This window comes from Mytilus galloprovincialis, chromosome 11, assembly GCF_965363235.1.
Source record: "Mytilus galloprovincialis chromosome 11, xbMytGall1.hap1.1, whole genome shotgun sequence".
Classification (NCBI taxonomy): Eukaryota; Metazoa; Mollusca; class Bivalvia; order Mytilida; family Mytilidae; genus Mytilus; species Mytilus galloprovincialis.
The window spans coordinates 80172372-80244460 of NC_134848.1; the positions used below are offsets into that span (position 1 = coordinate 80172372).

A 72089-nucleotide genomic window follows, 5' to 3' on the forward strand; every position below is an offset into this window, starting at 1 on the left:
CATCCATTTAAGGTTCTGTAATATTTATAATATATCTTTCATCTAACACATACTTAAAAAAAACATTGCCGCAAACTGAATGTAGGTCATCTGTACAAATTTGTTTTTATGCAAGAATATAAAGAACAAACTATAATGTGACGAACAATTCTTAAGATTTGTCAATTTCATCTCTTGAATACTATAAGAAATGGAAAGAAGAGCATTTGAACAGCCAATCTCAAACGAACAAAAAATACAACACCCCGAAAGCTACAATGTATTGCTGTCATAATTGTGAATCTTACAAAAGTGTCCATTTGGTAAAGGAAACTTGCTAAGTGTTTATATTTATAGAATTGATTAAAGTTTGTTATTTTATAAACAGATGTAAAAGAAGGGAAAAAAAACAAGACTGCACGAAACCTCATGCAAAAAACATGCATTTATAAAAGTTATACTAGTAAGAAACAAAAGTTTTACCGATGTTCAAATCTTTGTAATCTTTAGAATAGAAATATTAAATGTATTCAGATACTATGGTTATAGCTACAACCAATCATTTCATTTGTATAAACACAGGAAATGAAAAGCAGATTATGAATCAAATTTGGTGCAATCCTGATATACCGTATGTTAACGGTGTGGTGTATTTTGTACACTGAAAACGTAAAGCGGAAATTTAGTAAGCAGCAAGACATATGTCAACGTTTTGTTTTTTTTTTTGCGTTTCACCTAAGAATAAACTGGCAGTCAGGTTTCTTGTTTGATTCTGTTCTGATTTTGCTTAGTTATGTTAATATTTGGCATTTGGTTAGCATTTATATTTTTTTGAGTAGTATTGGTTTTGCTCATTGTTTAAAAACTTACATTTTCCTATATTTAATTACATTCAATATGTACCGCGTTTCTTGTGAGTTCCAATGGATTATTCGTAAACTTGTACTTGTAATAATACAAAAAAAAACAATAAGCAGGTACTCACAAGTATTGAAGAACGGGAAGGTTCATAAACGAGAAAGGTTCTATTGTAAATATTTCAGTGTCATGCAGAAATCTTAAAAGAGAAGATTACATATATGTATATCCTTTAACTAACATTACAGTTTAACACACCTAATTGCAGCCTTTGACGAATACTATGTCACCCAAAAAATAAAATTAACGATGTTAAAGATTTATATAAATATAGATAAATATGTAAGTAGACATGTATCAAATCATACAACTACATTTTTGTAAAGTAAAGTAACTTAACGAATTCATCAACAGACAGCTACATGTATATCTACATTTATGTCAAACGGTAAAAAGACATGATTGTTCATAAATTTGAATAGATATTACACCATGTTTTACAATGTTGTCTCCTAATGACGATAAACATAAAAATATAACGTAAGCTGTAGCTATTCTGTATTCAGATGTTTAGTTGTAGTTGTTTTCGGATAACGTCCTTACAATCGTACGTTTAACTGATCACGCTGTACATAATTTGTGTAGCAATCTGTAAAGTGTGGTGTACAAAGTTTTACCATTCAAACAGAATGCATTGATCTTTTTTCAATATTTACAATATGCTAATAAGTACTCATGATATTGAAAGTCTTTGTTTGATTTTCATACTTATATGCTCTTAAACATTGATAATGTACTGGAAATAATCGTGGATTGTATATAATGTTGAAACTTTTTTTATGTATTTTGATGCTTAATATGTTACGGGATATGTGTGAATCTTCAGCGGTCTCAATGTGTCATAAATAGTAATAGATTATGAACCATACACTTGTAATTCAGTACGCTGCAAAAACATGATTCAGCTACAATATAGGATCTTATAACTGCTATTTGTTTTAATTGATTAAGATTAATGACCTTCAGTTTGATTTTTCTTGAACAGTTCCATGCTTTTATATTATTTTCTTTAAAACATGATTCTTTATTGTTTTTATCAGTCAGATATCAATGTTTTCTAAAAGACCGTTCTAATTGCTTCACTGTTTATTGGAACTTAGTAACATACCTCACTTTTTTTTTCTTCGCCTTTCTTTATGCATCCTTTATTTTATCAATAATAGTATGCATCCAAGTTGGATTATCTTTAATTGTTTTGAATGTAATCATTACACATATGTCTTGTATAGTGAAGATGACATATAATGTAAAAAGCAATGGAAATTAATTTGCATATTCTAATATAGCTTATCCGAATGACTAGACGTTTTAAATTATCTTTAAAAAACAAGAAATCTCAAAAGAGAGAGATAATGGAATCTTCGAGAAAGAATGAAAACGTCGATAAGACATTCTAGCATTGAGTAATCCTTTGTCAAAAACCTTTAGTATTAGAAGACAACGAATGGTAAAATGTATACCTTAACCTTGATTAAAAGGTTTAAGACAATCTATCATGAATAACTTTGAGGAATTTGAGCGTAAACTTTGCTATCACTATCTAATCCACGACAGCAAAAATGATTCATATATAGAAGTTACCAAGGAGAGACAAAATTGCTAGTAACCTGATGCAATAATTGATTAATATACATTATTATAGACGGCCTCCCACTTGTAGGACCATTATTTTTATTTCCTCTATATTGACAAAATTGTGTGTACAACAGCAACAGATATACAAAGGCAAGTACAAATAATTTTGATTCAAGAAATTGCATGACAAGCTGTAAAAAAAAAGAGATTAAATTACTGTGTTCTTATATTATGGTCTTTACGAAAATATTATCGGGTTACTGTCAGATAAAAAAAAAATCAAATGTTATTACAGAAACACCAACCAATTAGTTGATGGTAACTTCTGTAACTAGCAGTATGCTAATTATGGTATCAATCGAGTACAGTTATAGAAGTACTGACTAATGAGCTGATGGTAACATCCAGAATTTACAGTTGCCCCGTATTGGTATAAATTCAGAGCCAGTATAGACTCACCGACTACTTAGCTGACGACATATTCGTGAACTTATAGTACACCAGTTTAGATACCACCCTAGTGTAAATAAATATGCACCGAAAAATTAGCAGATGATACATTCGGATAACAACAATTAACATCAGTTGTATAAATTTAGTGTCAGAACAGACTCACAAACCAAAGATCAAGGGACACACTCGAGGACTAGCAATACACCAATATTTGCATTGACCCAGTGCAATCACAGATATATCATATTATTACATGAAGATACTATCAGGGACTTACAGCACACCAGTAATGGCATTAATCAGATTGGCTTAGTGTTAGTAAACTGATATTGAATGAAATGTGTTCATTTGAATGTCTTTAATGAATTTGCATCCAATAGGAAAGCTCAAAACAAAGGTACGTTTGTAAGGTATGCATAAGCATTTTGGAACAATGCCGGTTATATAACCAAAAGGACATATCATATTGATCAAATCATGAAACCTATTTATATATATATATATATATATATATATCAGTTAGCTATAAGGAGAATACAAGTTAATAAAAACGAAACAGAATAATACACATCATGACTTATATAACAGACAACTTTGCCATATTTATAAACGTATTCCTCTCTATTGACTGTATCTTTCAAACATATACAGTAGTCACTGCTCGTCAATGTATTCACTTGTTTCTGTTTTAATTTCCCATTTGTTCAGATAAAAATATCCCCATTTGAATCGATTGAATTACAAACACGAATCTACATGTAAATGCTACCTGGTAAGTGTGAATGTTAAATTATGAGAACATTGATATCATATGCTAATAACATTGCTTTCTGACAAACAGAGTTATCTGAATCAAATTATGAAAGATCCGAACAGGACGTTTTCCCATTTTTCGAATTCCTTTGAATACAGCTATGGTAAAAATCAAAAATTATTTTGTCACCAATTTCATATGTTTTCTAAAATTTCTTTGTTGACATTTTTAATTTGTCTTTTGAAATAAAATGTTGTTTAATATCTTTGCACTATATTATACGGAATTAGGAACACAAACCGGAATCCAATTTATTAGAGTAGAACTTAAGGTGATCATCGTTTCCAAATCTTCTATTTCTTACAAATGCTTTAGCTTAACCCGTTCCTGACCCAATAACTGCTGTTTTACGTTTTGGCAATACATAAAGGGATTTTGAGGAAGATAATTTAATATGTTGTCTTTTTAATTCTTTAATAGTTCGAATTTCACATCTTAGAATGGTTCAATATATATTTAGACGAGGTAACAACTGTTAAATTTAATTTAGAATCGTTTCACATTGTTTCTGCAATTGTTTAAAGTGTATATTCAATCATAGCTTTTAAATCTTTCATATAACCAAGCTCAAGATTGAGACAGTTATTAGCAACTGAGCAAACAAAATTCAATCCTAGTATTTGTACGTTTTTTTTTAGTTAAAACATATTTTATTGTACAACACAAATGGATTTGTCACGTTATAGATCAATAATGCTTAAGTTATGAACGTAAAACAATGTCGTTTACACTACAAAAGTCAAAAAGTCTGAAAAGACCAGTTTTTGTCTAAATTAGCATGAATTTTTACTCGACATTCTTAATTTGCCTGAATAATTTTTAAAAATTCTTGACATAGTATGAATTTGTCTAATAAGGTTCTTGATTTTTCTTGACACGTGTCTTGACAGTATGGACATTGTCTTAAAATTTCTCGACACTTCCTGTATCATCTGATTATCATCTAATCGTCTGGATTAGTCTCGACCAATTCTTGTCTGTCTTAAATTTGTCTCGATATGTCTTGACATATTCTTGACATTCCTAATAATGTCTGAATATGTCTTGACATATTCTTGACATTCTAAATAATGTCTGAATATGTCTTGACACATTCTTGACAGTCTTAAATATGTCTTGACACTATCTCAACAGTATAAATTTCGCCTGAAATGTGAACAGACTTATTATTCTTGGAGTAGATGATAATTTATTTTTAATCTTTGGGAATTATTCAATTTGTTTTTATGTTAAAATAATTAACTTCATAATTTTGATGAAGAAAATTCATTTTAATTCAATTTTTTATTATCAAAATCATGATTTTCATTTTCATCTATCAACAAACTTTTTAAATTGTATTGGCATGGTCAGACAACTGTTAAGTCATATGGCTGAATACAGGTAAATCAGTAATATCTATTTGACAGTTGCGTGTACTCTGGGAAGTGGAATACCTTAATTTTATGGGGAACATCCTGTCCATGTGTATTCCAACAGCTGACATTACACAAATTGTTCTTTTATTAAATGAATGATTTGTATATCATCATGATTTGCTATTTATATAAACCACATTTTGGTACAATAATTATTTACCATATAAACATTGAGTATCATGACTGTTAACAACTGAAAGTGAAAGGTGTAATGGGCTTTTGGATTTTTTTCAAAGGTTCAATTTATTACGCGAGGTTGAAAATCGATCAATTTTATAAATTATCCGAAATAAACTTTGTTTATATGACTTAAAAAAGAACGGTTTTGATATTTGTTTTCTCTTGCATCATTGTCATTCAATATCTAAGAATAACAATATAAGTATACCTAAGAACGTGCATATGTATCGTCTTTAAGTAAAAAAAAAATAACCCGAACTAAAACAAATTAACTAACAATTGAAAAGAACACAAAAACCAAGATATATAATTTAACTATATACTTCATAATCTACGAAAGCCAATTATCATTGATACAGAAAATCTGTATGTTGAAATATATTGACAATACAGCGCTTTAAGAGAATAATTTAAAGGATGATTCATGTCAGCAACCGTGGTTATGTGTTAGCATGCATAGATGGAAACACATTCAAAAGACAATAAAGATATGATAAATTGCAGAGTATAATTTCAAGACATATAATTAGTAAACAGAAATGAATGTGTGTGGTCGCATGGAAAACTATAGTTGCGATCTATGAAGGAGCTTTATTTTTACTATTATATGTTTTTTTTAAGTCAAGCCAATTATCATTGATACAGAAAATCTGTATGTTGAAATATATTGACAATACAGCGCTTTAAGAGAATAATTTAAAGGATGATTCATGTCAGCAACCGTGGTTATGTGTTAGCATGCATAGATGGAAACACAATCAAAAGACAATAAAGATATGATAAATTGCATAGTATAATTTTAAGACGTATAATTAGTAAACAGAAATGAATGTGTGTGGTCGCATGGAAAACTATAGTTGCGATCTATGAAGGAGCTTTATTTTTACTATTATATGTTTTTTTTAAGTCTTTGTTTTTGTTGTAATCACTCTCGATTCATGCTATATGTCCTTCATTAAATTGTGTTTTGTTTTTTGAACGTATACAGTTATTCATTCATTACAGAACTGATAAACAACATACACACTTACATTCTATACAGTTGTTCACATTTTACAAACGTGTTTATCGGAATTCCTGTGGTCTGATTTAATTTGATGTCTCTTAGATAAAAAAAAATAAACAAATTAACAAATTTGATTTTTGCCATAGCTAAAAAATAATAATTAGATATCCATATATAATGAATGGTCAATAGAGAACGCCTAGAAGATTATATCAATCTTCCTATGATGCTACCTGTGTTCCGTTCATTGCCTTTTTCACATATCTGTTATATTCCAAATTGAACTTTTCAATCGTTTATGACTTAATACTGATATTTGTCTGTTATGTACGTAAGAACAACATATATGTAAAAAAAAAAGATGTGGTATGATTGCCAATGAGACAACTATCTACAAAAGACCAAAATGACACAGACATTAACAATTATAGGCCACCGTACGGCCTTCAACAATGAGCAAAGCCCATACCGCATAGTCAGCTATAAAAGGCCCCGATAAGACAATGTAAAACAATTCAAACGAGAAAACTAACGGCCTTATTTATGTAAAAAAAATGAACGAAAAACAAATATGTAACACATAAACAAACGATAACCACTGAATTACAGGCTAATTATGGTTACTTTTTGAAATATGGTTTGTGGACGTACGTTGCCAGTAGCGTCTACAATTGGTCAAATTAGTTTAAAATGAGTATTTTCTAAATTGCAGGTTTTTTTTCTAATAAAGAACGTATAAGTATATGAAGAGATGGTCAGCAGCTTGAATCGCAACTGCATTGTATTTTATTGGGTTCGTAGTTTACTAGCCTTGCCAATTTGATGTTTATATCTTAAGAATCATCCTTTGTTGCGGAATAACTTATCTTCTCTTGAAAAGTTTTCTGTGGTATTTTCTGTGTGTGGACAAATTTTGTTTCTGAAGTAACTATAACATATGTTGAAGTTAAACATATTTCCCAAGTTTTGTAGCTTAAACGCATGAACGTGACCAGATATTGGTTTTCGATAATTGAATGTGTCTTTTACACAAAGAAACTTAAAAACACAACACAAAAATATATGGAGACACCAAAGCAACTGATCAGAGACCGAACTACAAATGTATTAATTGATCATTAAATATGCTCAAGCTTTAACCAGAAAGGTGTGAAGGTAAAATTACTTGAAACCAATAACACAATATTAGTTTTTGATTTAAAAATAAACAAATGGCATTTTGGAACTTCATTGTATCGATTTCAGTTTTAAACGTACAATTTTAAAAACTGTAAACCCTGAAATATTCAATATCATAGATATACGATACATGGATAATGTGTTGTGCATGTATTGTAACGACGGTATATTTTACATAAGGCTAAACACACAGATTTTACATACAGACTTTGCAACAGTGGCATCTTCTTACAAAACTGAACATCAATTGTTGTTATGCTGTTGTTCTGGAGATACCTTCATAAAGAGAACCAACAATCAGCAATACAACACAATCAATTTTTGTGTGTGTGGTAAATACAGCGCAATGCCAATATGTAAGTTAATCTAAATTTTCAATACGTTCACAGAATGACAAATCTAGATTTGTATTTCACGAGAAAAACGTGATAACTGAATAGCTGTGTCACACATCATGCACACGACCTCAAATGATTTTTTTTAAACTATCATTTTATCGTTGAGGCGTCATATAACAATGACGAACAACAATTCTATTTAAGGTATATAATTACAAGTCTTTACAATGAAATGACAGTTTTAGAATCGCATTTAAAATTTATACACATTTCATATTTCCAAATATTTACCTTCATTTCACTTCTTGCTTTATACAAGTATGTTTATTTCTATGTTTACAATGTATATGTGTTGGCTGCATCGGCAAGTGGATTTATCTTACGATTGTTTACAAACTATTCAACTAATTTTGCATAGATATGGGCAGTTATGATCTTTCGATATTGTATTTCGTTTGTAAAGGAGTAGGCTCGTAAGGGCCCATTTTGGCCTCAAATTTCAGGTCCGTCTAAAAAAAGATTTTGTACACTTTTTAAAATTGTCTACTTCAGTCGATTTAATTAGATTGTGTGAAATATTGGAACTGATTTAGTCGTTTCAGACACTCGTATTCAAGCTTAAATATGAAAATTATATCAACTAGGCCATAATATGTCACTTTTCAGAGAGTTTTTATCAAAAATGAAAGTGGCCGCATCCGTGTATAGTCTCAACCTTTATATATGTAATGTATAATCATCAAATACAACTTACATTTGCATATAAAGAATGAACACAAATGCGGCCACTTCCATTGAAGACGAAAACCGTGAAGTTTTCAGTAATTTAGCATGACTTAATGATGCTACATGTAGTAATCGATATATGTGTATTATATATTGTCAAAAAACTGCACATATGTATGCAGCAGAAGCCTTCTACTTTCAAATGAATAGCTAAAACTTAACGTTAGAACAATTTTGTAAAACTGATATATTTTAGGCCAAAAAAGGGTATTACTCCTTTCTGTTGTTAATTTATATATTGATATATTTATTATATGTAACAAAAGAAACCAACATTGAAAAAATAAGGCAATTTGCTACATATAATGATTTTCGTATTCAAGCTTTTTTAATGAAGGACCATTTGATAAAAATCAGAAAGAATGAACTTTTAAAATGTTTGGAAAATAGCTACGCTTTTTTTTTGGTTATCGATTCAAGATATTTTTTGATTTTAGTAAACTTGTAATTTTAACCTTACACAACCTAATGCATAAGGTGATTAATACAACACACTTAGTGAATTTGAAGCGTCATATTCGGTTATCCCGATTAAAGGTTATGTTAAGTGCTTCAATACGAAAAAAAAGGTAAACGAAGGAAGTAAACAATTAAATCTTAAAGTCCGAGTATTGTTTTTTTTTTCAAACGGCAAATGTTTTTTGAAACATTTCACACACAGTTTTACATAAACGTCTTTCAACAAATTGTACAAAAGATAATTGTATTATTTCATTTACACCACATTAATTATCCTTATTTTGGAATGACACTTTTTAAAGTTTTTAGATGCTGATCAACACTATCATTTTTCAAAAACGCTGCAATAAGAGCGCTTTCCTAGGTAAACGATACAGATCTTAACTATATCGTTAATAACACCAAATAGAAATTCCGATTAAAAACAATTAAAAACTAAATCCATTGGAATTCAAAGTATTTTCAAAGCAATTTTAGAAAAACTATGAACACAGTTATGCTAAAAGTATGCAAGTGCTTGTTACGGATGATCTTTTTTTTATAATGCTATTTGACAAAAGATATTATTTCGTGCAAATAAAAAAAACAAACATTATAGAACGATTGTTTATTTATCAGCATTAATTTGAAAATGTCAAATAAAACGGAATGTTTTAAAATGCATTTCTAATATATTCTTCTAGCAAGAATTTGATTCATTTATTCGTAGCCTTTTTATTAGAAGATATTCTTATCGGCAGTATTGACAACGTTAAAAATATTGTTCAAAACTATAGCGAACACACAGTGCTGATGATGTACTAATATCTTGGAGGATTGTTGTTTTCATTATTCATCTATGGTAATGCATTTTATTGATCAACTTGTATATTGTTAGATGACTCTATCTTCCTTTGCATGTTGCGTTTTCTACATTATAACACTTTAGGAAGCAAGATATATATCACACACTCAAACGATTTACTCTTCAAAGTGTGCTTGTTTCGCCAAAACGTCGCCATGAATCCAAAATCACCCACAAGTATCCAATTTCAAATTCCCAGATGTGTCCGTAATTATTTTTTCCAAAACGTTTCCTTTTTAAAACGCCAAAACGTACCAATTTTGAAGTCGATATTATGTTTTTATTGACGCCAATAACGTGTACGACGATTTGATGCTTGGGGACACGATTGAAGACAGTGAAAGATAAAGTAGCTAACTTCTGTTTTCAAATCAACAAACACTTGATAAGAAAAGAATGGCACGATAAATGTTGCAGTGGTTTTAATATCATTTTGAATTATTATCATGATTATGATTATTTTTGTTTTGTATTTTTAATTGTTGAACTTCCCACTTACAAAAAATCAGCTATATATTATGTATTCAATTATCAGCATTATTTTGTTAAATGTCGGTTGTTAAAATTTAGCATCATTTCATGTTAATTTGCAAGACATACATTAATTCTTTACTGTTAATTGCTTAATGTTCACTGGAAAATATGTCATGCATATATAATTCGTTAAACACACGTGTCATCGACACTAAACTCACCAGTGGTATGACTCATGACATAAAAAAACAAAAAACAAAACAAACAAAGCAAACAAAAAAATCAGTATTGATCACACTCTTTTAAACATAGCTATCTTTTGTTTAATACAATTTGGCATTGAAAATTTTACCCATGTGTCTTTTTAACCTTTATTTCATATACGGGTTAGCAGATGAAAATATTGCATTGGATAAAACTACAAATATGTCTTCAATTTATGATCCTAAAATCCATGATGGAAGCCAGTATATCTGTTGTAACTCTGAATTTGCAGTTGAAGGAAACAAGTCCAGAACATGGGTTAATGGTCGTCAGTATTGCCTATGTGCAAATACAGACAGTTTTTTCAATCAACAAGAAGGTTGGGCAGTCTACCTTCAGAGATTGTATTCATTGAGACGGACAGACTGCTGGCGTGAGTGTTTCGTTAGAAAATTAGAAAAATTATAACTTAACTTTTGCTATTTTTAAAATATAAGAATTTTTTTTATTGTTTGAAACCTGATATGCCTTTTACTATAATCTTGATAAGCACTTTAATAGGTGTTTTCGGTATGCACGTGGTTGAGTTATTTATCCAACAGTATGTTGTAATTTTAAGACTATATATCTATTTGATAACAAAGAGGCGAAGTATTCAAAAGGGACATTGAAACATATAAGTCGAAAATAAACTCACAGCAAAATGTTTAAAAAAGGACACAGAAAAAACAGCAGTATTTAAAACAATATAGAAAACTAAACACTTAGCAACACGAACTACACTAAAAGTTTGGGGTGAAATCAGGTGCTCCAGAAGGTTAAACAAATCATTCTCAATATGTAGCACGATTCATATTGCTCAACTGAGTAAGTACATTTGTATTTGGGTTATAGAGGCCGTTTATGTAGTTCCGACAATTCAAACATATCCGTTGTCATCGGTGAAACGGATACTCTAGAACGGTCAACTAACTCGTGGTGGTTTCCGTGGAATGTACGAAGGAATGATTTAAACTTTACCACTTCGCACTCTTGGTTTAACAGATTCCTTGTGACTACCGACACTCAATAAAGGAAATGAAATACTGATGGAAAAAGAAAGCCCTTTAATTCCAATAAATAAGCTTGACAAAAGTATAGAATAAGAAAGATAAGAAATAAAGGATCGTACAGGGTGACAAAAATAATTTCCGCTGATCTACCGATTGTTATCCCTTACATCCAATCTTTCACAAATAAATCGATATATTTATATTTGTCCGTTTTTGGTTTCAATCAGATATCAATCAAAACTAATAAAGGGTTTCATTTGTGTAGTGCAGTGGCAAGTTCAAAAGGGACACATAATTAAAAGAATAAGCATATTTCTTATTGAATAGATAAGAAAGACCAAACGAATGACAGAAAACAGAAATATATAAATAATGCATAGTCAGTAATTAGTAGTACTTTTGCGAATTGATATTCATAATATGTAAATGAGAATTGTACCACGTGATTATAGTTTAAACTGGACTGGTTTGATACCATTAAAATCTTTAAAACACAGATATTATAAGTTTCCCGTCACATAGTCCTTGTTTAGAATCACTCTGATATTTACGTAAAATTGTCAGGCAGTCGATATCAAAACAATGAACGCGAATTAAGTGATGTTTTCGTGTTTTCGTGAGTTTATTCTTCTTGACATAGGGGCATTTTAACTTTACGGGGGAACCTATAGTTCAACGACTACACATACAAGGTTAAGACTTGCTTATGATTTGGACATTCAAGTTTTGAGTTTCATTCCCGTAACCTCTTTTTATAATGACCTTGTTAGCCAATTTTCAACACAAAGTTTGCAAATTTCACATTTCAGCCATTTTAGCCTGTATTTTACACTACAATGTAAAAGGCCTCTCGCTTCGATTTTAAAGATAGTTCAGGAACCTTGATTTTGCAACGACAGTCATTATGATTCGTTTAAATGGTGTAAATTGTTGTGTATATTTATTTTCTGTCCCCACAACCTGTCTATCACTTAAATCAAAGTTAAAACAAACATTCTTTTTACAAAAATCCCTATCATTTCAATAGAATTTCCGTGACCCCTAATTCGATTTCTTTAGTATAATATTCAAATAAGCAAGTTGTTTTTTGTTGATTTTGGGATAACAAGTAGATGTTTTTTTTTTTGTTAAATGTATATATATTTGTATCAATCTGATTTAAGCCTTTCTTAACTGCTTTTTATAGTTTGTTCTTATGTTCTACTGTTACACCACTGTCCAGGGTTCGTTGGTGTCCCGTCAGCATGCAAAATTCTTTATGTATGTGCCTGTACCAAATCAGGAGCCTGTCATTCAGTTAATGTCGTTTGTTGATGGGTTTTATATTTGTATTTCGTTAATTTTTTGTACATATATTACATGAACAAGGCAGTTAGTTTTCTCATTTGAATAGTTTTAAATTTTTCATTTTGGGGCTTTCAATTTTTGACTCTGCAGTATGGGCGAAACTCATTGTGGAGGCCGAAAAATGACCTATAGTTGTTAATTTCTGTGTCATTTTATTTCTTGTGGAGAGTTGTGTCATTGACAATTATACCATATCTTTTTTTAATATATTAGGTACCAAGCTGCAGTTTTTCTTTTTTCAAATAATAATATGTGTTACTTATTGAACAATCAGTATTTACTTAAACGTTTTAAACTAACTAGTTTTACTAAAGCTGATTGTTTTATTTCTTTTTGCAAAAATTGAATAACAAAAATACTTAACTCCGGTGAAAACTAAAAAAAAAGAAAGTCCCTAATCAAATAGCAACATTAACAGCTCAAACACATTTAACGAATGGATAACAACTGGTATATTGCATACTTTGTACAGGCATCTTCTTAAGAGAACATGGATGATTGAACCTGTTGTTATGGATAGCTAAACCACTCACGATGGGTAAACAAAAAGAAAAACAGACATACTAGTAATAGGTACAAAACGTTTGGTACAGCAGTCAATATTGTGTTATATCCTAAATACTACAAACACAAACACATGACTTAATGTTTCAGTGTAATTTGAACTCTCACTTGTTTAATTGTTTGAGAAAATATTGTATATACATGATATAGGCTCGAAGAAAAGACAGTCGATTCATGCAGTAAGTAAATGGAAGAGAAATAAACTGTATATAGGGGATAAACCTTGTGGGAAAGGTTATGTACAAATCCAAATTTTAAAGGGACTTAACGACCATTTTCGAAAATGGGTAGACAGAAGGGTGTTTCCATAAATCGTATGCTATAACTAAGCTCAAAACTATTACCTTCTCTTGTTCTTAATTTTAGCAGTACACTCCGCATCATGCTCATCTCATGCTTATGTGGTATTTAGTTTATATGCTCTGGTCATACATACATACAATAATAAAATGATACCTTGAATTAATTTTTTGCATAATTTTCTTTATTAGCACCAGAATAAAACTTTATTTTAATAAATTTGAAATGTCAGAGATGCATGTTAACAAGTATTCATCTACTTGTATATATAATGCAAACAATTAGTAAATAAAATAAGGTTTAAAATGTTTGTATGTTGTTTTGATATAAGCAATGCAAAAAAATCTTCTAAGGATATCACTTGTTATTCATATTTAAGCCTAAATTGTTCCAGTAGTGCTAAATTAACAGTAACATATCAGTTGTTATTCATAGTTTAGGCTAGATTAATCTTATGTTAATCCAGGAGTGGTAAATTAACAATAACATATCAGTTGTTATTCACATTTCAGCCTAGATTATTCCAGTAGAGGTAAAGTAACAGTGACATATCACTTGTTATTCATATTTCAGGCTAGGTTATTCCAGTAGTGGTAAAGTAACAGTGACATATCGCTTGTTATTCATATTTCAGGCTAGGTTATTCCAGTAGTGGTAAAGTAACAGTGACATATCACTTGTTATTCATATTTCAGGCTAGGTTATTCCAGTAGTGGTAAAGTAACAGTGACATATCACTTGTTATTCACATATCAGCCTAGATTATTCCAGTAGTGGTAAAGTAACAGTGACATATCACTTGTTATTCATATTTCAGGCTAGGTTATTCCAGTAGTGGTAAAGTAACAGTGACATATCACTTGTTATTCATATTTCAGGCTAGGTTATTCCAGTAGTGGTAAAGTAACAGTGACATATCACTTGTTATTCATATTTCAGGCTAGGTTATTCCAGTAGTGGTAAAGTAACAGTGACATATCACTTGTTATTCATATTTCAGGCTAGGTTATTCCAGTAGTGGTAAAGTAACAGTGACATATCACTTGTTATTCATATTTCAGGCTAGGTTATTCCAGTAGTGGTAAAGTAACAGTGACATATCACTTGTTATTCATATTTCAGGCTAGGTTATTCCAGTAGTGGTAAAGTAACAGTGACATATCACTTGTTATTCATATTTCAGGCTAGGTTATTCCAGTAGTGGTAAAGTAACAGTAACATATCAGAGGACCCCACAGATACCAGTCTCACCTAATCTCAGTCTGTCAGAGCCCACGCCCACTCATACATATTTTACAGAGGGTACGCCCAGTTACACGCCTTCTACACCCAGTTGTTACAGTGAAATAGATACAAGTGACAGCACTGCTTGTCAATCAAAAGCTTAGATTTCACCTTGGCCGCTTTTAGCTTAAAATCTGTTAACTTTTTATTTTATGACCACAATCACAAACTTTTGAAATGAGCATTATCAGCTTGCTTAGACCCTGTGCAGCCTGACTAATTTGACAAACTCTTATATTGTGACCTTATGGAGAAATGAGCCCTTTGTAGCATACTGTGTTATCATTTTTTTTGGATACCAATTATCGTGGACACAGGTGAACCACGAATTCAAATGTTCAAGGAGTAACATATTTTCAATAGTCTATGTATACAGCGATTGGCAAATCTACGAAATCAAATGTTCATAAAATTGTTTTCATTAATACACGAAAATTGATACCCACGAAAATAAATGAATCCACAGTAGCTTCTGTTTGCAGAATAGCAATATTGTATAGCACTGCTTATTATATATTTAGAAATAAGTCTGGCCTCTTTTAACATTTAGTTGACAGAAAGTGAGCAAGCTTGCCATATAATCTACCAAAACTTTGTACATGTACGTATGTTAAAGCTTGCATTTAGTTTTGGTTTGTCAAAATAAAAGATCAAAAGCAGATTAATTACTTTCAATTTAAATAAATAAGCCTTTCTTTACTGGTTCACAAAATAAAAGTGTTTTGAATGACAAAATATTTCCAATTCACAGGTTCACAAAATAAAAGTGTTTTGAATGACAAAGTATTACTTATTCACTGGTTCACAAAATAAAAGTGTTTTGAATGACAAAATATTTCCAATTCACAGGTTCACAAATTAAAAGTGTTTTGAATGACAAAGTATTATTTATTCACTGGTTCACAAAATAAAAGTGTTTGGAATGACAAAATATTTCCAATTCACAGGTTCACAAATTAAAAGTGTTTTGCTGACAAATTATATGACTGATAACGATGGTGAAAAAGTATATTTTAGGTTTTTACATATTTATATATTGATAATTGAAACACAACCCTATCAAAATTTCAGTATAAGTTAGATGAAAGAATTTAGACAAAACAAATATAATACAAGTTTTAGTAGTTAAAGCATGAACACCAAACTTGTAGGATTATTTATATCACATATATGAAGAAGCATCACTTTTACAGAGTTGTAATTTTGTTTGAGATTTGATTCATGTTTAATTGTTTCTAGAGTTATGGGACTTTGTTAAGGAAATATTGAAACTTCTAACTTATTGACATTTACTTGATCCCAATAGCATATTTTTTCTGCACAGATTGAGAATAAACACCCTTCCATACAAGCTGTGTTTGAAGTTTTTTTTCGTGAATAGCAGTTCATATTTAATTCTTTATAACCAGACACTATGTTGCTATTTCTTTATTTTATTCTTTCAAGCAAACAAGATATGTATTTTTTTTATATGTTAGCAATTCAAAGCACTGATATTTAGTCAAAATAAGTAATATGATATTTGAATAAAATCGAGTAAAATCTTTATATCAGATTAGATACCTACAATTAATCATTTAATTTAATGAATAATCATGTCATGAAGCTGTTGAGCATGATTCTTGAAATATTTATTTGTTCTTACACTTGTAGATTCAGAGGTTGTACAGTTTATCATAATTCTTACATCTCAGCCTCTATTTTATTCAGATATTTGAAAGTATTGATAAATTGTTTGACAAAGCAGCAATGGATAATTGTTTTGTATTTGCTTAATGCTGATATGTAATCTTGAATTTAACCAATTTTTTCACCCTGACATTTACAGAACAAAGTTTTCAAGCTGAGCTGGACTCTGAAGCTCCATCATCTCAATCTTTATCTCCCATTAAATCTGTGAACAATACAATGATAAGTAGTACAGAGACTTCATATGCCTCTGCATTAGAATCACAGGGACCAGAAAACCAGGAACTCAATGGTGAACTGGATACTAAAAGTGAGGACAAAACTTTAACAAAACAGGGGGGAAATGTGAGAAACCCAACTGAAAATCCAAGCCAGATTGAGGAGGAGGAGGAAGAAGAAATGGTTAGTAGTTTTGTAAGCATTTAGGTGAAGGGACTTTTTTTAGAAGAAATAATGCATAGTATGCTTAAACAGAGCTTCTTACAGAATACTTTTTGCAAGTTAATCTGATTCTTTTCATATAAAAAAGGAAACACAATGATTGCAAATATGTATGATTGTAAATGGTGTTTGATATTTAAAAAATTGTGAGAATACCATTTGATCTTTCCAAACAATCAGAAAATAAACATAATCATGTGCAGTAGTTTAATTTGTTTATGTTCATATCATAATAATGGTAATTAGATATCCATGACTTTATTGGTTTTCTGACCCTACTCTCGCTGTTGATTTGTTTTCATTTGTAATTTTAAAATTTTTTTTTGGAAAAAGGCTGTCAGATTGTTAACCTTTTTTTTTTGTGTGTGTTTTTCATTAACAGGCGATTGTTTGTCTCTTTATCAGCATTTTCATGTATTTTCATAAATACTAAGATTTTAATATGAAAAATGAGAAGATGTTAAAGATGGAAAAAGAAGCATTACAAAAATTGAAAATATGTTGTTGAAACAGGGAACTCAATGAAAGACATTTGCTTTATTACTGTTTGTATTCAGACATCAAGTACACGAGTTTTGCTTTATTACTGTTTGTATTCAGACATCAAGTACACAAGTTTTGCTTTATGTCAGTTGTTTGGATTTTAAATTTTAATATTGTTACATTTTTTGTGGCTCCTTATCAGCCTTTTCATTTATGCAAAAATATAGTGGACATTTGATAAATTAAAAAAATTATTGCTTAAACAAGGAATAAGAATGCTTTATGTCAGTTGTTTTGATTTTATTTATCTCTAAGAAGTCATTTGAAAGTTTCATTCCCCATATAATTTGATGCATAATTTAAAGTCATACCATGTTTTTCTTTAAGTATCTTTAACAAATGCTGTAAATAATGAACCAATTAAAATCATTTTAATAAAATCATTTTTAGAAAGACAGGAGGGTGATAATTTATGAGGTAAAAGCATGAACTGTATATCTACACACACAAACTACATATACTTCTCTCTCTCTCTTTAGTTCTGTCTATTGTCACACAGAATAGATACAGTTGTATTACCCAGCATTCTCTAGTTTGACTGAAAACCCCTACATTACAACTTTTCATTCTGACAAACGTTTGCATGTAACTTTTATGTTGAATTAAATCATGCTAATATTGCGTTCTTCTTTTGTGATTCACACAATAATGGGTTTATATTTTGCAATGACCTACAAATATTTTATTTTATTATTTCAACAAATATATAGGATACACACATAGAAAGGAAAAATCACTCAAAAATTACAAACACAATACACTGCAAATCATGGAGTTGTCTCTAAAATCATGAGGCACAAGTAGCTGAGGTCATTCAAATTTTTGCTTAATTCATTTATTTCCATACAAATAAACTCATCATAGATACCAGGACTAAATTTAGTATATACGACAGACGCGCGTTTCGTCTACAAAAGACTCGTCAGTGACGCTCGAATCTAAAAAAGTTAAAAAAGCCAAATAAAGTACGAAGTTGAAGAGCATTGAGGACCAAAATTCCTAAAAGTTTTGCCAAATACAGCTGAGGTAATCTATGCCTGAGGTAGAAAAGCCTTAGTTTTTCAAAAAATTCAAAAAATTGTAAACAGTAAATTTATAAATATAACTAGACCAAATAATTCATTTGATAGCACATAAACTTGAAAGTTAGTTCAGACAACATTTTGATATTCAACATTTTATGAATTGAAATTGATACAGTAAAACACTCTCCAAATGTTTTGTTTTGCAGACATTTTCTTTTATAGGATAATGGGTAGCATGAAACACATAGTTTTATTGTAATGCATGACATCCTGTGCAAACAAAAAATTAACAAAATAGATACACAAATGTTCCAGTCAGATATCCAAAACAAATCTCATGAAATATAGCTAAGTTGTAAGTCATCTTTGGAATTATTGGAAGGAAAGAAAAGTTGATGGTAAAGGATAGTACTGGAGTTACTTCTTGTCCTGTATTCTTAAACATGTTAAATTCCTCCTGTGAGGAAAACTCAAAAATACAGATTAACTGAATAATGCTAGTATGTATTGCTCAAAACGGCTGAGGATTAGAGAATGATACAAGTTGATAGCAATTAAATGATTGGCTTTTAAACTGCAATAAATTAACTAGAAAAAAGTATTTAAAAGTTAGCTTTACTTAAATACATTTTGAACAAGCATCGAAAGTGTTGGTAGTGCACATTATCATGAAACCTCTTATGAAAAAGTGAAATTCTTGTTGGATATTGACCAAGAATACAATGTTTATATCCATCTAATGATAAGTTAAACCAATATCATGCAGTCAACGTATTATCATACTCTAGGGAATATTATAACTTATAGGCATAACAGACATTAAGATTACACTTGTTCAGACGTAAGTCACCTGTTCATATGTTAAGTCACATGTTCATATGTTAAGTTACATGTTCACCATGTTCATTTGTTTTTTGAGTTTGTTATTGTTATATCTTTGATGATTTTGATATTACTTATTAAAATGGATTACATGAATGATTGTGAAGAGCTAATTTTGGTAGTTAAGTTTATTAAGTAACTGTGATAAGTTGGTGGTATTCGATTATCAGTTTAATAATCATTTGAGTATCTTATTTAGATCCATCCTGAATATGCAATAAATGGTAGCCACTTGTTACTGACTAAACAACAATCAATCAATATTTCCCTAGTTTTTTTACACCCAGTTACTTTTTTAGCTCACCTGTGAGCTTTTCTCATCACTTGGCGTCGTCGTCATTCGTAGTCTGTCGTAGGTCATCCGTCATCGTCGTTAACTTTTACAAAAATCTTCTCCTCTGAAACTACTGGGCCAAATTTAGCCAAACTTGGCCACAATCATCATTGGAGTATCTAGTTTAAAAATGTGTGCTGTGACCCAGCCAACCAACTAAGATGGCTGCCATGGCTTAAAATAGAACATAGGGGTAAAATGTAGATTTTGGCTTATTACTCAGAAACCAAAGCAATTAGAGCAAATCTGTCTAGGGGTTAAATTGTTTATTAAATAAGTCAATATTTAATTGCCCTGAAATTTTCAGATGAATTGGACAAAGGGTTGTTGGGTTGCTGCTCCCAATTGGTAATTTTTAAAGAAAATATACCGTTTTTAGATAGAAATAAACTGTAAACAGCAATAATGTTCAGCAAAGTAAGATCTACAAATAAGTCAACATGACCAAAATGGTCAGTTGACCCCTTAAGGTGTTATTGTCCTTTATAATCACTTTTTAACAATTTTCATTAATTTGGTAAATTTTGGTAAATTTTTACAAAATGTTTTCCTCTGTAAATTAAGGTCCAAGTTTATTATAGATAGAGAAAATTGTAAGTAGCAAGAATGTTCAGTAAAGTAAGATCTACAAACACATTACCATCATCAAAACACAACATGCATCCATCTGTGTGCTTTGTTTAATACATGTATGCACATAGACCAAGGTGAGCAACACAGGCTCTTAAGAGCCACTAGTTAAAAGTACTCAAAAACGATGTTAGCATTTATCCTGAAACCTTGGTAAATTGTTTATATCTATTAATGCAAGCTGCCTTTCAATTTTTATGACTTTCAGCTTTTAAGTTTACTAGTTGTTGTGGTTTATTTATTAAAAAAAGGGCGATTTTCCAGCTTTCTGATAGTAACTCAAAAATGCTTTCAGTACTTTGGTAAATTGTTTATATCTTTTGTTGTAAGCTCTCATTTGATTTTTACAAATTTTACGTTTCAGACTTTTATTCATTAAAATTGGGTGATTTTCAATTTTGTTGATGATATCCTTAAGGTACTGTTCATTTGTAAAGATTTTAGTATTAATTTTCCTACAGAGATGACATGAATGTGATCAGGTCAGTGGTATTTGATGGCCATTTACAAAATTAACTGCGTCATCATATAATCTGCATAGATTTGATAATTTTTATTTCATGCTCAAGTATAACAGACTATAATTCCTATAACATTGTATGAATAAAGCAACAGTAGCATACCACTGTTTGAAAGTCATAAATCGATTGAGAGAAATCAAATCCTGGTTACAAACTAAAGCTGAGGGAAACACATCAACTATAAGTTACTGTATACACATATTAACATGTATACAAACTATTTCTGATTTGATAGGAAGAAAATACAGATATATTAGAGGTATTATGTATACACCTGATTCAATGCTTCTGTTCTGTTTCAAGTGTTCTTCTTTTATTGTCTATGTTTCGAGTTGTCTGTCCATGATCTAGTTGAGCACGTCTAGCCAATGGTTGATTCTTGCTGTAAATCTTATTCTATCTGACCAAAGTATGTCTATCTTAACTCTTTTCTTAGAGAGGAATGAATTCTTTTTTCTTGCCAACTGAAATGATTCTTTGCTAGCTGTCATGTTTATGATTGATCATTAATTAGTCTGTTTGACTAAAGCACTTGAATGATGACACTGTTGTCTATTGCTGATATTATACATTGATGATTTCCAGTAGACAGTTCATTGTTGTCTATTGCTGATATTATACATTGATGATTTCCAGTAGACAGTTCACTGTTTCATGATTTTCTGATTTGTGCATATCTTGGTCTTAATTTTTGTTTAAAAAAAAAAGAAGTTGAAAACTGCATTTTTAAACTGGAAAATATTTGAAAGGAGAAAATTTAAATTTATCTTTGCTCCACTTCCAAGTATATGACACCTCTTCAACATTGTTTTATTATTTTCAATAGGAAGAGCTATCATTTTATTGGGCAGTAAAAGAAAAAAATGCATTGTAATTGAAATATGTTTGTATTTGTGAAGAAATAAGTTTGTGATTCAGTGTGCAATGGAAACTGTAAGGATTAATAAATTCCCTTATTGCACCATGTCTGTTGCAAACACAAATCAGATTTTCAATTTAAGTTTGACACTGAACAATGCATATCACCCAGTTAATATCAAGTTTATAGGGATGCTCTGTTTTTAAGAATGGTAGCATTTCCATGAAAGGGTCATAAAAATATATAGCTTCCTTACAAAGTAGTATATATATAACACAATTACTGGAAAACCAAATTGATATATGTATACTTTAATGAGATTTTTCATGTATTATTTATATGCATGTGTTAATCTGTTCTTTTGTTTCTTTGTGTTGAGAGTATTATGATATGTATGCATAATCAAGTCAGATAATTTAAGCATGACAGCATAATTAATTAAAAGTAACCTAAGTTAAAGCATGGGTTGAAACTTGGTCAATGAATACAGCAAATTACAGAGGACTAGATGATGAGATAATTAGATTTTACCCCTATGCCATGTATGCTGGATCATTACATCTAGAAAAATAATAGAGCAATATGTTGACCTTTGCAACCACTGAAATCATGTAGAAAATTGATATTACAGAATAAACTTTAGAGTGTATATACATTTAAATAGTCATGTACTACTTAATACAAATTTAAAAAAAAAGATTTTAAAGACTTCTTTATATTACTATCAAAGTTTTGTTATTTAGAACCTGGATATTTGAATTGACACCTAATTGTCAGATAAAAATGATTTTAGATTTTAGTGATATTTTGAAAGAAATTAATTCTTGTATCTCTTTATCTATAGATTTACTACTAAAGTATTTGATATTACTGAACATGAAATTATTTGTCATAAGTATATTATCACATTATAGATACCTGGATGAACATTTTGTATGCCAGACACTTGTTTTGTCTAATAAGGACATTGAAAAAGCAAAACATGGCAGCCATAACACATTTATAGGCATGATCTTTAGCTCACCTTGCCCAAAGAGCCAAGTGGGCTTCTTCATCACTTGCTCATATATGACACCGTTTGTTAAATTTTACAAAAATCTTCTTAGCTGAAACTCTTGGGCCAAATTTAAACAACCTTGGGGAGAATCATCATTGAGATATTTTGCTTTTAAAAATGTGTCCGATGATCCCGCCCCCATCCAAAATGGCTGACATGGCTTAAAATTGAACATAGAGATGAAATGCAAGATTTTTCTATGATTTTGAAGCCATAAAAAAATAAAGTCTGAAAAGGGTGGAAATGTTCAGAATGTAGAGCTCTACCTATTGAACGTAAAGATTGATGTAAGCCACTTTAGGTAACTGAAGCTAGCAAAAATGAGTAAACACGTCCTGTATATTCATCTATAAATGGCCCATATTTTACAAAAATTGAAACCACCCAAATTTATGGCAAAAGAATAAACTTGATAAAATAAAGCATAATGATCAAAGACAGCAACCATAATGATATTTCATTTACTCACACTATTATTATGACATTTGAACTTTCATCATGTTCATATTGCGTAAAAAGTATATTAAGCATAATATAGGGTTATTGCTAAATATTGGGGAATATTGTGCTGAGTAGAATTTTATATTGCACGTGCTTGCGAGTTCAATATGTGTTACGAGGGAAATATTCCCCAATATTTATGCAATAACCCTTTTATTGTATAACAATATAATATTTGAATAAGTAAAAATTGGTTTAAACTAAGATTTTGTCGTTGATGACGTCATGAATTTTTTATATTTATTGCACTAGTGCTATATTAGAATTTATTGCACGCTAACTTTTGGTTACTTTCTGTGGGAAATATTATATTGCTATGCAATAATAAGAATTATTAAACATATTGGACAATACTTTATGCCACATTAATCACCAACACCCAACACCAACCAGTCTTAATACTTTTCTCTTACTCCTGTAATTTGTTGTGACTTTTCTGAACCATTTAACCTGTTTTAGCATGAACTAAGATATCTTAACATCTAAAATTCATGTAGTTTGCTGTATATTAATTGTATAAAGTAACATTGAGATCTAACCAAATGTTTTGTATTTTATTTACAGCTGTAGTGAGGTAACATTAGCTTCATTGGTTGTGGGTAAAAATGATAATACAACTAGCTGTTGACATGGTAATACTGTCATGTGACAAGTCATGTGACATAAGATACTGGTGACCTGAAATACAGTTGTGGGGATTAATGTTGACATGAAATGTTTTAGGGGAAACACTTTATAAGTCAGGTGACCTGAACTACTAATTTAAGGTTATGTGATATGAAATGCTTACATATTAAACAGGTGACCTGGCTTAAGTCACTGTCATGAGAGACAAAGAATTTAATCATATTTATAATAGTTTTATTTTGGAATCTGTGGACTGATAATCAACCCCTCTTAAAAATAACACTGATTTTATCTTTAACAATCTCCCAATTTTTTTTACCTATTTTGTTATGTTTTAACTGTGAGAGTATTGAAGTCACAGCTAGTTGTAACCATGACAACCAAGTTATGGATCTTTTAACAGCTAGTCGTAATTCTATTAATGTAGTTATTGCCAGTTGTAACCACTAACAACCACATGTTTAGTAACCATAACAATTACAATATTATTCCAGATGTTGTTATCAATGGATATTTTCCAATGAAACCCCAACATTTCTGTTGTAAGGCCTTTAAATGCTTACACAATTTACCACTATTAACCTTGACATTTTGGGACAATGATGTGTTACCATCATTGACAATGAAAATGGTCTATATTGTTAGGTTTTTTTTATTTTATTGTTTTACCATGATGTCAGTGGTGTAATTTATTGTTGTTTTCTTCTAATTTATTATCCTTTTTAAATAGTGTTATATGTATGTTTTATTGTCAAATAGAAAGATTAGGTACTATTTGAATATTGTTAAGATAAGATTATCTGCAATTTACTACCAATTAGGTGATATCCCTCCATTAAAAGGCAAACAGTTACTTTGATTTTATTTCATAAAGTTTGTTTCTCTTTCTAAAATCAAGTCAAGGGTAGCAATTTGGTTGTCTTAAGAATCTAAGTGTACTCCCTATGTCCTGGCTTGTAGGCAATGAGGTCACTTAGGTTTACCTTTGTTCCACTATCTGATGTTATGAAACTCGATTACGATGCAGATTTTTATTTCCGCCAAACACTGATTCTGTTCAAAATTTGGGTGTTGTCACGTTAACTGTTTATGAGTTATGTCCCTTTATGAATAGAAACAACGACTGCTTAATTTGATATTTCCACACTCAATGAAATGTTTTGAAACTTGTAGACAATATTAAACCACCAAACAAAGATCAATTTTAATTTTGGTGGTGTCACTTTCACGCTTTTAAATTGACTATTGCTTAATTGCAGTCAATTGCATCTATCAGATTGACACATTTTTCTTTTATTCTTATAAAAATCATCGAAGATACCAGACTATTAATTTTTTTTAATCAGACACGTATTTCATCTTTATACAGTGATATATGACTGAACAAAGAGACTAAAATCAAAATTCTTTAGGCCAAATCAGGGGGAATGTAGACTGCTTTAAAAGTTAAAGTTTGTTTAAGAAGATGTAGCATAGAACAATTTCATCAAACTGTTACAATTTTATGCTGACTTATAATAATTATATTCGTTAATTGAATAGTGGCCTTTTAATGCAATTTTACTAACATTTTTTACAATTAGTTAGCATGTACTACATATAGCCAATTATAATAATATTTCACATACTATAACAATTTTTTTTTTTTTTTTTATGTGTATCAAGGGATCAGAATAAAATATTTTGTAGGATTTAAGTATACAAAATATAAGTTTCTTGTGGCATCAATTCCCAATTATATTTTGTTTGTATTTATATCTGATTTTCAAGAGTTTCTATCGTTTCAAAAACAAACATTAAATTCTCATTTGGTTTCCGTTTGAAGGTTTCATCATTGGCAGTCTTACCACATCTTCTTATTTTTATTTGTGACAATTTAGTATAGATTTATCTTTTATTAACTTCCATGTTCTGACTATTATTTGATACATTGGTATAAGTATGTTATTTAGTTACTCCTTTAGATTAAATCATTCCTCATTATTTGGCAATTTTTCTATTGAAGAAATTTTAGAATAATTTTTATAAAGTAATAACCTCTTTCAAATATTCACCCAAAATTCGTTTATAAATAATAATATCCCCTTTTCAACTAAAGTGAACAAAGTTTTTAATTTGTTTGTGGGTGTTCAATACTGTCCAAGATGCCCAATTTAGTGTTATATTAACATTGTCTGTAAGATGAACTCATAGATACCAGGACTAAATTTTGTATATTCACCAGACGCGCATTTCATCTACAAAAGACTCATCAGTGATGCTTGAATCCAAAAAAGTTAAAAAGGCCAAATAAAGTACGAAGTTGAAGAATATAAAGGAGAGACATCATGTAGAGGGATTGGGTTGAGAAGATGATGTTTTATTAAATTTTATGAAAAGAGTCATTTCAATTGACAAATTTAGCTGATAACAATATAATTTTGATACTGGAAGCTTAAAAAGTACGAATTTACTTTTTGTTTATGTATACACTTTTTTTTATAAATAATACCTGTTTCTCTCTTTTTCAGACACATTTGTAGCATAAGGAAAACTTCCAGATGTAAAAACTGTGATTGAAATATTCCCATGATGCAATACAATAGACTCATCCATTGATCATCCACTTCCTGTTATCCCATAATTCATCTCTGTGAATAGAGCATCCCAAGAAGGAACAAATTTATTATTATTTATTTATTTTTACTGTCAGTAATACTGGTATTTTAGATCAATTTTATGTCATATATTTATTTTAAATACAGTCATTGTCTTACTGTGTAATACAAATAACTATTTTGAAAACAGAAGAAGATTGAACATATATACAACAACTTGTCCAAACATTCCTTATATAAAACTTATGTGGTCATTTAATGCATTGAAAGACTTAACTGAGGGAAGGAGATTTTCAAATGTACAACTTTCTTATGAAACAAATGAATGTGAGCAAAAACATTGATATAAAATAGAAATAGTGCAGATTCAAATTTATGAAAAAGTATTTTTCAAGTGGCATTACCTATTTGTTCTTTCCAATTAAATATTAATTAGCATTTCAATCTCTTATAGAAGCAGATAAGAAGTGATAGGTAGACAAATTTCTGCACAGTTATTATTAAGAAAAACTTATCTTTAACAGCAGTTACATATTCATAACCATAACAAGATTATGTGGTCTGCTAGATATGATAAGAAAACCATTCTGCATCTCAGAATCTTGTGAAACTAAAATAACCTGCAAAAGGTAAACTAGCCATGGTAAAAGGGACATAACCTGTGTAAGACAACCAAATAGTGATAAAAATACTGAAATAATTGGGGATATCTTAAGTATGATTAACAACTAAGAAAGAAAGTAATTTGTGTTAAGATAAACCACAGTTAAAGGAGAGATTACCTGTATAAGACAAATATCTTCTGATTGAAGAAAGTAACTTTTATAAAACATATTGATATAAGAAGTGAGTTACCCTGTGAAGTACATAGATATTTAATTTAAAAACTGAAAGAGATAAGTCTGAAGTTAAAACACAATATTTAAATGGATAATAACAACTGAATTCATTATATATCTTCTCAGTTAATCAGGCCATTTTATCAACTTTCGATTTTGTGCATTTATGAAAACAAATGCAATTTATGTCGATGGGGTGGAAAACAACCAAATTGTTGCATTTTAAGATCTTTTTGAGTAACTGCCACTTATACACTTGCTGTGTATGTTTCCCTTTGTATAAAAACATAACAATACAAATAACAACGAGAACAGTCTAGTGCTGCATCACTTGATTTTTCTTGGAATGTCTTCAAAGCCAACACTACATGTATATTCAATTATTATGAATGTTATCATCATTACTAGGTAACAATTATCATGTGAACACTATGTTATAGAATATGTAGGATCAAATAATTATAATGTCACATAATTGATTCCACTCAATTGAACTTTGAACTATTTAAATAATCACATGATAGTCATGCGATTGATATAAAAGTGTAGACATCTATTGTAAATTAAATCATTGTAAAATTAAAATATTTTCTTACATACTATTTGTTTTAACTATATTCGGGTTAAGATATCTGTAGGTTTTTGGGGTACACAAGACTATAGAAGGTTAAGATATCTGTAGGTTTTTGGGTACACAATGGATGCTGTACTTGACTTTCTGAAGTGAGACATACTTTTATTTTCTGCTTTAAAATGTTGTCCAGGTTTGTTCTTGTCTGTATTATCTGTCAGTGACATTGTTGTATGAAATCTACTTTGAACCACAACCACAGATATAAGAGAAGGACAGTATGATTTCTTTATGAAGGTTACATACTTTGAGCATACATTCAATACATGTGTAAAAGAGGGACGAAAGATACCAAAGGGACAGGCAAACTCATAAATCTAAAACGAACTGACAACGCCATGGCTAAAAATGAAAAAGACAAACAAACAACAGCACACACGACACAACATAGAAAACTAAAGAATAAACAACACGAACCCCACCAAAAAACTTGGGGTGATCTCAGGTGCTCCGGAAGGGTAAGCAGATCCTGCTCCACATGCGGCACCCGTCGTGATGCTTATGTGATAACAAATCCGGTAAATAGTCTAATTCGGTAGGTCACATTCAGGAAAGGGAAGGGGATTTTAGTTACGATGTTAGGAACATATCCGATATCATTTGTGATACGGTTATTCCATAACGGTCAACCAACTCGTGATGGCGTCCGTAAAATTTACGAAGGGATGATTTCAACTTCATTTGGAACTCTTGGTTTAATAGCTTCCTTGTGAGCAGCAACCCTCTATCAAGAAAATCATGATAGGAAATGCAAGCACGGGAATATCGTATCAATTGGGAGATATATACCCCGTATGCAGGTGCTGCTGGAATGTTGCTACTTAGAAATGGAAAGTTCACAATTGGAAAGCTGAAATCATCTCTTTTGTCGTAAAGTTTTGTTTTCAACCGACCCTCATTGTCAATTTCTAGATGCAAGTCAAGATATGAGGCCGACTTATCTGTATCTGTAGTATACTTTATCTCTAGCTCGATTGGATAGATGCATTCCACATAGTCACCAAATTTTGAATTATTTAGTGAAAGAACATCATCTATATAGCGAAAAGTAGAGTTAAAGGATAGTGCTAACTTCTTATCTTTCTTCCTAAGAAGTTCCTGCATGAAGTCAGCCTCAAAATAGTAAAGAAACAAGTCGGCAAGTAGAGGGGCACAGTCTGTTGAAAAACACGTCCTCCGAACGTAACAAATATGTTGTCAATCAAGAAATCAAGCATCTTGATAATATCAGTTTCAGAGAATTTTTTTGATCGAATCAGAGTGATCCTTTACAAAGTAGGATTTATCCCTCCCTAAGACAAGATACTTGTATCTACGTTGGCCATTCGTTTTTACGAAGCAAAGCAATACCTACTCTTTCAATTTGTCTTTTAGTTTGGAATGTGGAATACTAGTGTACAGAGTAGAAAAGTCAAATGTTTTAATACTGTTACAAGATGAAAGAGAGTTAGATTGTATGTACTCTAAAAGATCTTTGGAATTTTTAAGTATCCACATCTGATTCACGCCCCCTCTAGAATAGGCAGTTTCACAATAACTTTGAAGCCCGTCTTTGATTGCTGATAAAATAGATGTTAATAATTTAGAAAAGAGGTTTCATGGAGCACTTGGAAGACCCAGCAATATACCGTTGTTTGTAAGGACACTTATGTAGTTTAGGTATCCAATACAGTGATGGCAGATCCAGTTCTTCATCTTTGGTTGAAATTCCAAAGGAACACAGAACAGACCTATGATTATCCAGGATTTCCTCTTTGGTAAGTGTCGTGAGGGTATATGTTGAGTTTCCAAGTGAATTGTCAATACCTAATTCGTTTATCAAGCAGTTAATGTAATGAGTTTTACATACAAAAACGATGTTGTTTGGGGCTTTATCTGCGGGGACAACAACATATTTGTCATGGAGGTAGGATAGGTGTTTTGCAACATTTGGGTCTTTAAAGATTGACGTAGCATGGGCATTGATAGACCCATTCAGTTTCTTAATTCTGATTTGTATCAACGACCTCACTGCCCTAATCCATTCGGAAAGAGTGTCTACGTCTTCCTTCTCGCGCTTAGCCCATTGCCTGGCATAATCCTCAACTGAATCCATCAAAATGTTAAAGTTGAATTTCCAATTGATGGATTTAGGCTCACGATATTTCGGACCTTTCGATAACACATTTCGTAGAGAAGTGTTATTAACAATGTTGAGGTCACCGGTAATAGCGTGGCCAGCGGGATTATATGTGAATTGGGAACTAGCACAAGTGCAATCAGGAGGTTTAGACTTGAAGTCGTCAATATCGAGATCCTGCAAAACGTGTTTGTAATTGAAAATTTTAGTTGCAATAGGTTTGGTATAGGTATAAGAAATGATTGGTACAGACTGGTCTTTGAAATAAGGAGGTATTTTCGATTGAACTAATTTATGATGAAGGATATTGCCTAAGTTGACGCCATCGATACCTTTGTTGGCAAAGGAAAGATTAAGGAAAGGTCTTTTTCTCTTTTTCATCTTTGCCAATGCGGACTGGTTTGAAAAGTCTGTGACTTGCTATATCCGAAATTATAGCTGTAATTTTGTATAGGTTTGAATGAGGGTTTGTAACAGTGGATTCCAAACATAAATTGAACAGAGAATGAAGGTTTGAAAGGGGTAATGAATAAAGTTTCGTGCGAATGTGATGAATACCTAACGGCTTTTGTATAAATGGCAGCAAGTCATTAATAGATACATCATGCAGAGAAGGTGATGTATAATGACGATGACCATGACTGCGTCTACGTCGAGGAGTCGAGTTGAAAACATTCATCACATTCACCGAGTTACACGAAGGACTAGATAGAATACCTATACCATCAATTTTGTCATTGCAACCATAAGGTGTCACAGTTCCCAATTGTTTAATCCAGTGTTCCTCTTTTTGTCTACGGAGAGTTGTTGAAAGATTAGGATTGTTAGAGCTATGGTATATCTTTTCGATAATGCGAACTGTCATGGAAACGATGGAATGATCGGGCTGATTGAAATGCTGGTATAGAATATCGTTAGCATTGAGGTTAATGTCTGATCTATGACCGCACATACGCTTGTTAAGCCTTCCTTTCGTTTCACCGACGTATACCAATCCGCAAAAGTTGCACTCTAATCCGTAGACGACATTTATCGATTTACAATTCAGATCATCGTAACTTCTGGTAAAATATGACTTCTTGGTCAAATTGCTAGTGAATTCAGCATCTGTAATTAAAATTGCACAAGTTTTGCAGCCTTTGGTCTCACATTTAGAAATGCGACAGTGTTGTACTGTGTCATCAAAAACCAAATTGTCTTTGAGGAGAACTGAACATGGCTGTATATGTGTAATATTGCTGTTGTCACTAGGACGATGATCTGAATGAGTCATGTTTGTGTTATTTGTCATGTCTGGTGATGAGGGGACCCCTGCCGTATCAGACGACACCGTGTCCATGTTGAAGTCTGTTTCGGACCTTTTTATACTGGGCGACGTCCGAGCCAGTTTCTTGTTAGATCTTCGTAAATTCATGCAATTGTAGTTTTGCTACTGGGCGGATGATGTCCTCGGGGACAAAATGTCCACCAGCAGAGACATCGACCCAGTGGTTATAAAAGAGGGACGAAAGATACCAAAAGGGACAGTCAAACTCATAAATCTAAAACAAACTGACAACGCCATGGCTAAAAATGAAAAAGACAAACAAACAACAGCACACACGACACAACATAGAAAACTAAAGAATAAACAACACGAACCCCACCAAAAAACTAGGGGTGATCTCAGGTGCTCCGGAAGGGTAAGCAGATCCTGCTCCACATGCGGCACCCTATTTGAATTCAATGGTAAACATTGAACACATGGTTATGGCCCAAACAATAAATGTCAAGAATTGTTCTGAATGTCACAAAATCTACTGTTCAAGAGTTAAGCCCGTCAGAGAATTACAAGAAACCAACCAAAATAAAAAATGGTTTAACAAACGTACACAAATTGTACACGAATTCTTCAGTTACAGACGACCAAAAACATACAAAAAAATAAAATAAAAAAGCATGCAGGAAAAAAATATACAAATAAGTAACAACAGTTCAGGAATAGTCCAATAACAAAAGAACAAGAATAATTCAGTTACAACAGAACAACAATAATACATTGACACATGTCTGTCTGGCAGGTATTATCTTACCTTGAGCCAATTTACATTGTACATTGGTTAATGATACATTTTCGTATTTTTGTCAGTTAATCCGATAGATCAATAGTTGGTGTTTTGATTGTAAGATGTACATGTGTGCCTTGCCTCGTACATCTCAACATGACCTCATTATCATAGAACATTGCTTTTGTTCTTTTTATTTGATACTTATGGTAAAACCTGTATGTAACAGACTTTCAACCTAAAAGCAATGACAAATAAAACAGGCGAGACATTTCAGCTTGTGCACTCATGTATTCTTTCTTAACATAACTTTTTAAATGATGGCATAATTCAATTATAATAAACGTGGAAGACAATAACAATCAAAACCAAGGAGTAAACAAAGACTCGCAAAACCAAAGGACATTTACATCAACAGTTGTAAATAACAATTAAGAAACAACACGAACTTCACTAAAAACTGGCAGTGAAATCAGGTGCTCCAGAAGCGTAAGCATTTCCTGCACCGTAGACGGCACCCGTCGTGTTATTTCTTTGTTCAGTTCGGTAATGATGGAAGGTTATTATGACTGAGGAAGAATATCATATATGATGTCCGACACACTTTTGTTATAATGATCAATCAGCTCATGATGGCGACCGTAAAATTTCTTGAGTGATGACCTTCAGTTGATTGATTCATAGCCCTCTCTTAGCAACTTATGAGAAAGCAGTATTCCTCGTTCAACAAAATCAACGTACTTTGAGCTAGCTCTAGAGTAACGTAATAATTGAGACACATATTCCATATGCTGGTGCCGCTGGAATGTTGCTACTCACAAATGAAAAGTTGACGATAGGAAAATGAAAATCATCGCGTTTGTCATTTATTTTGGTATTCAACCTACCATCAGTACTCATTTCGAGACAAAGGTCTAAATATGAAGCAGATATATGCATGATGAGGTACACACCTGACACTCCAGGATGAAATAAAATCATTGACAAATTTTAGTTGGCAGTTCATCATTTAATTACTGTTTTATTTGTTTATGTCTTGGTCTGAATTCCTTTTTTTTGTATGTCCCCCGCAACATATTGGTCGGGTCGATATAGTTTTACCCTTTTCCAAAATTCTGAAATGATTAATTTCGTAATTCCGTCATTCCGCAACAAACCATTAAACAGAGTTTTTTTCTAAACGCCTTGAGATTTTGGTCTGTTTTTTGGTATGTGAGTTTACCATGATGAGGTACAGATCAAGTTTCGTTCCGCTCCGCTAATTTTTGCCAAAATTCTTGGCTTTGTACATCGATAAATTATTGAATATCACAGTTATACAGATTATTTTCTTAATGCCTTGAGATATTGGTCTGATGTAAGTTAATCATGATGATTTACAGATGAAGTTAAATTTTTGTTCCGCTCCCCTAAAATTAAAGGTTTACAACTTTGAAAATTGTTAAAAATCACAATTATACGAATTTTCTATACGACTTAAGATTTTTGATATGTTTGTAAAATTGAGAATGGAAATGGGGAATGTGTCAAAGAGAAATCAAACCAGCCATAGAACAGACAACAGCAGAAGGTCACCAACAGGTCTTCAATGCAGCGTTTAATTCCCGCCCCCGGAGAGGTCCTTCAGCTGGCCACTAAGCAAATATATATACTAATTCTGTAATAATGAACGCCATACTAAACTCCAAATTGTACACAAGTCCGAGTCTGATGTCAGAAGATGTAACCGAAGAAAATAAACAAAATTACAATAATACATAAATAACACCAGACTACTTGCAGTTAACTGTCATGCCAGCTCCAAATTTCAATTAAACTGATTGAAAGATTATGTCTTCATCATATGAATAACAGGCACAATATCCTTCCCGTTAGGGGTTTAGTATCCTACCATCATAACATATATGAGAAGATGATAACCCGTGTCATGTCAACAACTTGTTTTTGTCGAGCCTGCAACTTTTGTTGCAGAAAGCTCGACATAGGGATAGTGATCCGGCGGCGGCCTTAGCTCACTTCTTAAAAGCTTTATATTTTAGAAGTGGAAGACCTGGATGCTTCATACTTTGTATATATATGCCTCATGTTACGAACTTTCCGTCAGTCACATGTCCAATGTCCTTGACCTCATTCTCAAGGTTCAGTGACTACTTGAAAAAAAAGTTAAGATTTTTTGAAATGCTTAATTCTCTCTTATTATAAGTAATAGGATAACTATATTTGGTATGTGCGTACCTTGCAATGTTCTCATGCCTCATGACAGTTTTCACTTGACCTCGACCTATTTCATGGATCAGTGATGGTGGTCAAGTCCATATCTCAGATACTATAAGCAATAGTTCTAGTATATTAGGTGTATGGAAGGACTGTAAAGTGTACATGTCCAACTGACAGGTGTCATCTAACCTTGACCTCATTTTCATGGTTTAGTAGTTATAGTTAAGTTTTTATGTTTTTGTCTGTTTTTCTTATAATTCATTCAATAGGTCTACTATGATTGGTGTATGGAATCATTGTAAGTTGTACATGTCTAGCTGACAGGTGTCATCTGACCTAGACCTCATTTTCTTGGTTCAGTGGTCAAAGTTAAGTTTTTGAGTTTTGGACTATTTTCCTAATATTATATGCAATAAGTCAATTATATTTGGTGTATGTAAATATTGTTTGATCTATATGTCAGTCGCGCAGGTTTTATTTGACCTTGATCTCATTTTCACGGTTCATTGCTTAGTGTTATAAGTTTTTGTGTTTTATAAGCAGTAGGTCAACTATATTTATTGTATGGAAGAATTGTTAGCTGTACATGTCTGCCTGGCATGGTTCATCTGACCTTGACCTCATTTTCATGGTGCATTGATCAATGCTTAGTATTGGTGGATGTTGAGTTTATGTGACAGTTGTAATAAAGCTTTTCATTTAGGACTATCAACATAATATCAATGATAAGTAAAGAAGGCGCGACATTTCAGCGTGTGCACTTTAAATTTATGAGAAGAACATAACCCGTATCATGCCAACAACTGGTTTTTTAAATAAATGTGTTTAGTTCCAATGCAAAGACCCTATAAGTGAATCTATATAAACGCCAAAATATGCAATATTTAATGACCTGACAACAGTATAGCTACTATATCCCTTTTTAATAAGTCTAATTAAAGGTAATGCTGACAGTTTTGTGCTTTATAAAGAATATTTTCCTAAAAAATGGATCTGAAAAGTTTGAACGTATAAGAAGTCTGCATGAATGATGTCCTTTTACCGATGATAAAATTTTAGTGAATGTTTTGACTAGTTTATGATATCGAACACCCTGGTGTGATTATTTTTCAGTAATACATACATTTCCCTCAAATAAATCTAAAACATTGTTACGTACACGAGCGAATCGTACAAGTTGATATATATAAATTTCACCATAACACCGTAAGATGGTGACAAGGTAACTTCACCATCTAAAAATGGATAATTAACGATAAGGAATGAAAAATCATCTCTTTTATCATAACTTTTAGTATTAAGCTTTCCGTTAGTTTTTGTGTCTATTGCTACTAAAAAATGACCTAAAAGAGTTTGAACATATATATTCACATTCTGACTTTTTAAATGCCTATTTAATTATGTGTGTGAATTTTGTTTTCTCATGAGAATGTGAGGCAATGTGGTATATAGGGTAGAAACATCAAAACTTTGAACAGTCCACATGTGTCATTGAAATTGCAGATTTTTGAGCTTTTTGCGACGGGGCCATTAGTGTGGCTTTGACACATCTAGTATTTTTTAAAGTGGAAAACGACATCTTTGTAAAGCAGAAAGAATTGGAAAAGACAAAACTGAAATAAATCTTTGCTCTTCTTCCTTATATATGGCCCTTATCAAATGAAGTCACACCAGGTACTGTGGTACTGACATGATTTATAACACAGATTGATCAATCTAGATTGAAGAATAATTATGAAACGGAGTTTCAACTCCCTTGCGCACAGATGACGATAGTTTGATTTTATTAGTATTTTAGTCATAAAATTCTTCATCTGTGTCTATTCTGAAACATGCTCGGTTTTTAGATATTTGGCTTTGAGTGAGTATAAAGAATTGTAGATGCATGGCATTTATAAAGTGGTGTTTTCATTTTTTAGATTTAATTTTAAGAACCTGTTGTAATTAAGCAGTCTTTCGCTGGAAGCATCAAATGTCAAATCTCAAAAGATGTCACCTTTGACATTTGTTTTGAATCTGTTATTGTCCCTGGCGGGGAACATCGCAGATTGATTAAGTGTTGGAAGAGTTATCATTCTTGTTAGCAACGAAAGAAAAATATCAGATTCCAGCGATGTTAATTTGAGGAAAACTTTCGAAATATTTTCATAAATTCATCTATTGCCTTATTTCGTTTGCAAAAAAAAACCAAACTGATTCTGAGTTCGAGGTAAATACTCAACTCATGATTACATTGATAGCTAAAAAAACATATAAAAGCTAGTTTGGTGAAAGTTTCAAAAAATTAGGTACCTGCTGAATGGGTTTTACAGGTGACTGTAGAAAAGATTTTAACTATATAGAGAAACACGGATTTATAGGATATTGATAGTTGAGGATAGTTGGAGGCAGGTGACAGCTGAATTGAGGCGACCCTTTATGGAGGTTAGACTATACTATAGAAAAAAGAAACAACCGTTTGGTAACAAAATCATATTATTAAGGGAAAGTTTGGTTAAAGTGCGTATCCCCTACAACAGGCATTGCTTCCAATGACTACCTACAAAAGTAGAACAAATAAAGAAGTTGCTTTTACTGATACTGTTAAATGACATGTAATCCATGCAATATTAATCTGTTTTGTTTGGTGAATGCATACAATATTGTCACTCAATTCATATCGGGTAGATGCTTTTTTGTTAAGAATGGATTGAATTATTCATTAAAAGTCAAAGTTCTTTTCAATGGTTAATACGAAAAATTTAGCTTTCCTAACCAATTAAGTATTAGACACAAATACTGGAAATCCAAATATAAATATTTATTGTATATAAGGTTTTTTCCTGAAGCAGATTATCCATTTTATGCATTTGTTAATCTATTTGTTAGTTTAAAGCCTGTTAAAACATTCATTTGTGTCGAGGATATAATGTTATTCATACATAATCAATTAAAGTGATTTAAGCATGCCAGTATAGTCAATTAAGCATGTGTTGAAACTTAGTTAATGAATGCAGCTAATTACAGATGACTAGATACGAGATATTTTTTAGTTTTAATTAAAGTAGTAATCTGATGACTTTTGAAATCACTGAAATCATCTAGAAAATTATTAAATAAAGAAGAGACCTTTAAGTATTGTTGTAAAAAGTTTCAAAACATTATATGACTGCTGACTCGATTTGACAGTTTACTGTAGAACAGATTTAAACTATATAGAGAAAAAAAACCCAACCGTTTGGTAACAAAAAGGGAAGTTTGGTTACAGTGCGTATCCCCTACAACAGACATTGCTATTCAATGCATACAAAAGTAGAGTAAATAAAGAAGATGCTTTTACTGATACTGGTACTGTTAAATGACATGAAATCCATGCCGTATTGAAAAAAGAAAATTTAATAAACAAAAATGTATTTGAACGCTTCAAAGATAAAGCCTAAAGTCAGGTAGATGAATAAACCAAAATTGAATTCAAAACGTTTAAAGACTTACAGGGAATGTTTAATGTAAACTTGACATCAGACAGTTTAATATTTAGTCAAACTATTTTATGCAATTTTAATGCATTTTTATTTCTATATAGGTATACAATTTTATATCTTCTCTGTAACCTTTGTATTTGCATGTATTGATCTGTATTGTTTTCAAAGGTTGATACGAAAAATTTAGCTTTCCTAACCAATTAAGTATTGGACACAAATACTGGAATTCAAAATTGAAATATTTATTTTATATCAGTCTTTTTTCTGAAGCCGAGTATCAATAAAATGCATATGTTAATCTGTTCTTTTGTTTATCAAAATGTTTAAAATCTGACGTGTCACGGTACTTGTCTATCCCAAATTCATGTATTTGGTTTTGATGTTATATATATATGTTATATTTGTTATTCTCGTGGGATTTTGTCTATATGTGTTACATTTTAGTGTTATGTCGTTGTTCTCCTCTTATATTTAATGCGTTTCCCTCGGTTTTAGTTTGTTATCCCGATTTTGTTTTTTGTCCATGGATTTATGAGTTTTGAACAGCGGTATACTACTGTTGCCTTTATTTAAATCATTCTTTTGTGGTGAGAACCTTGTGATATAAATACGTAATCAATTCAGATAATTTAAGCATGACAATATAGTTAATTAAGCATGTGTTGAAACATATAAATATATATAGTTGATGAATGCTACTAATAACAGTATCTAGATTGGAGATATTATTTAGTTGTAATTAAAATAGTAATCTGATGACTTTTGTAATCACTAAAATCATCTAGAAAATTAATACCTTAACATGGTTAAGAAGAGACTTTTAAGCATATTGACATTTATATAGTCCCCAATTTGCTAAATACAAATTTATAAAGATAAAGATTTCAAATGTACTTCTTTATAATCATGATAACATTTGATATATTGATCATTTAATTGATGATTTGTTAATTAGAACATGGACATTTAAATTGTCATTTACTTGTCAAATACAAATGATTTTAGATAATGTTATTTCGAAAGAAGTAATTTTTTGTACATGTCTTAATCTATAGATTTAGTACTGAAGTATTTGGTAATATTGCAGTACATGGACTTTAAGTAATTAATATATGATCACACCATAGATACCAGGATTAAAAATGTGTATGCCAGACACGTTTGTTTATCGAAAAAAGACTCATCAGTATAGCTCACATACAAAAATTTGGAAAGGTCAAATAAACAAACCATTAAGGTAGATACATGGTATACCGCCATCTTGGATTGTACAATCACAGTAACAAATCGGTCTAGTTATTTGACCAAATCTGCAAATTTTGAGACAGATTTGCAATTTAATGGTTAGACTGTTTATGTTTATAAGGAAAACTTGGTGATTTATTGTAGAATCCAAAATATTTAAACAAATACCATTTTTTTTGTATTTTAGAATCATTTTTTCAAATGAGCCTTTTAAGGGGAGATAACTCTTTTGTAACAAAAAATATACTGGTCTAATAGAGAATTTTTTTTATTTTTACTTGTACCAAGAAAACAAGTTTGGTGACCCCTTTTTTTCTTTTTATTTTCTTAAAACATGTAATAAAATTATTTCAAAATTCTGTCTCATAGATTTCTTTTATTGCACATAAATTGTTTTTTCATGAACATTCTAACCAAATTTAGGCAATTTTCAACGACTCATAGCTTGAAAAATATTACGGTGAACCATACTTTTTATTAATTAAAAAAAAAAGCATAGTAAAATCTTCAATTTGGCAAAGTATAAGAAAATTCTGTCTCAAAAAGTATATACTTATGATTTACCTTAAATCATGTAAATCCATCACATGTTGGTGGTAATGAAAAGAAGTACATACATATGTATTAAACATTCTTAAAAGAACAATTTGTAACATAACTTACGTAAACTAATAAAATAGTGCTCGAAACTTATGTGAATTTGTACAACAAGATATTACAGGAATTATGTTATAAATAACAAAATTCAATAGCATAGGTTAAATAAATTTTCGGCAACTTATTTGAGCATCAGGATGACAGCCAAACCTTTGTTTTCGTTAATGTATTTGATAATGCAGAGGAGTGGTATAATTGCCAATAAAACAACTATTTATCAGTGTCCCACAGCCATGGACGTAAGCATCTATAGGCTTTTTTACATGTACCTTGTTGGTAGTGACAAACGTCATAATTCAACTTTTTTCCGCCTGTGGCGACGTTACGATTATTCAACGTTTTACTGGATATATTTCACAAAGGACACAATTTTGAATGATTAATATCGTAAAAACAAAGTCGGTGACCCTACCTTTATTTTGCATCATTATAACGGAAAATTATGTATCAACAACATATAGTTTTAAAAAAAAATCTATGGAGTAGAATTAGAAATTGGGCGATTTAAAGACAAATTTTAGAAGATTTTGTGCTTTCTATACAAATGTTCACCAATTTTGTAGACATTCAATCAGTAATATTTAAAATGATAAATGAAACAGATGCATTATTTTTTCGATTTTCATTTGAAGTTCATCGAGCCAGAGTTGTATGCAAAATTTTATATATGTTGAAAAACCTCGCCCGTAATTATGAATTATGTAATGCATTGGCCGATCCCGACATGCATAACTTCAGATCTTATATTTTATTTCGTTATATCTTTTATTTCATATTTTATAGTCGATCGTCAGCTTTCAAAAATACTGCACTTTTCATGTATCCCTTGTGCTTTCGACAAGAGAACCGTCGGACACAAGCATCGCATTAGTTGGCACTCCGAGGCGGCTGCCTGTGAAGCAATAAGGTGTCTTGACCTTGTTATAGGATATGAATGATTCGTTCAATGATGAGAAACAGGAATAAAACCCCTGTTCATTGATATTTTTTCTATGTACAGTGTGAGATTTTGTCCCATGTACATTTACTCCATATCCTTTTATTTTCTAGTGACACCAGCATAGAAATCATTCAAAAACAAAAATAAAACATCGGTCAGGATTAATAGAAACCACACACTAATTATTTTGAAATATTTATAAACGATTCATGTAGACGAATCACATAGTCGGAGGCAGTATAAATATTATGAGAATTTACCTAAATAAACTTACTTAGAGGGGAAACTACACACTAAAGTTTACGACATAAGGGAAGATTATGTATTTCCTATTTTTTTGTTCAATTTTGATGGTCACACTCTAACGGTGTTCATATGTCACAACTCCGTCGCTATTCCTATATTTATTTTATCTTTTTTGATTTTACTTGACTGTCTATGCAACGCTTTGTAACCTAAATTTAAACGGTTCAAAACAAAATGCTTCATTGTTATAGGACAATTAGTTAAATTTAAATATATTTCTTTTGAGAATTATTCAAACATAACTAAATTGTATATCCTATATACGATGGCCATTAAGTTGACATTGTGGTAAAATGTCTGGGGATTTAACTTATTTTTCAAGCAAGTAAATGTAATTAATCGTTTCTTTCTTTTTTTCATATTGTAAATGTATCTGATAGAAGATGATAAATTGTGTATATGCATGTGCGCTGCCTCAAACCAGGATCTAAATTCATACTTTGTAATTGACACTTGTGTCATTTTTATCTAAAGTTAAATTACAGACAATCCTGAAATCTTTTCGAATAAGGCTTCTGTATTATATGTTTATCCTCTGAAGATAACTTTGTGTTTCTATACTATTTCCATATGTTACTATTATCTGTACTAAGTCTGGGATATGGCAGTAAATATCCAATGCATGTTGGCTTTTGTTTCTGTTGCACTTCATTGTTTCTGTTTTTCCTTCTATAGCTGATGTGTTCCCCTCGTTTTTGGTTTGTATATCAGATTTGTCCCAATCGGTTTTTAACTTTTGAAAAGCGGTTTACTACTATTGCCTTACAATTTAAATTTAGGCGTTCTATTTTTTTCTATTACAAATCCATAACTGTTTGCTAAATTCATTGATAACTACACCATGTTTATATACTTTCATTACGAATGTAGGCTTGTGGACATCTCCTTTTTGTTAAAGACAATATGTCGCCGAGTCGATTTTTTTTTATTTATATGTCTTGGTTGACATTTCACTGACGTTTTCCACACATCTGCGTTAATTAATATATACAACACCAGAAACTACAGTTATATCTTATCGTCCTTGGTACTGTTGTGACATTAGCGAATAGTTTTTATTGTATAAAAGAAGATACGAAGGCCATTTAAGGTGTAATATAACTAAATCACAGTTCTTCTTGTTTCAGGAAGCAATTATCCGACATATTTTTCGTATTCAAAGTGACCTTTTCATGACCCCTTTCGTAAATATCTGGTGATCAGAATACGCATGGATTCGTTATTTAAAGAAACTATTATCTGATTGTACGTGTTATACAGGTACTCAATGTCCATGCTTCTTTATTGATTGTTTACTATAAGGTGAAAATCGGTTAACTACGGCTTCAGAACACGACAATTAATAATTGGCTATATTTTCAATTCATCATAGAAAGAGGGAAAAAGACGATTAAACGATTATTTTTACGTAAAAAAAGATAAAATCGTGCCCAGAAGACTATGTACATATATATACATGCATTGGTTCAAAAATTGGATAAACATTATGTTTCACCAGTCACTCGTTTCAAATGACTTTAATCCTGCAATTCATTTTAGTAAAACATTTCTGAGTCAAACATAAATATTGGATGTTTCAAAGGAACAATGAATTCATTTGGAATATCTATAGAATTTTTTGGAAAACTGAGGTTACATGGTTACTTAAGGGCATACGATACAGTTTTGATCCTGTATTAGTTTGATGAAAATTTCTGTATAGGCTAGTTTTTGCCTGCTTAAATCAAACATGTAATATAAAATATACCTTCATGTGCTACTGTTTGAGTTAAATGAGGTCGAAAATTTGTATATTTGCTAAAAATTCGGATTTGTGGTCGTATTTTCTCTTTCGAAAGAAAACCATAAGTTTTTTGTTTTAAAAGATAAACACAAATTGTTTTTTGTTAGATAATTTTTAATTTTTGTATTTTATAAGTATCCTAAAAAAATATGCATTTTTTATTCAGAAATAACTCATATTTATCAAATGGTCATGAATTAAGAAAAAATCGTATTTTTTTGCTGTATATTTATCAAAATTAAAAAAAAATCCTCTATTTACAGTTTTATAAAATTTAGTCCACATAATCTCCATGCAAAATGAAACAAAATGTCGTTTTAAAAAATAGGGGTCCATGCACTCGTTTTCAAATTAAATCAGTTTGAATGATAAAAAATAGTCGAAAATTGCATCTTTTCTCGATATGTCATAGTTTGACGTCGCGAAAATAACATTTTACCTTAGCAACGTCATTACCTCCCCCTGTAACTGTATCGTATGCCCTTAAGGCATGTTCACATAAAAATGGGGTACACATTTACTTGGATAAATTCCAGTAATAATATTTTATTTTGTATGAAATGAAATGTTTTGTGAAATTTTGTTTCTAGGACTGAACAGTATATAACTTTTCTCATGCCAAGTATCTTTGTTGTGTAATGTGTTCATTGGCAAACACTACATATTATATACATAATTATAGTAAGCAAGTTCATAGATCATCATCAAAATCGGTACAAGTACATATAGTTGATATTTTAAACTGACGATTTGAGGCAGAAATTGTGAACTTACATTGACAAATAGGCATACAGTAAGATGTGGACTGGAGACAGAGGCCGGATTGAATACTTTACATACTCTTAAATATTGGAATGATTGACTGCTTAACATTACATTTACAGTATTCTGAAATATATTTAATTTGTTATCAGAACAATATTCTTTTCATAATCAATAGAATTAAAATTTAAAATTTAAAATATAGATTAACGATAGCAAGCAGAGTTTATATTACATTTTGTTAACCTAAACGTTAACGTTTTCATAGAACACATTCCCAAACTTTTTTTTTGAAAATAACTGGAAATTTAAAGATTTTAAGATATTCTTCTCAATGTTTTCAATTTCTTGATAATAGTTGTGAGGAATGGTTATCCTTTTTGGGAGACACATAAGTATGTACATCTGTCATTTCTATTCGAGCGTCACTGATGAGGTTTTTGTAGACGAAACGCGCGTCTAGCGTAAATATAGAATATTAATCATGTCGTGTGGTAGTTATGATGAGTTTATTATTGCAAAAGGCAGTTTTTTTTGTTGAAGCTTATTTTTGTCTTTTTCTGTAATTGCTTCATAATACAAAGCGGTATTATTCTTTAATTATTCATCCCTTATTAAATGTTTTCATATTTACATTGTATCATATAAAGATCAAATTGATTCTTTCAGGGTATGTGTCAATATGTCTTTTGATTGAGTTAAGCCATTTCAATTGATATCTTATAGAGTGTCTTTCTATATTATGATGTAACACTATTGTTTCAGATTAGGGTGAAGGTTTGGTACTATTAACATTTTTTTACCATCTGGATTTATGTGCACCTGTCTAATCGTTAGTCTATTGATGTAACTATTGCTAGTTGTAACCAATAACAACTACATGTTTAGTAACCATAACACTATCAATATTATTCCAGATGTTGTTATCAATGGATATTTTCCAGTGAAACCCCAACATGTTTGTTTTCAGTCTTTCAAATGTTAATACAAAATTTACCTTTATTAACCTTGAGTTTTTAAGACCAAGATATGTTACTAATGAGTATGTCTATATTGCTTGATCTTTTCTTTACGTGGTTGTTTTTCCACGATGCTAGCGGTGAGTTTTATTGGTTTTTTTTTCTTCTAAAAATTAAGATATATTTGTTTATTATCAAATAAAACAATTAGGTACGATTAAATACTTTAAAAACAAGACATATTTGTTATTTACTACCCATAACTTGCCGATTGTGTGTGCTTTTAATACACATATTCTTCCATATTGAAAGACATAATATGTCATATTTCAGATAATATAAGAGATAAATGTATAATATTTTCGCTTTCAATTGATACACATTTCGTATTACCACCTAACACGGAGTCAGTTTGAATTTTGTTGTCGTCACTTTCATTGTTCATTAATTCTGTCCATTTATGAATATAACGATTAAAATGCTTCACAGTGGCGAAGTGGAAAATTCTACGAACGCCATCGCCTTGATCACGAGTTTGGTGACCGTAATGGAATATCCGATTTACAGAGGATAGCGGATATCTTCTTCTTCCAAATGCGGGAGAGTAGACTCCTATGTAGAAGTGTAAAACTTCCAGGGACTTGTGTGATATGTACATATGAACTTAATCACTATTACTTTGATAAAGAAAAATAATTCACAATCATATATACATTATGTTCAGTGGCACGGTAGTATAATAAGTTGGTGTGGGTCCTTCAAATATTAGAGGTGACACTTTTGAAGGATTTCAGTGTGTCAGACATAACTATTGCTTCAAGTAGAGGTTTTTGTTAAAATGTCTTTTGATTGAGTTAATCCATTTCAATTGATATTTCATAATGTGTATTGCTATGTTGTGGTGTTACACTATTGTTTCAGATAAGGATGAAGGTTGGAACCTACTAAAACGTTTAAACCGCTGCATTTGTTTGTACCTGTACCGAGTCAGGAACCAGATGTTCATTGGTTGTCGTTTGTTCATAAAACTAATTAATTACAACTGTCATATCCGTCTAGGTTCAGGTATTTTATTATGAAGAAATACACAAGAAATATATTTGTGTAAAACCAAATGTTCTCAAACGGTTAACTGACTTCACATGTTTTATTTCTCCTTTTAGGTTTATTGATGTGCCATAACTATGAGCGATCTAGATGAGGTAATATTGTTAAAATTAATATCAATAGTTGCAATAATAAAGACAAAATAACATTCTTATAATTAGTTTTTTCATTGCATTGAAGTGTCTTTAAAAATAGCCACAATCAACACTCAATCTATCTAGGCGTGGATTAGTTTGAAAATAAACTGATGCAGTTACTAAATCAAATATGAGTGCCTAAGAATGTTACTTTAACACACTGATGAGTGTTATAGAATTAATTGTTAGATTTTATATTATTCACGCAATATTTCGCTAAACAAATTAACTTCATCAGGCGTGTGAATCTCTCAAGGTGAAATCGGATGCATTACAAAAAATATTTTTGTAGTTTGAACTACACAAAATTTGAGTAAAGGTTTAACATATTTATTGATGTTCTATATAAAATATATTTTTGCAGTCTATTGTGCATAGCAATTCTTAAATCCAAACAAACAGTTATTTTAGTTAAATAGAATGAAGTACATGATGTATTCCTTTGGTTTTGGGTGGAACAGTTTTTTTCATCCCTCTCATTAAGTCCATCAGGTTCAATAATACGTAGCTGATGCATCCATAACCTTTCTCTCTGTTTTCTCCTTTGGAAGTCCAATTTTGGTTTACCTTAATTATTTGAAATGTGATATTTTCAAAGGTATGCCCTGTTTTTTACGAGATGTCTCGTAATTAAACAGTTTCTCCCTTTTGTATAAAATGACCGGTGATTGTTAAGTCTGATGTACCGCCCAGTAGCCAATCTTAAGAACCGTTGAGGTATCGCCCGGTATCTACAGAACCGCCCGGTACCCCATCTTTGGAACCGTCGGGGTACCGCCTGTAATGATGTATATAAGGGGATGCGAGAGAGATCAGAGAGGAGAGTTATGTAGAATTGAGATTGTTAGTTAGAAGTGTTGAGAGTAATATTGTGTTAGTGAATTAGGATTATTGTTCAACTGTTTTATAATGTCAAACTGATATGCATTTAACAGATTATATTGTGATTTGAATTGACACTTTGTGTTGTGGTTTGCATGTTTTCTTTGTGCCATTCGAACATGGATTTTACTTAATTTACGCTACCAAAATAACTCATCGACAAACACGAATCCATACAAAAACGACAACGCTACAGTAACATATATGTTGTACCGCTGCTTTTTTACTGTGCTGCTGAAATAGGGGTCAGTGTTGGCGACTATGCAGCACTTACAATTGCTATTTTAGAAGTCTCTTGTTTCTTTACTTTTGATGTGACACGCATTTCTTTGAGATTTTCGGGTCTGCGATAGGCAATAACAGGAGGTGATGTAAACATTTCTTTTAACATTTTGTTTAAGGGAGAGTCATTTTCTATAATACGCCAGTGCTTGCGGATAGTAGATTAAATATTTGTTAAATCGGGATGGAAGGTGACCACATACGGAATTATATCTGTGCGGGTCTTCTTATCTTTGTTTTCCATGAGGATATCACGATCTTTTTCTCGGGCTTTATCAAAGAGGTCTGTATCCTCTTGATTTCAGTTGGTTTTTAGTTGTCTCAAACGATAGTTAAGTTTGGATTCCGAGGAGCAAATTCGCTTCAGTCTGATGGTTTGACTGTAAGATATACTCCTGGAGCAGTGTTTCGGGTGACAACGTTTTTGAGAAGGGAACTTGTGTTGATCAGTTTCCTTTGTTTGGCGATCAGTTGTCATGACTTCCTTTTATACAAGTGAAGTAGTGTCGAGAAAAGCAATTTTCTCGCTTGAAAATTCATATTTTAATTTAATTGAATGATGAAACTGTTTACAATGTTTTAAGAAATATTATAAATGTTTTGCAGTATCATTCCATTTCATGTCAATATCACAAATAAAACGAAGCCACGACAAGTGTTTGTATGACAAACTCAAAATGATGCGTTCTTCAAGATCCCCCATAAAAATATTGGCAAAAGAAGGTGCCATTTTTGTTCCCATACTAGTTCAATTGGTAAAAAATGCTTGTCGTTGAGAAGAAAGTTGATATTTTCAAGCACTAGCTTGATCAGTTGAATTAGACAGTTAGTTTGGGGATGTTTATCCTTTCGAGTGTTGACACTTTTTCACACGCGGTTATTCCTTAATTTTTTTTAAATATTTGTGTATAAAAAAACACACATTCATCGAAACCAAAAATGTGTCATTAGGTAAACGACTTAATGAATTGATTTTCTTCAAAAAGTCATATTTAATTTACATGTTTTTCTCGTAAATTACCGTCAAATCGAAAGTTGACATTTTGTAACTTAGGAGCTACCATGTTGACTCTCTGAAATCAGTAATTTTTTTCAGATGTTTCATTTTGTCGTTGCAAGTTTAATTGTTTACACTAATTTTTATTAAGTTCAAGGTAAATTCCCAAAACTTTTATCGGTTCGTGTTTCCTATCATTGTTTTCAACTTTATCTTTGCAGGACTTTTAATTGCGGAGCCATTCTCCCTGTTTTATTAAGCGTTAGGCCTGAACGTGATTCAAGAATTACGTCACTATTTAAAGTTAATGAAACTCCTTGTTTTTAATTTAGAAATAAAGTTGGCCTACCTTAAAAGTATGAGGCACCCTTGACTGATCCCGCACTCAATGAAATTTAGCCATTATTTGATATGCAAATCTTTATATCTGTATACAAAGTATTTATCCACCTCAATAAGATTTATGTAGGCCATAACTCTTTAAAAAACAATACATTGATTCCCGTTCTATCGAGTCAAATGTTTTTGTGAAATTTAAAAAAAATGTTGCACCATCTTCTGAATTATTTATAATATCTTGGATTTATCTAATATTAAACCCAATATATCTGCTTTTTACATTCCTTTTTTAAATCACTGTGCATAATTTTATGCAATATTGGTTTCAGTCTTTGTGCAAAATAGTATGCTTTAATGTTTGTGTCGACATACAGAAATTGGTCTATTATTATCTAAATTTATTCATGTAAAGGGCAATTAATCCTAGTTTTTGTGAATTTGTCATTTTTTTTGTCTCATAACAACGATTCAAAACTGACATCTACAGCACAGTTTTGTAAGTTGCACCAGAAAGATTTAGAATATTCAATTGGGAGACCACCAATACCCGATGTTTATAAATTTTCATTTTAAAGACAGATTTTGTACATCATGTTTAGTTACTCTGTTATTTATTTTTGTATTTTCAATATAATGTTCCAAATCTCTAAATTCTGGCTTAGTTGATTTATATAAATGTACATACTAATTTCTTCCCGTTTCTAATATCTTGCCTTGATCTTCGGTTATTTCCCCTTTACTGTCCCTAATATTAGTAATGCATTCGTGTGTTTGTCTAGCTTTTTATAATCCAAAGAAATACCTTGTATTTGTTCGCCCTCATCTATCAATTTAACTCGAGATCTTATTTGTGCCCCTTTTATTTATCTGTTTCCATGATACTGATTAGTTTGAAGTGAAATCGCAAAGTGGTCTGTATAAGAAAAATAGAAAAACAAAATGTACATACAAATATCTGCAATAATAGAGTTTAGAGACACACTGACATTTATACGTATACCAGGAATAACAGTTTCAGCCATGACTCTATGAACATGGTGAGTTGCTAGTCTAAATACATGTACACTCATACATTTAATTTCATATTGATCGACGTAATAGGTTTTCGCTTATTTCTATATTTAGAATCGTTGACTGGTAAAATATATTTGCACGAGGATTGACTTTGAATTAATATACCTTACATAGAAATATATAATTATATTTGATTTAACATAGATATTTCTAAAAGGATATTTAGTTTATATTTCATAATTTGTATATATGTTTAAAAAACTTTTTCCAAAATGGTAACGTAAACGCATAAAGCTTGAGGTAACTATCAAAAACTGTTGTTCCATTTTTTTCCTTTCACATTGAAAGTTAATAATGTCAATAGTTAATGTTTTTCCCTCGGTTTTGGTCTGTTACCCTGGTTTTTTTGTTGTTGATCGAATTATGAATATTGACGAGATGCATACTACTGTTGCCTTTATCTATATAAAAAAAATAGTATAGTGCCCAATCAACGAATTTGATCGATTTGGGTTAACGGAATAACACACGCTATAGTTTATATCAATTGAAAGAGGAGAACAGCCTTATTAAAATACCATTATCGTCGTTGTCTGCAGTGGTCACGTTTTATATTCAATTCGTTAACCTATGACCGGAACCAAGTTGACAGACGAACAAGAACTTGACTCAGCTTTTAAATGACTGCAGTTGTGTCTGCTTGTGTAAGGTAGTAAAGACTTATAGCAAGAATGGAGGTACAATAGTTTGTAATCAACAGTACGAAGATGATATAGGTCGGAAGCATCATGCTACAAACTAAAATATATATACATGATTTTTCCATACTCTCATAACCTCGATAAAGCTTTTTTCGTAATCCCTCACATATTTATAAGCAATTCAGTAAAAGAAACATGACCTAAAACACACTTATCCCATTGTATTTCATTCTTACTTCATTTAAGGCTTAATGCCTTGATGGACATAGTTTAACAGAAATTTAAATGTGTGACATATTCCGAATATGAAACGTGACCGAAGGATTTGATTTGTTTATTACAATTATACCAACACTATCAATAAAAAAAAAGCAATTCAAGTTATAAAAAAAACACAAACAAAAGTTCGTAAAACAAAACAACGATCTTCAAACTTACTGACTATTCAAAACATACAAAATGACCATACATCACATAAATGAAGTGAATGACAATTGATCTAGTTAACGACCTGATAGTGCAAGATACAAAACGATTTTCCACATGAGATAAGGCGTGTTTGAATTAAGGCAGAAATTTTGACTTAAGTTGTTCTTTAAATTGCTATTTTCTTCACATCGATTAACATTACACGAAAGATATTTGACACAAATATGAACCATGCCTTACTGCTTTAATCAGAGTAAAAATCTCATGAAAGTAACACGTAGTAAATTTTATTTCGTTCAAATTGTGATAAATTTCACCTACAAAAATAGTCTTATTAAAAGCATGAAATACTTATACTTAGTATATATAAATATTTACAGCTTTCGTTATATGTTTAATTTAATTTTTAAGCTAAATGGCCAGTATCATTTGAACAGATAACACTGAGACAATAATTTTATTTTTCGAGTTGAAGATGACCTGTATGGTGCGGTATCTTTGGGTATTCTTAGAAACCACAACATTTTGAAAAACGTGATCACGGGAGCTTACGACGACATAATACAGCCGTGTACTATTCGTTAACTTAAACTCGTAAACTAGACGTCATTTTTGATACTGGGCACCCTACTAAAAGTAGATTGCTACTTAACTTGTCGCCGTAATTGTCCTGCTATGTGATAAGTATACGTGTGAATTCGTATTTGTATGCCAATTACCGATATTGGAATTACAATATACAGGAGTAAGGCCGACAATTATTTTGATTCGTTTCATTTTAAGTATTATTTTGATTTTGAACATATATGTATAATTGCTAAATAATATAATTGTTTTATACAAAGGAGTATTAGCATGATATTTATCCTTACAGGAACTTTATTATGCAGTAGTTCATGGCAACGTTGCCAACGTTAGAGGATTACTAAGAAGAGGTGCATCAACTAATTATAAAGACGACTTTTTTGTAAGTTATTATGCAGTATATATTATTCCTATTATTGTTGGAATCAATATTATCTTTATCATGGTAACAAAAGATTTTTTTTTTATAAGAAATCTAGTCTCACACACACCTCTGCGAACAGTTATGCATATTTGTTTTTAATTTTTAGCCATGGCGTTGTCAGTTTATTTTTATATCTATGGTCATCGTGATATCTGTATTGATCATATTCTGGCATGTTTTTCAGAATCAAATGTATCATAACATTGCTTTATACCAATGTAAACTGTATAATGTATTACTAGTAAATTATTAAACCATGGATATCGTTTCCATAAATTACTTAAAACATTTACTAAATATTTCCATAGGTATAAAGATTTGGTTTGAAAGTTTGGTTGTAGCTGTAGAAAACTTATTTCAAACGGGATAGCACATCCTTATTTTTACGAAAATGTTGTTGCCCGTGCCCGGAAATTTAGAAATGATCCTACTAAACTTATCGCTCCTTTAAATAAACTTATTCTAAAAGGTAACCAATTCAACACTGTAATAAGATAATTGAATATTGTTTTTATTGGTATAAATACTGATTTTGAGTAAATTAAAAGAAAACTAAATAGTACTAGTATGTTATATACATATACACATTAATGGATCTACAATTTGTCGATACCTGTATCTTGGCATTGCACAAGGTCATGTTTTTCTTTGACTGTTTATGACGTCTTTACACTAAATTTATTGGATGTTGGGTGTGTACGGATTGATAATTTAGTCTTAGATGCATGATTTTTTCATTAGTTGTTAGTAGCTTTGAACATGTTTGGATGTACAAGTACCCGGCCACGTCCACTTTTCTTTGTCCATCTTATGAGTTAAGCCGTTTTCAACTGATTTTATAGTTCGTTCTTATGTTGATCTGTTATACCACTGTCCCAGGTTAGCGGGAGGGTTGGGATCCCGCTAACACGTTTAACCCCGCCGCATTGTGTATGTATGTGTCTGTCTCAAGTCAGAAGTCTATACTGCAGTGGATGTCGTTTGTTTATGTGTTACATATATGTTTGTCGTTATTTTATTCTATATAAATAAGGCCGTTACCTTTCTCGTTTGAACTGTTTACATTGTCATTTCGGGGCCTTTTATAGCTAACTATGGGGTATGGGCTTTGCTCATTGTTGAAGGCGGTACGGTGACCTATAGATGTTAATTTCTGTGTCAAACAAGTCTCTTGTGGAGAGTTTTCCCATTGACAATCATACCACATCTTCTTTTTTATATGTATTCTGTCTCACTGTAATATTTTGTGAGGACATGATTTGACTTATTTTCTTTTCTTAATAGCATCATCCCCTTGATATGTTCTCAGTATTTTTTTCGTAGGACAATAATATAAAACACAAAATTACTGTACTCAGAGCAAACCTTCTAAACAGAAAGTTCCCAAATCAAATGGAAAATTTAAAAGCTCAAACACATCAAACAACTTGACAACAACTGGCATATTCTTTGGGAAAGGTTCCATTGTTTTATTATGTCATACCAAAAGACGAAGCAGCGGACAACTGCAATTGTAATGTCACTGATCTTTTTATCTGTGTACCAGTTACAATATTGATGTCAACGCTGTGTGAAACGACAGAACAACTAACACTGTTTTTGCTATAAAGGGTGACGCAGAAAACTGTTAATTAATTCAAAGTCAACGCCGCAGTTATTATGTTCGAGCTAATATCTTTTTATTTTGATATACATTGTTGTACTGAATGAAGTCTGTTTGTTCATCCATTTTACGAATACCGCTCGCCTTGTTTTGATATTTTATCATGTTACACCCTAGTTCTTTTGTAATTCTTCATAGTTTATATTTCTGAAACAAGTGTAAATTGAATAGATCTTATTAATCGAATAACAATGGGTTTTGACCACAGCGTGTGACGAGGTAGGTCTGGAGTCCCCTGCTCCTTCCCCCTAAACCAGACAATGATTATTAATCACAATTGCTTTGTTTATTCTGTAAATAGCATGTGCATAAGACATTACTAATAGTGTTCCCTTCGAGATGTTTTAATATAGTGAAAATTAACTAATTGTAGGAAGTTTTAATAGCGAAAAAAGAAGAATATGCATTTAATTTGAATATACAAATCCTTTAAATATGACTTTACTTGAATTTGTTTTATCTACTAATTTGTCAAAGTTTGAACGAATAAGACCAAAGTTAGGCTACTACTGGGGTTTCATGGTTTGATATGGACATTACATGTGTTATCTGTTCTTTCCATTTGATAATCAATATTAACAAATCTATAGTTTAGCCTCGGATGTAATACACCTCGGGATACAGCTTGTTTGGATGGCAATTAAGTAACAAAATACCAACCAAAAGAAGAAAAAGTTAATAGGAATAAAGTTTAACTTTAGGATTCTACAAAACTATTCTTCATTTCATAATTTATTATTAAATGATTATCATACGAACATCACCACTCTTAAAATTAAAGAGTATGTATATGTAGCCCTTAAAAGCTATTAAGAGTTTTTTGGAATATAAATCAGCGCAGGAAATGTATTCCTTACATAGATAGTATCTAAAATCTAAAATAAATTTAGTAAGTTTTTTTTATTTACGGTCCCTACTTTGATCTTATATAGAAAACAGAAGATGTTGTATGAGTGCCAATGAGACAACTCGCCATCAAAGTCACAATTTGTAAAAGACAAACCTTTACAGGTCAAAGTTTCAACACGAAGCCTTGGCTCACACCGAACACCAGCTATAAAAAGCCCAAAAATGACCAGTGTACAACCATTTAAACGGAAAACCAAGGTCAAATCTATAAAAAAAAACGAAAACGAGAAATAATTATGAACCTCATTAAAACACGATTACTGCTAAATATTAGGTTCCTAACTTAGGACAGGTGCAAAAATAAAATTCAGCAATTTAAACGTGTTGATAGGTACCACCCTTTACCCTTACCAAAAACAAAAGTGTAAGATTACAACATAAAAAGACACACTATAAGATATCAATAGAAATGGATTAATTCAATCAGAAGACATAAGTAAACACATATTGAACAAATAAATTTGATGTATGTCAGAATATAAATACAAAATCAATAAAAAAAGGAGTAGATAAATAAAGGCAGGAGTAGTATATCGCTTTTCCAAAAAAATCTGAAAATCAAACATAACCGTGAACAAATAACATTCTGCCAAATAGAATATTATACACAGGTAAATGAAAATAATTTGGTGAAACGTAAACAGTAAAAATGAAGAACTGAAATATTTTTTTACAAAATACAAAGCCCTGTTTTTCAAAGTACGAAAACAGAAGTGAAAGTATGAAGCCATACTAAACACTTATCAAGGAAATCTATCAGCTCAAATATATTAAATAGTTATCTGTTTTCTAATTGTTCAAACATTTTATGTTAAATGTCAAATTTAAAAAGAAAAATAGCTTATAGTTGAATATTTCTATAAGCATATATAGCAGTTTACAGACAGTATATTTTTTAAAAAATATTTTGTATTGTGTATTCGATATCATTCTGGCGCAAATATGAAATATCAAATCTTGAATCTATGATCAGTTTATTTATAAAGCTGTATTAAAATATCACTATATTTAGTATGTTGACATACATATATATAAAGAATGATATTGGTATAGAATAATCTTGTTAAAGAATAATCTTGTGAAAGAATGATCTTATTACAGAATGATCTTATTAGAGAATGATCTTGTTAAAGGATGATTTTTTTTAAAGAATGATCTTGTTAAAGAATGATCTTGTTAAAGAATGATCTTGTTAAAAAAGGATCTTGTTAAAGAATAATCTTGTTAAAGAATAATCTTGTTAAAGAATAATCTTGTGAAAGAATGAATATGTTAAAGGATGATCTTGTTAAAGAAGGATTTTGTTAAAGAATGATTTTTTTAAAGAATGATCTTGTTAAAGAAGGATTTTGTTAAAGAATGATTTTTTTTAAAGAATGATCTTGTTAAAGAACGATCATATTAAATGATGATCTTGTTAAAGAATGATCTTAATACAGGAGGATATTGTTAAAGAAGGATCTTATAAAAGAATGATCTTGTTAAAAATGATTTTGTTAAAGAATTATCTTTTTTAAAGAATGATCTTGTTAAAGAAGGATCTTATTAAATGATGATCTTGTTAAAGAATAATCTTGTTAAAGCATGATCTTGTTAGAGAATGATCTTGTTAAAGAAGGATCTTGTTAAAGAGTGATCTTGTTAAAGAATGATCTTGTTAAAGAATGATCTTATTAAAGGATGATCTTGTTAGAGAATGATCTTGTTAAAGAATGATCTTGTTAAAAAAGGATCTTGTTAAAGAATGATCTTATTAGATAATGATCTTGTTAAAGAATCTTCTTGTTAAAGAATGATCTTATTAAATGATGATCTTGTTAGAGAATGATCTTGTTAAAGAATGATCTTGTTAAAAAAGGATCTTGTTAAAGAATGATCTTGGTGAAGAAGGATCTTGTTAAAGAATGATCTTGTTAGAGAATGATCTTGTTAAAGAATCTTCTTGTTAAAGAATGATCTTATTAAAGGATGATCTTGTTAGATAATGATCTTGTTAAAAAATGATCTTGTTAAAAAAGGATCTTGTTAAAGAATGATCTTGTTAAATAATCTTCTTGTTAAAGAATGATCTTGTTAAAGCATGATCTTGTTAGAGACTTTTTGACTTTTGTAGTGGATGTTAGTAGTTCGCTGGATATCTTTTTTTATTTTGTTATTGATTATATATTGTCTGCTGTTTGATTTCAGTTCAATCGTATGATAATATCCAATTATGTGTTTGTTATTTTTATATTCAGATTTTTTTAAATGTTCACTTTAATGAATTACAGGGAGCTACTCCTCTTCATAGAGCAGCGGAACAGGGGAAAGTCGAAGTCGCAGAACTGTTGATCAGAAACAAAGCTGATATTAATGCTCCTGACAATGTTGTAAGTTATTAATGATGTTGAAAAGAAGGACACCTTTTCTGAAAAATACAGAGTATCAAAATATTGCATATGCATGTTACGATCATATTCAACATTTTCAAAAGCAAATTTATATTTTTCCTAAACATGTAAATAGTTTAAAGTAAATAAGAAGACTGACAAAATCTATAGAAGGTATAAGCCTGATCGATTTAAAACTTCAATCATTTCTTTTTTTATAATTTGCTGCGGCTGTCATACAAGTGAGAGGTTTAGCGCTTTGAAACCAGGGTCAATCCACAATTTTCTACATTTGAAAATGCCTTTACCAAGTCAGGAATATGACAGGTGTTGTTCATTCGTTTGATGTGTTTTATCGTTTGAGTTTGCCATTTGATTAGGCCCGTTCCGTTTTGAATTTTCCTTTGAGTTCTGTATTTTTGTGATTTTTCTTTTAACATCATTCAAATAAAAATAACAAATGGTTGTCAATGATATATTTTTCTCCACAAGAGACCAAATGGCACTATAGGTCACCAGCTGAACTGCCGGCTTTAACACTGAACAAAGCCAATATCCCATAGTCAGCTATAACAGTTATATTTTCAAATTTACATAACAGGATTTCAGTGATCATTTCTTCTCAAATAAGTTCAGATTAATTATCAATAACAAAGTATACGAGGCTACACAAATGTGTCTATCTAAGCTTTAAAATTCAGTATCAACTTGTTTCTATATATCATGCTACACTTCAGTGGTTTTTATGCTATAGTTATGGCAGTAGTCTATCTTAGCTTAAACTTAAACAGTTAATGTTATTAACACATTAACGAATTGCCTTGGTTATGCTCTTGGTCTAGTCTGCTGTTGGGTCTACAATATAGCCTTTTTGCTTCATAAAAATCTTCTGTATAAACAGAATAATGACATATTATTAATTTTGATTCATAAAACGAATGCTAATTTTCCTATATTGGGATCAAAATGTGGTCTTAGATGAGGTTTGTTTATTAAAATGCATAAATGTTGTGGGTCCTCTAAAGTAGAATTAGGCCTTATAGCTCTGCCTTACTTGAGGGCCCTATCTGTATATGTGTTGGCAAGGAAATTTATTGTATTGTACATGTATGGAGTTTACCAAATGAACTTTCTTAATAGAGATGTTATATGTTCAACAACATACAAGCAAGTGAATATTACTAATGAATTTTGAACCCAGTCTTAGTCAATTAATCTAACTTCCGTGTATTGTATTCACATTTTGATCTTTATTTTATTTATTTTTTTGTATCCAAACAGGACAACCTACCTCATAACTCATCCCCTTTTTTTTTGCCTAATTTGACGTTATTTGAAATATAAAGGTGAGTGAGTTTGTAGCAGTGGTATACTTTGTTTGACATTTATTAAAGACATTTTATCAGGATTTGATGTGTTGTTTTTTGCAAATTGTCTATTTTGACACGAAATAAAAATTATTTCAGAATGTATTAATTAAAATTGAGAATGGAAATGGGGAATGTGTCAAAGAGACAACAACCCGCCCAAATAAAAAACAACAGCAGAGGGTCACCAACAGGTCTTCAATGTAGCGAGAAATTCCCGCACCCGGAGGCGTCCTTCAGCTGGCCCCTAAACAAATATATACTAGTCCAGTGATAATGAACGCCATACTAATTTCCAAATTGTACACAAGAAACTAAAATTAAAATAATACAAGACTAACAAAGGCCAGAGGCTCCTGACTTGGGACAGGCGCAAAAATGCGGCGGGGTTAAACATGTTTGTGAGATCTCAACCCTCCCCCTATACCTCTAACCAATGTAGTAAAGTAAACGCATAACAATACGCACATTAAAATTCAGTTCAAGAGAAATCCGAGTCTGATGTCAGAAGATGTAACCAAAGAAAATAAACAAAATGACAATAATACATAAATAACAACAGACTACTAGCAGTTAACTGACATGCCAGCTCCAGACTTCAACTAAACTGACTGAAAGATTATGATTTCATCATATGAACATCAGGCACAATCCTTCCTGTTAGGGGTTTAGTATCATACCATCATAACATATATGAGAAGAACATAACCCGTGTCATGCCAACAACTGTTTTTAGAATAAATGTGTTTAGTTACGATGCAAAGACCTTATCAATGACTCAATATTAACGCCAAAATATGCAATCTTTAATGACTTGACAACAGTATCGTAATTATATCCCTTCTTAATAAGTCTATTCAAAGGTTTTGTAAGTTTCTGAGGTGAATACTGACACCTTTGTGCTTTATAAAGAATATTACCATAAAAAATTGGATGTGAAATACCTGAACGTATTAAAAGTCTGCATGTTGAGCTATATTTACGAATAATGTCTTTATACCGATGATAAAATTTAGTAAATGTTTAGACTAGTTTGTGATATCGAAAACCCTGGTGTAATAATTTTTCAGTAATACATAAATTTCTCTCGTTAAAATCTAAAACATTGTTACATACACGAGCGAATCGTACAAGTTGAGATATATAAACACCGTAAGATGGTGACAAGGGAACGTCACCATCTAAAAACGGATAATTAACGATAGGAAATGAAAAATCATCCCTTTTATCATAAATTTTAGTATTCAGCTTTCCATTAGTGATATAGATATCAAGATCGAGAAAAGGGCAGTGGTCATTGTTAGTATTAGCTTTATTTAAAGTAAGTTCAACAGGATAAATTTCATTAATATACATACTGAAGTCGTCATTATTGAGAGCCAAAATATCATCCAAATATCTAAAAGTATTATTAAATTTGTTTATCAGATGTTGTTTCGATGGGTCTTTGCTTATTTTTGTCATAAATTGTAACTCATAACAATACAAAAACAGGTCCGCAATAAGTGGTGCACAGTTAGTCCCCATTGGAATTCCGATAATCTGACGATATACGGAATCCCCAAAGCGAACAAAAATGTTATCTAGTAAACATTCAAGGGCATCTATAGTATCAAAGCATGTCCAATTAACATAGTTTTTTTGTTTATTGCTACTCAAAAATGACCTAAAAGAGTTTGAACATATATATTCACATTCTGATTTTTTGAATGCCCATTTAATTAGGTGTGTGAATTTTTTCTTAATGAGAATGTGAGGCAATGTGGTATACAGGGTAGAAAAATCAAAACTTTGAATAGATTCAAAATCACCAATATAAGCATGCAATTTATCAAGTACTTCCAACGAGTTCTTGACACTCCAAAAGTAATTTATTCCACTATTTTCGAAGGCCTTATTTGAACAATTTATTATCAGGTTTTTAATTGTACCAAGTGTGCTGGTAAGAAGAATAGACAATTTAGTAGTTGAACAATGGCTTGAAGACGAAATAAATCTATATTTGTAAGGGTTTTGTGTAGCTTCGGAAGCCAATACATAGTTGGGACTTTCATTGTATTTGGCTCTGCTTGTAAAGCGGTGCCTAAAAGTTTATGTTTGTTACAGATTTCGTTTTCTGAAAATGGAGTCAGTTGGAATGTTGGTGAATTGGTGATTTCCTTTTTCAGAACCTCAATGTAAAATTTACGTCAAACAGTAATAATATTATTAGCAGCTTTATCTGCCGGGACAAAAACAAATTCATTGGCTAGTTCTTTTAGTTTATGTTTGATACGAGAAATAGGTTTATTGTTGTAAGGGTTTATAGTAAAATGTTCTTTAAAATGTTGAATACGTATATCAACTATCTTCATTGCTGAATTAAAAAAAGAGTCCAAAGATTTTTTGTCAGCTTTTTCCCGTTTTATCCATTTCATACAGTAAGTATGGAGTGAGTCGTGGATGATATTACGACACTCATTCCAATTAATAATTGACGGGGGACGATATTTAGGTCCTTTACTGAGGAATGATTTTAACTCTCGGTCTTGAACGATGTTAAGATCTCCTGTTATAACATGGGAAATTAATTAACACATTTGGTCGGTATATTTAATACTCTATTTGCTTTTAATCTGTCCAATCAAACAAAGATGATTTTCTGAACTCAAGGTATGTGTGTCAGATTATACAAGTTTAAGTGTATCTGTAATACATTACCATATAATCGTTAACTTATCCAATTCATCTTCAGATTTTACTTGCTCAATACAAACATCTTTTCCTAATAAAGTAGCACATTTCTTTCATAATCCTGAAAATGTTAAAAAAGAAAAAAAATTATTAACTACACTATTTCAATCCTACATATTATGCTAAGGAACTAAATTACAGATGATGTCCTCAGATAACAAATAGAAATATATGGTTAGTCAACTCTTAAGCTGTTGAAACCAGCTTTGATTTAATAAACTGTCATTAATAAAATTTTATTTCAAACTGATTTCATGTAAAAATTTCAATTTGCAACATTTAAAAAAAAATCAAGCGTTAATAAAGTGTAAAAAATCTCCGTCAATAGCTTTAGTTAGAATGATTTCTACGTGTGTAATAATGATTGTAGTAATTATTGTATTTCCTTAGGGTGATAGGCCTCTGCATAAAGGAATCAACCCATACTATAACCAAGGGAAAAAAAACTAATTGCAGGAAGTTTTAATAGCGAAAAAAATATGCATGTATTTTGAATATAAAAATCCTTTAAATATTACTTTGCTTGATTTTTTTTGTTATCTACTAATTTGTCAAAGTTTGAACGAATATGACCAAAGTTAGGTTACTACTTGGGTTTCGTGGTTTGATATGGACAATACATATGCTATCTGTTCTTTTCATTTGATAATTAATATAAACAAATCTATGGTTAAGCATCGGATGTAATACACCTCGGGATACAGCTTGTTTGGATGGCAATTAAATAACAAAATATCAACCAAAAGAAGAAAAAACATTCACAGGAATAAAGTTTAACTTTAGGATTCTACAAAACTAAACTTCATTTCATAATTAATTATTAAATGATTATCATACCAACATCACCACTCTTAAAATGAAAGAGTATGGATATACTAAAAAGCTATTAAGAGTTATTTAGAATATAAATCAGCGCATGAAATGTGTTCCTTACATAGATAGTATCTAAAATCTAAAATAAATTTAGTAAGTAAGTAAAGAATGATCTTGATAAAGATTGATATTGTTAGAGAATGATCTTGTTAAAGAACAATCTTGTTAAAGAGGGATCTGATTAAAGGATGATCTTGTAAAAGAAGGATCTTATAACATGATGATCTTGTTAACGATTGATCTTGCAATTAGTTTTATTTTCAGTTATTACACTTAATAAATTGAAAGATGTATAACAAAACAGGTTTTTTTTTTACAGTTCTGCGTGTTTAATTATTCAATTATCGCAGATATTTGTAATGATGATACCCTCTGTAATCGCCATTACAAATCTATAAATGATAACATGAGATTATTATACATATTGTGGAAAACTGTATTGAGACAACAATAATTTAAAGTTTGAAGAGCAACCGCAAAACCTGTGGCATTTTATGTCATTTTTGAACGATTTGTATTGCAAGTTAAAAAAATCTACAGGATAAATATTAAAAATTTGAAAAGAGATCAAAATTTTCAAAGTTAAATATTAATACAAAACATTCGTATGTAATAATTAAAGTTATCTGTAGAGCTTACACCAACTTCAACTGTCTCCGCTAGTGTAATGCATCCGTACGGTAACACACCCATTACATTCTTTTGTAGTTGATCTGATATTAAACTTAAAGTAAATAATGTATTTTTCATTTTAGTGATGTTAGTGTTTTGCTTGATATCTTTAGTATTTTGTTATTGACACATTGGTTGTTTTTCCATCTATTTTCTAAAAGACAACATTCTTTTGTTGGATTAAAGGGTGGTCATTTCTACAGTAGTTCATGAAATACATGTTTTTCTATAATAAGACACTACCAAAATTGTGAATAAAACTATTATAAAACAAACCTTGCTTCAAATAAATATTCATTTAATTAACATTTAGAGCTTACACAACCAAGACCAACTGTAAATGTCTCCATTAGTGACATTCACCTGTAAGGTAATGCACACTACAGTTTTATGTTATTGATCTGATATAAGACTGAAAGAAGGAAATACATTTTTCATTTTCATAACGTTTTCGCTTGATATCTTTGGTATTTTGTTATGGAGTATATATTGTCTGACGTTTGATTTCATTTCCATCGTATGATATTATCCTATCATGTTTTTCTTTAAGATAATATTTATTTTTTTGTCATTTTCACTTTTATGAATTACAGGGCGATACCCCTCTTCACAATGCAGCGACAGAGGGGATTGTCGAAATCGCAGAACTGTTGATCAGAAACAAAGCTGATGTTAATGCTCCTGACAATCTTGTAAGTTATTAATAATGTTGAAAAGAAGGACACATTTTCTGAAAAATACCAACAGAGTTTCAAAATATCATGAATATTGCATATTTATGGTACGAAACGATCACATTCAACATTTTCAAAGCCAAATTTATGTTTTTCCTAAACATGTAAAAAGTTTAAGATAAATAAGAAGACTGACAAAATGTAAAGAAGGTAAAAGCCTGATCGATTTAAAACCTCAATCATTTATTTTTTTTATAATTTGCTGCGGCTGTCATACAAGTGAGAGGTTTAGCGCTTTGAAACCAGGGTCAATCCACAATTTTCTACATTTGAAAATGCCTATACCAAGTCAGGAATATGACAGGTGTTGTCCATTCGTTTGATAAGTTTTATCGTTTGCCATTTGATTAGGCCCGTTCCGTTTTGAATTTTCCTTTGAGTTCTGTATTTTTGTGATTTTTCTTTTAACATCATTTAAATAAAGATAACAAATGGTTGTCAATGAGATATTTTTCTTCACAAGAGACCAAATGGCACTATAGGTCACCAGCTGAACTGCCGGCTTTAACACTGAACAAAGCCAATATCCCATAGTCAGCTATAACAGTTATATTTTCAAATTTACATAACAGGATTTCATAACATTCTGCCAAATAGAATATTATACACAGGTAAATGAAAATAATTTGGTGAAACGTAAACAGTAAAAATAAAGAACTGAAATATTTTTCTACAAAATACAAAGCCCTGTTTTTCAAAGTACGAAAACAGAAGTGAAAGTATGAAGCCATACTAAACACTTATCAAGGAAATCTATCAGCTCAAATATATTAAATAGTTATCTGTTTTCTAATTGTTCAAACATTTTCTGTAAAATGTCAAATTTAAATAGAAAAATAGCTTATAGTTTAATATTTCTATAAGCATATATAGCAGTTTACAGACAGTACATTTTTTTAAAAATATTTTGTATTGTGTATTCGATATTATTCTGGCGCAAATATGAAATATCAAATCTTGAATCTATGATCAGTTTATTTATAAACCTGTATAAAAGTATCACTATATTTAGTATGTTGACATACATATATATAAAGAATGATATTGGTATAGAATAATCTTGTTAAAGAATAATCTTGTAGAAGTTTTTTTGATTTATGGGCACTACTTTGATCTGATATAGAAAACAGAAGATGTTGTATGAGTACCAATGCGACAACTCGCCAACAAAGTCACAATTTGTAAACGACAAACCTTTACAGGTCAAAGTTTAAACACGAAGCCTTGGCTCACACCGAACACCAGCTATAAAAAGCCCCAAAATGACTAGTGTACAACCATTAAAACGGAAAACCAAAGGGCTAGTCTATACAACAAACGAAAAACAAGAAATAAATATTAACCTCATCAAAAAACGATTACTGCTATATATCAGGTTCCTAACTTCGGACCGGTGCAAAAACAAAATTCAGCAGTTTAAACGTATTGATAGGTACCACCCTTTACCCTTAGCAAAGACAAAGTGTAAGATTACAACATAAAAAAAACCACAATAAAAAATCAATTGAAATGGATTAATTCACTCAGAAGACACAAGTTAACACATATTGAACGAATAGATTTGATGTATGTCAGAATATGAATACAAAATCAATAAAACAAGGAATGGATAAATAAAGGCAACAGTAGTATATCGCTGTTCCAAAAAAACCTGAAAATCAAACATAAAATTGAGAATGGAAATGGGGAATGTGTCAAAGAGACAACAACCCGACCATAGAAAAAAACAACAGTAGAAGGTCACCAACAGGTCTTCAATGAAGCGAGAAATTCTCGCACCCAAAGGCGTCCTTCAGCTGGCCCCTAAACACATATATACTAGTTCAGTGGTAATGAACGCCATACTAATTACCAAATTGTACACAAGAAACTAAAATTAAAATAATACAAGACAAACAAAGGCCAGAGGCTCCTGACTTGGGACAGGCTCAAAATGCGGCGGGGTTAAACATGTTATGAGATCTCAACCCTCCCCATATACCTCTAGCCAATGTAGAAAAGTAAACGCATAACAATACGCACATTTAGTTCAAGAGAAGTGCGAGTCTGATGTCAGAAGATATAACCAAAGAAAATAAACAAAACGACAATAATACCTAAATAACAACAGACTACTAGCAGTTAACTGACATGTCAGCTCCAGACTTCAATTAAACTGCTTGAAAGATTATGATTTCATCATGCGAATATTAGGCACAATCCTTCCCGTTAGGGGTTTAGTAGCATACCATCATAACATATATGAGAAGAACATAACCCGTGTCATGCCAACAACTGGTTTTTGAACAAATGTGTTCAGTTCCGATGCAAAAGACCCTATAAGCGAATCAATATTAACGCTAAAATATGCAAATCTTTAATGACCTGACAATAGTATCGTAACTATATCCCTTCTTAATAAGTCTATTTAAAGGTTTGAACAAATAACCTTGAACAAATAACATTCCGCCAAATAGAATAATATACACAGGTAAATGAAAATAATTTTGTTGAGACGTAAACAGTAAAACTGAAATATTTTTTTTCAAAATACATAGCTTTATATTTCAAAGTACGAAAACAGAAGTGAAAGTATAAAGGCATACTACACACTAATCAAGGAAATCTATCAGCTCAAATATATTAAATAGTTATCTGTTTTCTAATTGTTTAAACTTTTTATGATATATGTCAAATTTAAAAAGAACAATAGCTTATAGTTTACTATTGCTACTTTTTCTATAAGCATATAAAGAATTTACAGACAGTACATGTTTTTTTTATAGATATTTTGTATTGTGTATTCGATATCATTCTGGCGCAAATATGAAATTTCAAATCTTGTATCTATGATCAATTTATTTATAAAGCTGTATTTTATTAAAGTATCCCTATAGCAAAAGTAAATAAACACGGTGTACAGAATGTATATAATAATATTTTTAAATTTGCAAACTACATTTCACATCAAATAATAACAGTTCGTTAAAATATTGTCACTAGCGCTTTCATGCCTTCTGGCAATCTTCAGGCGACGTTTTAACAATGTCCTTGACGACACTGCCGTTGGTAACGTTTATTACGTTACAATAACGGTAAGGGGAGATAAATCAAACGTGATTACGTAGATCCGTTTAATTTTGGCTGAAAGTCCTTTATAAAGTGTGCTTCCTTTACCAGTCTTTTATATTTGTTCGATTCGTTCATTATATATATAAACGAATCTAAATTGAAAACCACGTTCAAACCTATGATTGCGTTGGATAAAAACCGCAATTTTTATACGTGTGCATGTAAAACAAATTTCGTTGTAGAAGGGTCTAAAAACCGCACAAACAACATTTTCCAAAAGACCAAAAAAGTGAAAAAGTATATTTAAACAAAACGCATTATGTAACATAAAATATTTGTTTTTCTTTCATTTTTTGTACATAAATTAGGCCGTTGAATTGTTTTGCATTTGTTATTCTGGGAGTCAGGATGGCTCGTTATCACATAACAAAATTATCTGACCTCATTAACCAAATGTAATATTTGTTTACGAGTAGTTTTCATACCTCGGACGGACCTGTTTAACAAAAATCTTTTGACCACATCAATCTAAACTGACATTATTTGCTCTTTCTTTCTGCAAATCTATATAGCTGCACAGTACTTCAGTTTTAATTTTAGGTCAAGAGGGACTGTACTATACAAGTTACAGCAATATTGGAAAACAATTTTGTTCACATCAATTTATAGTGCCAGCATGCAGTGGCAGATCCACCCATTCAAATGCATTGATCGTCAAAAAAGGGGGTTCCAACTCTTAAACCCCCCCACCCTTGATCTGCCAATGAGCATGTCCTCTTTTATTTAAAATATTGAATCGTAAACAAATATCAGTAGTTTTCATACTTCAGACTGAGTCGTATAATAAAATCTTCTGACCGTTTCAACCAAAACTTACCATATTTGCTTTTTTTTTTTATGTAAATCTAAATAGCTGCACAGTAGTTCAGTTATAATTTTAGGTCAAGAGGGACTGTAGTATATAAATAATCACAATATTGGAAATCAATGACCACAATTTGTTTTCTCGCATCAATTGAGAGTGCCAGCATTTCCTATTTTTATTCAAAATATCGCATCAGAAACAAATACCAGTAGTTTTCATACCTCAGACTGACAGTAACATGTAATCATGTAACAACATTATTTTTCTGCATTAATCAAAACTGACCATACTTGACAGCATCAACCAAAACTGACCATACTTGACAGCATCAACCAAAACTGACCATACTTGACAGCATCAACCAAAATTGACAATACTTGACAGCATCAACCAAACCTGACCATACTTGACAGCATCAACCAAAACTCACCATACTTGAAAGCATCAACCAAAACTGACCATATTTGACCGCATCAACAAAAACTGACCATATTTGACTGCATCAACCAAAACTGACCATATTTGACCGCATCAACCAAAACTGACCATATTTGACCGCATCAACCAAAATTGACCATATTTGCTCTTTTTTATGTAACTCTTATAGTCGCATAGTAAATCTGTAATATTTTTATGTACATGTAAGGATGGATTGTAGAATCATGAAAATACAAATGATAGAAATATTGGAACACAATGCTACCTAATTTCATTTGCATCAATTTAGAATGCCAGCATGTCCTCTTTTTATTCAAAATATTGCATCGTAAACAAATATCAGTAGTTTTCATACCTCAGACTGACTGGTATAACAAAATAATTTGTCCGCATCAACCAAAGCTGACCATATTTGCACTTTATTATGTATATGATGTCAATCTTAATGGCCCCAAAGTAAATAACGTATGTTTTTATATCAGGATGGATTGTTTAATATAAATGAAAGCAATATTGGAAAATTAAATTATGCTCACATCAGTTTATAGTACCAGCATGTCCTCTTTTTTCATCAAAACTTTGAATCGTAAACTAATTTCAGTAGTTATATATCTCAGACTGACTCATGAATATAACAAAATTATTTGTCCGCATCAACCAAAACTGACAATATTTGACAGCATCAATGAATATTGGAACACATTGGCTACAAAAAAATTGCCACATCAATTTAGAATATTAACAAGTCCTCTTTTTATTCAAAATATTGAATTGTAAACAAATGTCAGTGGTTTCGATATATCAGACTGAGTGAGAGTTGTTTTAACAAAATTATTTGACCGCATCAACCAAAACTGAACTTATTTACACTTAATCATGTAAATATACATGTATATGGCCTCATTGTAAACATTGTAAACCAATATTATTTCTATGTGAGGACGGATCCAACACAATACACCTTATCGCTTATCCTGGCTGACCCGGCCTCTTGAACTATTGAAGCATACAACAATGACTTTTCCATTGTGGCGTCAGATATTTTGTTTTATGACGTCAAAATTTTACAGGAACCTGTGTGATATCCAGTAATGGCACTCTAATTATCAATAACAAAGTATACGTGTCTATGTAAGCTTCAAAATTCAGTATCAACTTGTTTCTATATATCATGCTACACTTCAGTGGTTTTTGGTGGAATAATCATGGCAATAGTCTATTTGAGCTCAAACTTTAACAATTAATGTTATTAACACATGTAACACATTTACAAATTGCCTTGGTTATGCTCTTGTTCTATCCTGCTGTTGGGTCTACAATGTAACCTTCTTACTTCATAAAAATCTTCTGTAAAAAAGAATAATGACATATTAAAAACCAATTGTTTAGAGAACAATTGTAGGTCTTTCCACTAGTAAAGATCTATTTTGATATTGAAATATGAAAAATCAGTTTAAAAGGTTAGTTCCTATGGCTTTATGATGTATTTATATGAATTTAAAGCAAAGGTCAAAATCTAGAACGTCGTATTAACCTATGACCTTGACTTTAATTTCAAGGTCACAAACCAAGGACCTTAAATCAAAAGACCCTAGGTCTTTATTATGTTTGGTTAATGAGTAATACCACTTTACGCGTAATTCTAAATGTAAGATGGACAAAAACTCCCATTTATTGTATGCGCACCCTGGCAACCAAAATATTTAAGTAAGGACATGTTGCAACTACCAATTTATGAAAAAATATTTGTCAATATGTCATACGGTATTTGAAAAGAAGTGAAAATAAGCCAAAATCAAAATTAAGAATATGACATTGACCTTTGACCTTGACCTAATTTTCATTTGTTTGGACCAAGGACCTCAAATCTAAAGACCCTTGTTTTCTATCACTTATGGTTTACTATTTAGAAATGCATATCACTTAATTCAAATGAAAAAGGGGAATAATTTCATATGGAGTCTCCGTAAAGCTTTGTCCAAATGAATATTCTAATCCTTCAGGTGTAACGAGCAATTTGGTAAAATAAATTTGTCGTAATCTTTTACGGTTGCGAATGAGTAGTGGTCACAAGAAAAACAGTGTTGGAGGAAATATCTCTTACAACATAAAGTATTTTGTTACGCAGTTGTAAATTTTTAAAGCGTATAACCTATACGATACCATATTCCAAATATCTAAGCGACATCTTTTGAAACACCAATACTACGCAAGAAAAAAAATTAGGCGGAAAAAAAATAAATTAAAAATAATAATAATTAGAACAAATTCAATAGGTCTTTCTACGGAAAGGTGGAAAGACCTTATTAATAATTTTGATTTATAAAATGAATGTTAATTTTCCTGTACTGGGATTAATTTGTACTCTTAGATGAGGTTTGTTTATTTAAAAAAATGCATAAATGTTGTGGGTCTTTTAAAGTAGAATTAGGCATTATAGCTCTGCCTTACTTGAGCGCCCTATATGTATAATGTGTTGGCAAGGAAATTAATTGTATTTTACATGTATGGAGTTTTCCAAATAAACTTTCTTAATAGAGATGTTATATGTTCAACAACATAAGTAAATATTACTAATGAATGTGGAACCCAGTCTTAGTCATTAATTCTAACTTCCGTGTATTGTATTCACATTTTAATCTTTAATTAAGTCTTTCCACTTTTCTGTGGAAAGACTTATTGTTTTTCTTCTGATTATTATTATTATTATTATTATTATTATTATTATTATTATTTTTTTTTTTTTCCGCCAACTTTTGTTCTTGCGATAAATGTTTGTTTCGCAATATGTCGCTTAGATATTTCTCATACGGTATCGTATAGTTTATGCGCTTTTAAATTTTACCCTGCTAAGCCGAACCATTTTCTTTGTAAGAGTTATCTCCCCATTCACTGTTTATCATCTGTGTGCATCTCCTTCGTAACAAAAAAAGATAGCGACAAAATTCTTTTTACAAATTGTTCGTTACATCCTCAGTAATTTTTAACGCATTTGGATCGAAGCGATTCGATGAAATTTTATAGGAGTTATCTACCTTTACAAAATAAATTTGTCGGTATGTTTATATAACTCATCAACAGTTAACCGTATAACCCTAGAATGTTTTTATTTGAGTCCCCTAGGTCCCAACTTAGAAAATGAGGTCAAGGTCAAAGGTCAAGGTCAAGTTCTCAATTGTGACTTTTGCTTGTTTTTGCATTTTCTCCGACACTTTGAGAGATACATGTAAAAGAACAAGTGCAAAATGTCAGCTTTATTGGAATGAAGATATGCTACATTTAGTCTTATACAATTAAATGCCATCTTATAGGAGTTGGTGCCCCTGAAATGTCTTGATATGAAGTTATTTGATTATAACTTCAATTAAGTTCATTATAAAGACATTTGACCTTATACAAAAGGTTAAGTGACAAATGACCTTGAAAAATGGCTACCGGAAGTGACCTTTAGAAAACCGGAAGTAGCTTTTTTTGCAACTTTTTCACATAAAAGTACTCAGAATCCATAATATTTGTCATATAGATACATGAACAGATTACTGAAGACTAAAAATGACTTTCAACAAACCGGAAGTGGCCAATTATCTCCCATTCTACATACAAAAGTATATAGAAACTATATATTTTTGGAATCAGTGTGAAAGAAGCTATCATATGAGACCGGATGTGACATTCATTTCACCGGAAGTAGCATATTATCTCCCTTATATCACTCAAAAAGATAATTAATCCATCATTTATCGCATCAGTATAAAGAAACTACCTTCTTATCCAAATTGCTTTGGTTTGGAAAGACTTTCAATTGTTCTCTGAACAATTGGTTTTTAATTTCTTTATTTTTTGTTCCCAAGCAGGACAACCTAACGCATAACTCATCCTCTTTTTTTCTTGCCAAATTTGACTTTATTTGAAATACACAAGTGAGTGAGTTTGTAGCAGTGGCATACTTTGTTCGACATTTATTAAAGACATTTTATCAGGATTTGATGTGTTGTTCTTTGATTTTAATTGAAATTGTCTATTTTGACACTAGATTATTCCAGAATATATTATCTAACACAGTCAATCGGTATATTTAATAGTCTATTTTCTTTCAATCTGTGAAATCAAACAAAGATGATTTTCTGATCTCAAGGTATTCGAGTCAGATTATACAAGTTTAAGTGTATCTGTAATACATTACCATATAATCGTTAATTTATCCAATTCATCTTCAGATTTCACTTGCTCATTACAAACATCTTTTCTTAATATAGTGGCACATTTCTTGCATAATCCTGAAAATGTTAAAATAGAAAAAAAAAAATATCTTATTTTTTTTTTATAAGTTAAAAAAATTATTAACCACACTATTGCAATCCTACATATAATGCTAAGGAACTAAACTACAGATGATGTCCTCAGATAACAAATAGAAATAGATGGTAAGGCAACTCTAAAACTATTGAAATCAAGTTGGATTTAATAAACTGTCATGAATAAAATTTTATTTTAAACTGATTTCATGTTTCAATTTGCACCTTTTTAAAAAAAATCATCATTAATAAAGTGTAAAAAATATACGTTAATAGCTTTAGTTAGAATGTTTTCTACGTGTGTAAGTATGATTGTAGTAATTATTATATTTCCTTAGGGTAATACGCCTCTGCATGAAGGAATCAACTCATACTATAA

The 72089-nt window shown here is 31.0% G+C and overlaps 1 protein-coding gene across 1 annotated transcript; it reads left to right on the forward strand.

Moving 5' to 3' along the window:
* Positions 1-10849: 10849 nt before the first annotated feature.
* On the forward strand, positions 10850-28318 carry LOC143050930 (uncharacterized). The gene is made up of 6 exons (XM_076224031.1): positions 10850-10959; positions 14464-14529; positions 15074-15192; positions 17003-17265; positions 18238-18264; positions 26794-28318. Exons 1-6 carry the CDS (start codon positions 10850-10852, stop codon positions 26803-26805), a joined length of 597 nt encoding a protein of 198 aa, XP_076080146.1. The 3' UTR covers positions 26806-28318.
* Positions 28319-72089: the final 43771 nt, after the last annotated feature.

What these genes read in the sequence shown, in the direction of transcription:
- LOC143050930 (XM_076224031.1), top strand. Translation starts at nt 10,850, where the DNA reads ATGTCTTCAATTTATGATCCTAAAATCCATGATGGAAGCCAGTATATC. An exon ending in TTATTCATATTTCAGGCTAG is followed by an intron (nt 14,530 to 15,073) that starts GTTATTCCAGTA and finishes TTCATATTTCAG; the next exon opens with GCTAGGTTATTCCAGTAGTG. An exon ending in AGGAGGAGGAAGAAGAAATG is followed by an intron (nt 17,266 to 18,237) that starts GTTAGTAGTTTT and finishes AATCATTTTTAG; the next exon opens with AAAGACAGGAGGGTGATAAT.